The sequence below is a fragment of the Malaclemys terrapin genome, chromosome 2 (genome assembly GCF_027887155.1).
Source record: "Malaclemys terrapin pileata isolate rMalTer1 chromosome 2, rMalTer1.hap1, whole genome shotgun sequence".
In the NCBI taxonomy this organism is placed as follows: Eukaryota; Metazoa; Chordata; order Testudines; family Emydidae; genus Malaclemys; species Malaclemys terrapin.
The window spans coordinates 115,548,359-115,620,447 of NC_071506.1; the positions used below are offsets into that span (position 1 = coordinate 115,548,359).

General features: G+C 43.4%; 1 protein-coding gene across 3 annotated transcripts; it reads right to left on the reverse strand.

Moving 5' to 3' along the window:
• Positions 1-984: 984 nt before the first annotated feature.
• On the reverse strand, positions 985-50,517 carry DSP (desmoplakin). 3 transcript variants are annotated; one of them, XM_054017278.1, is made up of 24 exons: positions 49,868-50,517; positions 39,604-39,706; positions 36,150-36,298; positions 34,871-35,045; positions 30,868-30,996; positions 29,091-29,141; positions 28,065-28,226; positions 26,971-27,075; positions 26,029-26,124; positions 25,351-25,476; positions 24,270-24,422; positions 23,248-23,402; positions 22,336-22,462; positions 21,177-21,387; positions 20,331-20,548; positions 19,078-19,244; positions 18,436-18,574; positions 16,605-16,798; positions 15,224-15,386; positions 13,245-13,328; positions 11,890-11,997; positions 10,632-10,730; positions 8,565-9,062; positions 985-4,881 (listed from the first exon to the last, which is right to left on the reverse strand). In XM_054017278.1, the coding sequence occupies exons 1-24, from the start codon at positions 50,050-50,052 to the stop codon at positions 1,705-1,707; spliced, it is 6,774 nt and encodes a 2,257-aa protein (XP_053873253.1). In that variant the 5' UTR covers positions 50,053-50,517; the 3' UTR covers positions 985-1,704. The 3 variants fall into 3 exon arrangements, with proteins under 3 accessions (XP_053873253.1, XP_053873252.1, XP_053873251.1); XM_054017277.1 differs by having other exon boundaries at positions 8,097-9,062; XM_054017276.1 differs by having other exon boundaries at positions 6,768-9,062.
• Positions 50,518-72,089: the final 21,572 nt, after the last annotated feature.

Here is a 72,089-nt window from a genome sequence, read left to right on the forward strand (position 1 = left end):
CAGGGCAGCATTTTGAACTACCTGAAGGAACCATTTATTTTGGTGACTGGCAAGATTTTTGAACAGGGCTTCTGTTAACGTGCCACTGTGGGAGTTGTACTGTACTTGTTTGATTAGTGATCATACTGTTAAGAATGACATGTCTATCCAGGCAGATCTGGGTTAGACTGGGACTGGGAGGAGCAATAGAACATCCAATATGTACACAGACATTACATTTTTCTTGCTGCGCTCAAAAACATGAGCCTTTCGGACTGATCCTCTCTTCTGAGGAGCACTCAGGGCAGCTGAGGAGAGGGGGCTTTAAGCCATGTTTGCGCTCCTTGATCCTGGGCCCACTTTGCACTGGTCCAGTCCCCCCCACTGTAAGTCAGAGCGGCCTAAAGGAGACCATAACTTGTGTTGGCTGCCAACAGCCCCAGTGGAACTGTTACAGCAGCCAGGGAGCATCAGGGAACAAAAATGTCCTTGCCAAATGCTATTTCAAAGATTAGGCCCTCTGCACCAGCCACAGGTAAGTAGGCATTATAGGAGCTACTACAGTGGCTGTACATAATCAAAAGATCCCCTCGTGCAGCGTCATCATCCTGTGTTTGGCTAAATCAGTCTTTGTGCTGGCTGAAGGCTACCCTCCTGCAGGGGAGAATCTGATCCAGAGTGTTCTGCTTGTAGTTGCAAACGTGCTGGAGAAAAAATGTCCTTAACTGCAATTAGATGTGAAAAGTGGCCTTCTGCTTATGGGGCCATAGTTCACATTGTCTCTATTTTGTTTTGGAAAATGCAGGATTAGTTTTCTATGCTCATTAAGACAATGGGATGGACATTAGAAACAAGTTTCTGAGACTCAGAGTTAACGTCATGAGTTTGTACAGTAATTATGGCATTGCAAAGATTTGTTCACTTTTGGCAAAGAAAGGTTATTTCTATTTTCCTTCCTTCCAAGGATGTGTTCATGTCTAAATTTTAAAATAAAATCACAAATACTTTAAAAGTTGAAAAGTTTATTGCGAGAATGCAGCAGTCAGCCTTTTTTTGGTGTTACATGGAAAATGAACAAGCAAAATGAGTAGAAAATATAGAGCATGGTGAAAGAAAAGTACATGCTAATAATATCTCCCCATAATGAAGTTATAATTGAACAGTCAACCAAGTACATTATCTGTGGAAGAGGATACAGCTTCTCATGTTACAGTATCCAGATTGATAAGGAAATGCGTTTTCCATCCACAATATAACTACTTTTCTTTAAAAAAAAGTAAAATAAAATAAAATAAAATGGCTAGGCTGGGAAAAAAGTAAACTGTTCAAGATTTGAAAATATTGTGTTATCAGCTTACAATTGTGAGGGTATGGAAATGGGAGAAGCAAACAATAGCCCATGCAAAATATACAGGAAGAGATTAATCAAAAATCCAAACATTAAAAAATTATGAAACTCTCAACTGTTGCATTTTGCTGTCCTGCAATCTTCTCTTCAAAAGTCTACACCCAAAACATTTTACAGCTTTTTAAGAAGAGTAGAGAAGTTAATCACACCCAGAAAGGACTTTATGATTTATTTTGGGCATGAGTTTATTTTCCAGCAAGGTCACTGCACCCAAGCAAATAATAGTATGACCACAAACCAGTTTGTTTTGTTTAAGTGAAAGTAATACAGATTCATCTAAATGAAATTAAAATTCAGAAACACTTGTTAACTGACTACTAACGCCCGATAGAGCTGCTGCTGAAGGCTGAATAGGAATAAGAATATGAAGCATTTGCTGATGCATCTAAACTTCCTCTCCTGGATCCACTTCGGGAGCCTGAGCGGGAGCCTGAGCGGGAGCCAGGGGCAGAGGAGACATTATAGGGACTAGAGATGCCTTTGGACGAAACAGAAGCAGCTTCCAACAGTCTCAGCCCAGTGACGTCCTCCACCATCGATCGACTCATTGCATCTTTGTAGGATATTTTCAGCTTGGTCTTGGGGCAGGTCAGAATTTTGGTATAGCTGTTAGTGTCTTGCAATCTCTGAGCATTCCGCCCATCAATCAATCCTTTCCTAATGGCTTCCTCCATACTAATTCTTCCACGCACTTCTGGATCGACGAGGCCTCCAGTGAGGTACTGGAATTCAAGAAAGCGCTGACCAGCCTCATAAGGCAGCCACTTTTCCTTCACTGCCTCTGCTGCTGACATTCTAGTGCCACCCTTTAAGCCTTCAAACCCTAAGAAGGCCTTCTGAGCTGGCTTGAGCCGTGTGGCCATATCGTGATCAATGATGCCTTGAGCAACTGCATCCTGAAGTGAAAGCCTTTGGCCCGTGGTAGGACACATTATGCCTCCTGTGCAGGCCTGGGCTTCGAGCAACCGCTGTCCTGTAATGCTGTCGACAATGCCCCGTTGTATAGCTTCTGAAATGGAGATTCTCTCCAAGTTTTCAGTATCAAATATGGCTGCAATGGGGCTGCATTCCTCCAGAGGTGCTGAAAAAGAACCACTCTTTCTCACTGAAGAACTCCTGACACTCAGCACTGTGGGAGATTTAGTTACTGACTCATGCTTAAATACTTCATCACCGCCATTCTTGCAGGAAATCATGTCTGCAAATTGTGTAAGGCTCAAGCTTCCAGAACGGTACTGGTCAAAAAATTTCCTTTCAACAAGACCCTTATCAATAGCATTCTGAATGTCATACTGATTGCCTGTTTTCCTGTCCACAAGGACCACTCTTGTGCTTCCATCTGACCCTGTAATAGTTATTTCTTCCCACTCACACTCCTGTTCAGAAAGTTCCATGTAAGTGTCATAATCTATGAGGCCTTTATTGTACGCCTCCTGCACTGACATTTCCCGGTTTGTTTCTGGATCTACGATGACAACCCTGCGTTTCCTAAGGGTGTTCTTCTGTGAAGTTTGCACCACCTTTTTCTTGTCTCTCAGGGGGAGAAGACAGAGCCCTGTTGCTTCATCCTTTATGCACCTTTCTTTCAGCTGCAGGTAGGTCAGATTTTCTTCGGTGTTAGGATCAAAAAAACCCTTCGTATCATCACTTGGGTCTGAGAGAATTAAACTGAGCTCTTCATTGAAGTAACCACGTGTGTATGCCATGTGAACCGGCAAACGGTGGCTTTCTTTGGGGTCAATGATTCCCCCAGTGGCAATCTGAGCCTCTAGCAAACGAATGCCGTGGCCTTTCTCAATGAGCTCCTTATTCATTGCCTGGAACAAGGAGATGATATTTCCTGTTTCCGGGTCTTTGTACCCTGTGACTGCTCTTTCAGCAGAGAGAAGTTTGTCTTTAAATTCAATTCCAATAAGGCCTCTTTTGTAAGCTTCCTCAACTGGTAGCCTCACATTGCTGACAGGATCTACCATGAAACCAGTGGCTGCTTGGGCTTCTAGAAGTTCAAGGGCTGTACCCGGTCTAACCAGGCCTATTTTCATGGCCTGATAAATGCCAAGCTTCTCTTTAGTGGCCTCATTGTAGATCCCTGCTATGCAACTAGAGCCCTGGAGGAAATCCTTAATACTGTCACTGACTTCTTCCACACTAATTGTGCCTGCTTCGAGACCACATGCTGTTGATTCCTGAATAATTCCAGAGCTGACCAGTTCACTTATGGGGACAGGCTGTCTAATCCCTTGAAATGACATACTTCTCTTGTGCACGGGAAGGAGAAGTAGGCCAGTGTGAGGTTCAATCCTGCATTTTCCCCTCAGCTGGATGTAACTGACCGCCTTCTTGGTTGCAGGGTCAATAAAATTCTTTGAAGCACCTTGAGGGTTATTCAGGACTCTGTACAGGTCTTTGTCAATCAACCCACGAGACAAAGCAACATCTTTTGGCAAGAAAACACTGTTGACAGGGTCAACAATGCCTCCTGCAGCCATCTGGGCTTCAAGCAGGCGAATCCCAGTTTCCCTGTCAATCAGATTTTTCTTGATGGCATCAGACACTGGCACTGTTTTTCCTGAGAATGGATCTTTAAATCCCATAATAGCCTTCTCTGCTGTATAGATTTGTTCTCGGTCATCAAAGTCAATCAGGTCTCTGGCAATCGCACTGTCCACAGTCAACAACTCATTTCTGTGCGGGTCAATCACGCCTCCTGTAGCTGCCTGGGCTTCTAAAAGCAGGACTGTGTTTTCTGGGGTAAGAAGCTGCTTCCGTTTGGCCTCCAACAAAGTGTACTTCTCCTTCGGAGTAAGAGATGCTCCTGCAATAGCCCCTGCCCCTCTAAGATAAGGTTCGATGTCAGCAGCAACTTCTTCCACTGACCTTTGTCCCCTCAGGAGCTTATCCAGGGTGCTTTTGTCTATCAACTGACATTCATAGAGCTGAATTGCTGTAATTTTCTTACGCAGCCCATTAAACAGCAATTTGGAAGGATCAATGGCAAAGTCCTCTTCCGTCTGAGTACATCTGTGGGATCCACATGGGCGATACTTAAGTTTCTCAATCTCCCTTTGCATTCTGAGGCGCTCGGCATCCATCTCCGATTGGCTTTTGCAGCTGATCTCTTCCAATCTGCACTTGTATCGGTCTTCAATCCTCTTAATCTCCATTTGTAACCTTTCAATCTCCATCCTCAGGGCATTCTTCTCCCTCTCACTCTTTTCTCTCTCAGATTCAAACTTTCTAATGGTCTCTTCATTTCGGGAATACTGGCTCTTCCACTGATTTAAGTCATTCAGGATTTGTTGTTTCTCACTTTCCAGCCGTTGTTTCAAACGAGACTCTGATTCCAGTGTAATCTTTGCACGGTTCAGCTCTTCTTCTAATCTCTGCAGCCTTGCCCTGTCTTGTTCCAAGGTACTTATTTTTATCAGCAGGGTCTCTCTTTCTTGCATAATGTGAGTATACTGACTTTGGGATTCTTGAATCCTGTTGGATGCCTAAAATTTAAAAAGCGAAAAATTGAGAGAGAGAAATGTTAATTATAATTCCCACTTATGATGTTCTTTATCTTTTTCCCATAATTTAATGTATCACGTATTGGCACTGGAAAACCTTCTGAATATCCCTATGCTGTATCCAAGATTCTGATTATTTTAATATACACTGACACCTTCTCTGAAAACATTTCTGTTAGCACCTAGCGCATAGTGCCTCAGACCCACTTTTCGCTTATAGACTGTACGGCAGCCCATCCTAACTGTCTTGTTTTTAATTCTGTCTGTGGGTTAGGGAAGCCTTGGTTTTATGGTGATCAGTTACCTTCTGACTATATTTTTACTATTACTCATACTATATATGTACAGTGTACACAGACACATAAAGGGCCTGATCCTCAGCTGGTGAAAATGGACATAGCTCCATTCACTTAGGCCTCCTCTTCTTGTCAAGATTTCTTATTTTCAGTTCCAAATATTTTTACTTGAATTTCTTTAAATTTTAATGAATTTAATGTCACTTAACATATGCACAGAGATATATAGAATGCATACTCTATATGCATCAACTGTATTAACTTAAATAAACTATGTATGTAACATATATATATGTGTGTGTGTGTGTTTCTGAGTAGAGACATAGATAGACAGACTGACCGAAAAGAGAGAAACAATATTAGGAATTTAAAAAGAGAAAAACAAAGGGAAAGAACGATGCTGAGAACAGAATTGGAAGACAAGTACCGAGGATGAAATAATAAAAGATTACAGAGAGTAAGTATAGGGAAAATCATGGATGTAATAGAAAAATATTTTGAAATAAGCACAGAAGACGTGAAACTAAACTGCAAAGTGGCAGAGTTATGAATGATGTTTTTGACAGATAGTAGATCATAACTATGTATTTCATAGTTACATATACATGCATAAATATATCATGTAATACAGTGGTGTATACGTAATATATTTATTTACACATATATTTAACCATATATATAAAAACACACACACAGATTTTAAAGAAGAATTACTTTCTGGAAAACAAAGCAATACAGATGTGGATTTGTTCTATTACTGTATATATAATATATGTAGATTCAAACCTGCTCAGTAGATAGGGTTTCATAAATGCTCACTTGTACATGTAATAAATGGAAACTGCTCTTTGGCAAGTGACTAAGCGAAAGAATGAAGGATAAAATTCCATATTTTAAAATTGTCTCTGTAATCACATATCATGGATATTTGGGAATATGGGCTCGTAGTAAAAGTTTCAGAGGAGCCCAAGTGGCTTAGTACCAAGTCCCATTGAAAGGCAATGACACTTAAGCTTCTAAGTCACATAAGCACTTTTGAACATTTTACTCTCAATCCTTAGCTGCAGCCAAAGATATGCTCAACCCACTTGAGGAGAGGGGGCAAAGCCTCTTAAACCACTTTTGCGGCTCCTCAGTTCTGGGGCTAGCAGCTGGTTCAGCGCCTGGTGCAATTTACAATAGTCTCTGGACTGTTTTCCCTTGTGCTGGATGAAACAGTCCCCAAGTGTATACAGCCTACGGGCACAGCTGAATCAGTGGCAATCCAGATACTCCCTCTTCCCCTGTGGCTGTAAAGTGGGGATTAGCACAGAGCTAGGGTTTCCTTCACACTGGGGGAAGCCTCAGCTGGATGGCTGGCATAGCTTTATGGCCCATTGACACTGCTTCAGGGGTGCAGAGGAGCTAGAAAAGGGACCTGGATCTGACTATTTTAAAAATCAAATTTAAAAGGAAAATGAATCTCAATTATAATTAAACAGCAAAGAGTAAATTAAATGGATTCAAAAAGCCATTGGAGTCAATTATAACATCGGAGAAACAGTAAAGTCGTGATCAAATATTTGTGAATACCTCTAGCGCCTGCTTTTGGAATTTTTCAATTTCCTGTCTCAAATTTTCCCTTTCTCTGTGTAAATCATTAATCAGCCCCTGAAGTTCCAGGGTTTGCTTGCTGCTTGTTTTGAGTTGATTCTTTAGTTCAGCAATAGTAGCATTTTTTTCACCATCAGCTTCACTTTTGCCCCTTCTTAGATCATCATATTCCAATCTTAAATTGCGCAACTCTTCCTCTAACATCAAGTGTTCCTTGGTAAGGTTCTCAGTAAGGGACTGAAGTCTTTCGATTTCTATTTTGCACTCATTCAGGCTCCTGCTTTTGTCTTCAATAGCTTTCTGCAAGTGCTCATTTCGGAGGTGAGCCTGTTTTAAGTGTTCCTGCTCTTGAACCAACTGGTGGCTTAAAGTTTCAATCTCGGATGTGTATTTTCTTATCTCCTCCATGAATCTCTGCTTTTCTCTTACTTGACCATCTAGTAACTCTCTCTGGTGCTTAAGGTCATCTTCACTCCTTTTCTTTACAATGGACACTTCCTCTATCTGCTGAGTGAGATTGGTGATTTTAACTGACTGCTCTCTGAAAGATCTCCTCATACTTTCTAATTCCTCTTCTACTTTCTTCCTCTTGGAAGACTCCTCCATTGTGTTTTTATTCAACCTACAAAGTTCCTCTTCCAGTTTATGTTTCTGGAGCTGCAAGTCTTTTATAGTGCTTTGCAACTTTGCACTTTCTTGATCCTTCCCTTTCTTCTCTTGTGAAATTCTTTCATATTCAATTTTCAGTCGTGTCAGTTCCTGTTCCTGGATCCTCAGTTTGTTGATCGTCTCTGTCGCACTGACATTAGTTTTCTGCAGATCAAACTGAACTCTTTGTAATTGTTTATTTTCCTCCTCTAAGTCTTTCCTTTTACTTGTTTCCACTTCAAACGACTTTCTCAGTCTTTCAATCTCTTTGTTTCTCTCCTGAATTGTCTTTGCCGCATCATCAAGTGACTGCTTGTATCGCATGCTTTCTTCCGAGTGCATCTGAATGACCTGTTTTAGCTCAACCTCCAGTTGATGTTTCTTCTGGGAGATCTCTGAGCTAGTTGCTTTCTGCTGTTGAGCATTTTCCTCTATTTTTCTAAGGTTCTCTGTTGTCTGACTTATTGTGTTCTTCAGTCTCCTAATTTCCTCACACAAATTCCTATTTTCTCGCGAGGCATTGTCAAGCTGTGTTCGGTAACTACTCGTGTCCTCTTCTTTTTGCACAGTAATCTGGTGAATCGTAGTCTTGGTGATATTAATTTCGGTCTCGTACTTGTTCTTTAAACTAATAATTTCCTCATCAAAATTGTTCCTTACCTTAGCCAGTTCATTTTCAAGTTGCCAATGGCTTTTAGCCTCTTCCTGAAGCTGAATCTTTAATCTTTCTAGCTCCTTTGTCTTTTCCTGGATAGTTAATGCAGCCTCCTCAAGTGCCTGCTTATACCTTGAGTTGTCTTCATTACGCTGCTGAATTATCTGCTTCAACTCCAGCTCCAGCTGTTGCTTCTGCTGTGACACTTCAGAACCACAGGCCTTTTGCTGAAGAGCGTTTTCTTCTGCCCTCCTTCGTTGCTCTGTTGTTTGCAAAATGGCATCATTGAGTCTCACAATCTCATCTTTAAGGTCTCTGTTCTCCCTCGCCAGTCTATCCAACTGGTTTCTGAGACTTTTTGTATCATCTTCTTTTTGGGAAGCTATCTGATGGATTGTGGTCGTCTTAATATTAATTTCAGTCTCATACTTGTTCTTTAAATTACTCATCTCCTCGTTAAACTGATTCCTTACCTTAGCCAGCTCATTTTCATATTCCCTCTTCCGTACGCCCTCATCCTGGAGAAGAACCCTTAACTTTTCTATCTCGTACTCTTTCTCCTTGATAAACTTCTCAGACTCTAACTTTTGCCAGCTCAGGCTATCTTTCTCATTTTGTCTTGCTTTCTGCAGTTGGTCATAGTCATTTTTCTGCTGCTCGTATCTATCCTCCATCTGCTTCCTTTTCCTTTTCTCATCTTCAATCTCATAAGTCAGTCTTGTTATCCTGTCATTGAGATCCTTTATCTGACCATAGCATTTGTCCAGGTTTTGCTTAGCAGAACTGCCATCCATCTCAGCTTGTCTCTTCAACTCCTCCAGACTCATGAGCTTTGCTTTGAGCTGGGAACAGTCCACCTGGAACTTCTGCAGATTCTGTTCCAGAAATTTATACTTGTTGCTATTATCGGAATTTGCATCTCTGGCAAGCCTGAGCTCTTCTTCTAGCATTTCAATTTTAGTGCTTTTCATCTGTGGGATAAAAATTGAAAAAATGGGCTATGATAACTATTTTGAACCCATCCTATGAATTACATCTTAAAAACCAACAACTGCAAGGAACATGCCCAACAATGCACAAAACTTTTATTTAATCACATCAGGACAGACTCAGATACCCATATTCACACCGAGTAGTACCTAGTACCTTACTCTGCAAAATCAATAGGATGATTTCCAGAGTAAGATTCTACCTGATGAGAGTATAGGTGGCACAATTTGGCTTTTTGTTTTGGCAAGATCAAAGCTCCCAGTGCCACATGCTGTTGGGAATGAATGAAATATCTTAGTTTCAAAACACATTTAAATTCCCCTCTACCCAGAATTTACTAGCAATTGATATTGTTCATACCTAAGGCTACAATTCTTTCATGGAGGTCACAGAGGTCACAGAATCTGTCACTTCCAGCGACCTCCATGAATTCAGCCCAGGCAACCAGGAGCTGCAGGGTCCCCCTGCCACCTGGCATGGATACCCCAGAGCTGCCATGGGCGGCGGGGCTACCCCAGAGCTTCCTGCCGCCGGCATCAGTGGGGGGACCCTGGAGCTCCAAGCCCCCACAGGGGATGGGAGCACCCAGAGCTCCGAGAAGGCCCCTGCACCTGTTTAGCCAATGGAGGTGGTGTGGAGACCCCACAACTGATTTTGTCACTGATATTTTTAGTAAAAGAATCACTAACAGATCACAGGCTTCCATGAATTTTTCTTTATTGCCCATGACCCGTCCATGACTTTTACTAAAAATATCCATGACAAAATCTTTGCCAGATTCATACCGCCCCCTCTCCTGCAGGTGCACAGTGCCCCAAAAGAGGTAGGGTGGATGTAGGATCCCAGCTGTCTGCACTGGCCTGTAGAACAGGACTAGTATAGCAGAGTGAGTGGATTATATGCCGTTAAAGAAACATAGAAGTGGGCACATTCCCCCTGTGCTCCAGGGAGCTCCTTCAGAGATGGTGTTCACAAAAGGCACACATGTTCCCTTAAATAAGCTCACTTTAATGGGCTCACTATATTTGCAATCAATCACTTTCCTACATACACCTTACATTCCTCACACATGACCTCTGAATTGGGCCTGATTCTGGTCTCATCATGATGCATCACATCAACAGTAATGCCACTAAAAATCAGTGGAATCACAACACTGCAAAAGGACATAAGATCAGACTCAGGCCCACAGAATGGGTATGTGGTTTGCAGAAGTAGTCAGGGTTGACCTACTAGGTGAGTGCTGGGTACTTTTGCTATTCCCACCTCACGTGTAAGTCTAATAAACACCAGCTTCTACATCACCTCAAAATTGGCCCTGCAAGTCACTACCACCATCTTTAAAACGGGGAGAATGGAATTTATTTGCCTACTTCAGAAGTGTGCTGCGAGGATTCATTAGCTTGTTACTGATATAATTCAGGGTGTTTTTTCCTTTCCAATACTTTGTTTTGCATTTCACTAAGGGAAAAAGCTTTTGACCAGAGATACCTTGCTCTCAGATACTGTGGTGACAATGGAAAGTACCAGAAATAAAACAAGTAGGTTACCTTCAAATCCTCCATGCTCTTTAATATTTCACTTAAGAATTTGTAATAATCCCCTGATCTTGTAAGAAGCTCTATGTACCGAGACTGAATTTCTGCAGCCTGGAAAATAAAAACAGAACCATGGTCAGTCTATATTAGAAAGCTGTATGAGACCAGATAGGGGCTCAGGATTTTTTAAATGGTTTAAATATATTCCAAGAAACATTGATTTAGAGAGTGTGCAGCTAATTCTCTGCCTTCAAACAACTCCCGATAACCCTACGAGACTTTGGGAAGTGAAAATGCCCCTTTCTGAGAAGACTATGCCTCTTTTTTCCGATATCCATTTGCCCCACTGCAGATATGGTGTGAAATCCTGGGTTCAGTTCCCCGCATCACCATATATTTGGGGCAAGTTCAGGTAAAAGTGTCAAAAGCACCTAAGTGACTAATGAACCTACGTTCCATTTTCAAAAGTGACTTAGGCACTTTTGAAAATTTTACCCTTAACCAATCTGTGCCCCACCTGTAAAATGGAAATGATATCCCAGTCCTGCCCTAAGAGCTGATTAGGGAGATTTAATGAAACAACACTTCTATATTTTAGCCACTGATTTCTGCTCTGCTCCTAGGATAAGAGAGGAAGGTTTCACACTTCTAATTTTATTTTGAAATGCAACGGATTCAAAAATGCTTTGTGACCATGTTATCTATTCAGTGTGACATGCTGAAGTTAAACATTACAAATAGAAGCCGCCATGATATTCTAACTTTTGATGTACGATGGAATGTAACATTTCTTACAGTGAAGCAGTAATGATGGCACAGAACTTTTCTCTCATTTTCTGCATCCAAAGGGGGATTTGGACGCAGTGAAACCGGTGCGGTTCCACTGCACAGGGGGCTCGCTATACAAGGATGTGAAAGGAGATCTGGTGATTCCAGAAGGAAGAATTAGGATGTTGGATCCATGACAATGTAGATCCATCAACTATACACATGTGTGTGTGAGCAGCTCTATTGCTGCTCCGCAGAAGGATCCATCCACTCAGCCCCCTGGAACTCTCCTGCACAAAGTCTGGCAAGTCAGGCATGGCACAATGGAAAGGATTTGCCCTTAAGAGTCCAGATTGGCTTAACAGAAATGCTCATAGACCCTAAACAACAGTAGTGCTAGCGATTAGGATTCAGCAGCATATCTAGCAGGATAGCTTCAGCCGAAACATCTCATGTGAATAAATACAGTTTACAAGGAACTGGGGGGGGAAAGGCAATGTACCTCTTGAAGAATCAACCCCGCAGGTGACTGAACTATAGTCTTCTTGATAGGTATGTTGAGCAATGTTTCCAATCCTGAACTGTAGGAAGCAGCCAGTAATTCATAATCCTGTAAGGATGAGAACAGAACACAATGCATTTTTAATGAATGCAGAGAAACCTCTCCTGGTCCAGATTTTTAGAACTGTACCCAAGTATTTATTGCTGTCAAAGGCTATATGCGCTCCTCTGTTTACGTAGTATGGGGGAATCTGATCAGCCTGAATCCTGCAGAGGACACTCAGATGAGCGTGTGTGCGCGCTGCGCAGAGGGGAAAGGTGTTTGGCTCTGTGTGTGTGTGTGTTTGGCATGGTTAGTTAGGTGGAAGGACTCCTGGGTGCAATTGTTCTGTCACCTTTTCCCCTAGAACAGCAGTTCTTAACCAGGGGTCCGAAGCCCCCGGGGAGCCGTGAGCAGATTTCAGGGGGTCCTCCAAGCAGGCCCAGCATTAGACTCACGGGGGTCCAGGGCAGAAAGCTAAAGCCCTGCCGCTCCAAGCTCCACCACGCCTGGGGCTGAAGCTGAAGCCTGAGCAACTTAGCTTCACTGGGCCCTGTGTGGTGTGGGGCCCCAGGCATTGCCCTGCTTGCTACCCCCGAATGCCGACCCTGGCTTTTATATGCAGAAAAATAGTTGTTGTAGCACAGCTGGGCCGTGGAGTTTTTATAGCATGTTGGGGGGACTTCAGAAAGAAAAAGGTTGAGAACCCCTGCCCTAGAGCATTAACAGAATAACCTCCTCTGTGCCTTTTTTACATCACAGAAGGGGTGTGAACACGTGCCAGACACAACAGAGCACGAGATGGGGCTGGGAGAAACATGGAGACAAAAGCAAGCCATACAGAAGGATCACCAAAGATCACCATTATTGTCCCCGGTGGATCTTTCTTGACCTCTGTGGCTATTGTATACTCCTCCTCCCTGATCTGCACTGCCATTGGCCCTGCCTCCCAAAGCAACCCAGAAGCCCCAGATTTCTCATCCACTCCCACCCTTTTAATGTGTGACATGGAAAATTTGGTCTGGATATATAGTGCCTTTGATCCTCCTTCAGAAATCCAGCAGAGGTCAGTGGGAGCTCCATGCTGGGATGAAAGGAAGTGATGGCCTTAAATATGCAAGTAACTGAGGGTACAAATTGCTTTCAGTAAGTTCTGCTTTCCCCAAGTGCTTTACACTAGCAATTTCTTCACATACAGACCGGTCTGAAAGAGGTGAGTGTGGGAGTTTTGCCTGAGTAAGAGCTAAGTGAAAACTGCAGGAGGGGGTCCACATAGTGAAAAGCCATTCCTTGTTTAAGTGCTAGAGTAAATGTACCTTAATTGCAGCTGCACACAGATCTGCTTGCTTGAGAACCTCCTCCACTTTGTCTCGTTTTCCCGTTATTTCACTATGCAAGTTCTGTCCAAGAAACAATAAAATATATTTTAAAAATTAATGCACTTCCACTTGCCAAGATTCTCCCTGGTTGAGGAGAACAGCAGGTGCCTGTTGCTTTCTTGAAAAGGTGACTGCAATATAATACGATGGAATCATCAACGGCTTAAGCCTAAAATCCTTACTCTGTTACTCAGGCCTTCCACGGACTAACTCTCATTGGATCAATGGAAACTTGCCTAATGACTGAGTAACAACTGAGTAAGGACCTCAGGATTTGGGAAGTGCCTGACTTTAGCTAACACCCATTAAAAACCCTCTTTTTACTGGATTTTCCAGCTGTACTGATCACGTAACTTATATCAATTAGACTCCCTTGGACTAAATTCAAAGGTGATGTGTAAGGAAGTGTCAGTAGGTGGGCGTGAGTCTAAGAGGGTCTGTGCTCAATTCTTGGCTGTGCTGTTGCACATAGTAGGGATAGTAATACTGCCTTGCGCCCTCCGTTTATACAGAGCTGAGGGCAAGTCTACACTACAGCGCTACGTCGGCGCAGCTGCACTGCTGTAAAGCATCTGGTGAAGACTCACTATGCTGACAGGAAAGTCCTCTCCCATCAGCATAATTACTCCACTTCGGCGAGAAGCAGAAGCTATGTCAGCGGGAGAGCGTCTCCCGCCAACGTAGCACCAATGTGGACAGTGCGAAACTTGTGTCACTTGAGGGAGAGGGGCTTTTTCACACCCCTAAGCGATGTAAGTTAGATCAACATAGGCCGTAGTACAGACCTGTCCTGAGGCACAGATAGATTGGTGACCAAACTGTGAAACCCTACACACAATGGTGAGCAGCTACTCACGAGTAGCACTGTGGATTTCAATGGGACTACTTGTGATGGTAAGTGCTCACCAGTATGAGGAAGGGCTTCACAGTCTGGCTATAGGTGACTTGATCAAAGTCACATAAAAAAAATCAGTGGCAGAGACAGGAATTGAAAGTAGCCTTTCTGAGTCCTAGTTGAATGCTTTAAGGACAAAACCATTCCTGACCCTGAACATTATGGGGCACACTGGGCTCCAGGCTTCCCCCCTCTGAAAATAGGCTGAAAATTTTGTGAGAGCAAACTTAGACTCTACTTGAGCAGGGATGAGTTGGCACAGAAATGCCTGGTATTTCTAAACACTCAACTCACCAGCGAGGACCCGGGTTGTGGCAGTCACCGTTTTTTAAGAGCTGGAGAACAGTACTTCCAGAATGGTTTTCATGGCCAATCTATATGTTCTAATATCCTTTTTGACTGTCAGTTATCTACCTTATTTATAGGAGGACAGTTACCATAGAAGTAACAATCCTAACAATGTCATACTTATGAATAACGCCCAGAAAATACACAGGTCAGTCTGATTTCCATGTTAGGACCTAAGAGTTATAGTGGTAGGATGGCCCTTGCAATGATCGCAGATGGAAGACAACCAAGGGGGAGGCCAAAGACTCAGTACATAGACTGGATATCAGTAAACTGTAGAGAGACCAACTTGCATGACAGCCATGCGTACAATCATGAGTTCTGAAAGACAGCTATCGAAGTCACCGACCCAAAGAGGGAAATGGCAAAAAAGAAGAAGAGTCTGTTTTCCATGTTTAGGTATAACACCATTTCAGAATAGGAATAAGTCACTAATGGGGAGCATCTCAGGATGGTTGCTGCATTTCTTAAGTGGCTAAGTTTAATCAACTTTTCAACTGATGCCATACAAACCCTGAGGCAATCTTTTGCCTGTGGCTTGTTTTTGTTCTTTTGGTAGTGCAAATATTTTCTAACTCAAAACAGGCCATTACTATGAAGACAACACTGCTGCACAATTAATACATTTTAAAAATCTGGTTCACTGAACACACTGCAGTAAGGTGCCACGTACCTTCTGCTCATGTGAATATCTCATGATGGTGTTGCAATCTCCTAATTTCACAGCTTCAATTGCATCTTGCCTGCGCTTAGCATCACAGATCCATTTGTTCAGAGCCTGGTAAAAATCACGGTAAGTTTTCAGCTGTTTGACCTGTCTTTCTAGATCCCATGATCTAGAAAAAAACAAAGAAAAACCATCAGTGTGAAAAGTACAGTCTCATTTTTCACAAATTTTCAACTGTTTAAACAATCCCATCTCTTTGTGCTCATTATTACGAGAGGTAAAACAACAGCAGCTGCTGAAAGGTAAAAATTTTAAAATTTGTATGCTGAAATTTACATCTAAACCCATATTTAGGTACCTAAATAACTGCTCTTATTTTCAGATGTCACTGCAAATTGTGAGTTCTCAGCACCTCTAAAAATCAGACCACTTATTTAGTTGCCCCGTATGGATTTTGCTGCCTAACTTTTGTGTGAGGATACCATACAAGTGCCTGATCTAATTCCCACCAAAGTCACTGGAGAGACTCCTATTAATTTTTTTTGGGGGGGAGGGGGGGAGGAAGCAAGGGTTTGATCAGACCTTAAGTATGACCAGAATCAGGACTACTGATGCAGTTATCCGGATTTACATCAGCATAAGCTTGTTTACTGTAACTGAGAGCAGAATTTGGCCTGAAGTCATCAGTGCTGGAACTAGGAGTGCTTGAAGTGCTACCATACCCCCTGGCTTGAAGTAATGACAACCACCCAAATACGTGATTTCCGCTTTCAGCACCCCCACTATAAAAATTGTTCAAGCACCACTGCCTGAAGTAACAACTTCAGGATTTGGCTCTAATATATTAAAAGTGAAATATTATTTAAAAAATCTAATTTCCTTTTTACTCTTTATGCCGTTCTATTTTTTTTCCAATTTATTCAACCTAAACAATGAATACAGATTAATCAGTTTCATTTTTTCTAGTCAGTGTCATTTTTTGTCTCTCACACACTAGCACAGTGTTGCAGTGTTCAAGTAGCAAAACACTACACAGGAATGTTTTAAATCCAAACAATCAACTATTTTCAGTGACATTTAAAAAAAAAAAATCCTAAAAACATTTATTTCCATATTAGGTTATATAAATCTTTCCCTTCCCCCAACAAAACTCTACATTTTGGACCTGTCCTACCCAACAGTGTCCTTTAAAGTGTACTTAGCCCATTTTTTGACAATTCTCCCATTGCATAGGGCTTGGTTTTTGGCAGAGAAGACCAAAATTACCAGAATGCTGGTTATATCAGCTCATTGTTTTCCTTCTAGCTACAACATGCTGATTATCACAATATCAAGGACGACGGGGGGAGTGAGAGGGGAAGAGAACTATTAGGAAATATAGACAAACCTGTGGTCTATCTGTTTCTCTACCCTGTGCCAACGGTCTGTTAGCTGGTTGACTTTGTCAGTGTACTTCCCAAGGTCCAAATCATAGAGAACATAAGCCTGGCAAGACTGCGAGTGGATTTGCATTGCTTTCTGCAGCTCAGATTCCAGGGTGTTCAGCAATGACTTTTTCTGGTTTAGGTCTACTTTCATTTTCTGGATGTGAGAGAAAACAATGAAACATTTAGTTCCCCACCAGGTCTTGACCTTCTATAGTATGTATAGTGTGTTATTAGGGTTGGTTTAAGCATTTCGGCCCTGATTCAGCAAAGCACTGAACCATATGGATGTCAACAGGACTTCAGAATGTGCTTAAAATTAAGCAAGTACATACATGCTTTCTTGAATTGAGCTCTCATTGTCTGTGACTACCATCTTAGCTCTTTTAAAAGGTAAAGGGTGGATTTTAAACTGCTCTTCCAGTTGCTCTACACCTGAGTCTCATTTAATTTCAGAGGATTTATCTGTACATGGAACAGCTACAGGATCAGGCCACAATACTGTCAAATACTTTTTATCTAACTGTATTTTAAAAAAAAAAAAATCTTTGTGGATCTTTAAACAATGACAAGACCTTTTTCTTTAGATTAGTTTTATACTAAACTTTAAAAAAAAACCCACAGAAGTTCACACATTAAAAATAAATACATTTAATAATAATACATTTGGGGTCTCACCAAACTGCATATTGTGCAAGTAATGTCCACCTTTGCACTCCCCCAATCCTAGGGTTGCTCTATTCAATGGTGGTCTCTGGGTGAAAGTGCAAGTAGCCTTGGGGCTGCTACAATGGCTGCAAATGGCTATAAGGGGCTGAAACTATTGCTGTGGATTGGTGTGGTATAAGGGTACTCCAACTGCGTCCCCTTTGCTCTGACCACACCCTCTTTTTTTCCCCACTACAACAGCAGTAGAACAGAAGAGCAGTATACTCTACTAGAAGATGATCAGGAATGTATACTCTACTAGAAGATGATCATCCCAATGCCAGGTAAATTGGCTCTATAACCAGATTCTACCCACAGTGAAGCACAAAGCAGTTTTTCCACTTATGGACTTGGTCTACTGCGAGTAACTTAAACCAACAAAAGATATCAAATCCAAATAAATTCATAATAGAGGCTGCCGCTCCATCCCTAGCTTGCACAATCATGCCTCAGAAGCGTAGCTCATCCCCTATGGACGATCATGCACTCTTCAGACATCTCAGTTAGAAGACTGATTAAGAAGAGGTATTTAGGGAGTAAATCTAGGAGACACTAACCCTGTTACTCAGTGAACCATAGGAGTCCCCTCTCATCCCCCCACAGGGTTTATTCCTGAAAGTCACCAGGAATCTAAAATATAATTTCAGTGTGTGAAAAATGTCCCTAACAGTTACAACAGGATCCATAAATATTCATAACCTCTAGCTATAAAAGCATTTAATCAAACTCTGTTTTCTGTCAAAGCTGATGATACCTATTCACGTAGGGTCCAACCCTGCAGCTGAGGGGTTGCATGTGCCTAACTCTCATGGAAGATCTGAGGTAAGTTCTGTCGCAGGACCAGGTCACTGGCTAACACAACACTATGATTTAACTGGTCATACCTGAGATGTCAGGAAAGCTAAAATATCACCCTGTGAAGCTTTCTAAACACTAGAAGGCCAGATCCTCAGCTGGCATAAATCAGCATAGTTCCACTGAAAATCAACAGAGCTATGCCGATTTACACCAGCTGAAGATCTCCCCCCTCCCGCGTCTTTGGAATGTCAGGAAAGACAGCACTTCAGCAGGCATTTAACCTCTCACCTTCAGACAGGCTCGATAAGCCTCCACTTTATCAAGGTCCAAAGAAACTGTTTCCTCTTCGGTGAGTCTGACTTCAAAAACTTTGATCACATCTTCTGCTTGTAGAATAACCTGGAGCAGTGATCTCAGCGCATTCAAACTGCAATAAACAACGTGACCCAAAATAAATCCATAAATCTAGGAAAATGATGCTGTTTGGTTTTACAGGAACAGAGTTTAAGGCCAGAAGGGACCACCAGATCATCTAGTCTGACCTGCTGGATATCACAGGCCACCAGCATCACCCAACATCCACACACTAAACCCATTATAATTTCACTGAATCTTATTAGTCAAAAGGGGGAGCCTGTGACAAAGAAAACCCTGCTACACCAGACTCTTTCAGAAACTGAGATGGAAGTCCACATAGGTATATGGGCCAACCCACATGGGCCACTCTGCAGGATCAACGCCTAGAATATTAATTCTAGGAAGTGCTTTGTTACATAGTCATATGAAAGGCCCTACATAAAATAACGTTTTTTATTGATAAACAAAAGCAGATTTCTGGACTAAGGGAATCTATGGGATTCACGGGACTAGTTAAGAGAAAGGAAAATGTTTAAAGTTCATGATTTGTTGTTATAACTTTTATTTTCTTACCTGTCTAAGTAGCCAGCAGAGACACCATTAATATTTTCCAGTTTCTGAAACAAGTTAGTTATCTCCAACTGCAAATAGACATACTTTTCAGAGCCTCTGAAGTTAGGCAGCAGGTCCTTATGCTTGTTGAGTGTGTCGGACATTGTTTGTGAATCATTCTGTATACCCTGATGAAAGAGAGAGAGAGAAAGATGTCTGTTTTATGCAGATACATTTCTCATGGCTAGATGAATATTCTGCATTGTATATGCCACTAATCTTCCCTCCAAAATATTTCACTTGACCTAATGGATTTCAGCAAGGACTAAAGTAGGGTCCTCAACCTGCATTAATAATATTTACCTATTACCTCTAGGCATAGCTCTACTCACTTTTATGCACAAGCACAAAAAGTGTAGAAGCACTGGCCACTCCTCCCCCAAACCCCTCCTGCTTTACGCTGAGCTACATGGAATTCAGCTCTACAGGGACCAACAACAAACAGTGCCTGCTTCGGCACTGCCCAACCCCCTATAGCAGCACTGCCATGGTCCTGCTTTTCTGGAGGCCTTTGCAGCCTCCATGCCCCTGGGGGATTTCACCCTTGAAAAATAAGTCAGTTCAGAAAAAGAAAACCAGCTTCTTTTCTTATCACTTTCTGAGCCACTGCATTAAGGGGACACTGAAGTACAGTCTTATACAATTAACTGAAGCTGGTCATATTTTTAATCATTACACAATGGGCCCAATTCAGGCTATGAACAGGCACATGCCCAAAAAGTCATAGTCAGGAGGGGAACTGCCAGGTGTCACTTTTCTGATCCATTCCCCCGTTCAGAGTTCATAACCCACAGCCAAAGCAATGGAAGGAAAATTCAGGGACAGAGCATCCAGTCTGCATTTCACACAGATTACAGCTGCCTCCCGGGATTATCTGGGCAGGAAGATGTTAATATTGCTTTTGCGCATGTGCAAAACGTGAACCCATGTCCACGCTACAAGCCAGGGGGGCCTGCATCTATAGAGTTTGCTTCTAAAATCAGATTGTTGTCTCTTTCTGTTTAATCCCCCAAGGGAAGAATGAAAATCCAATCCATACAACTACAGTTAGTTCCCACTTGAAAAATGTCTTCTCTCAATTACACTCACAAACACCCAGAGAAAAAGAACAGGATTTAGCTATTTCCTAGCTGATCTGGAATGCAATACAGCAGAGTCTGCTGGAAATGTTCACACTGGGACTGAAAGGCTCCGGGAAAAACATCTACACTTACCTCTAACTCATTTATTTTGACTGAAAAATTGTGGGAAGCCCCCTGATCCACTCTGAGCGGGGTTCGTTGCACCATACGCATCTCACAGATTTCTATTTGCCGACGAAGTTTCTGGAGTTCTGTCAGCAGCCAGGCCTCCTGCTTCTCAAGTTCCCGGTTTCTTTCATTAATTAGAACTGGTTTTGATGCATCCAACTGAGTGATTTCAGTTGTTACCACTGTAGAACATATTAGGAGATAACCATTGGCATATGAAACCTGTCAAAGAGCTAACATGCAAAGTCACGGCAATAACAATTTGACCTAACAGTTCATTTGGCTTGTGGAATTAAGATCCCAAACCTTCATTTGTTCTTATGCAGCTGTAACAGAACAAACAAAAAATCAGGTGCCACAAAGAAAAGGCTATATTAAAAAAATGCAACAATGAGGTTTTACTTTCTGATCACTGTAAATAGACAATATGGGCTAACTTCTGCTCTCATTTGTGCTAGCATCTCCACTGACTTTGCTGGGATAAGTTCAGATTCACACCAGTGTAACTGAGAACACAATTTGTTCCTCTGGGCAAACTATTGCACATCCAGTTTTGTTTTCTTGGGAGAAGCAATAGAGGTTCTTAGGCACACATCTTAAGTGGATTTTCTTAATTACTTGTGTGCCCGTAGGGGCCTAATCCAGTGCCCAATGAAGTCAAAAGGAGTCTTTTTATTGATTTTAAAGGACACTGGATCAGGCCTAGCCAAAGAGAGAGCTCAAACATAAATATTTTTATGAAAAAAAAAAAATCATTCAATCACTAAAAAAACAAAACAAAACAAAAACAAAACAACAAAGACAACAAACCTTGCTGCTGTTGCTGCTGCCGTTGCTGATTTGGCAGTTGTATAACCAAGGTTTGATAGTGCTTCTGAGCATCAGTGAACTGAGTCTGGATTTTCCGTTTGTCATCATCACCAAACATCTCTGAGCCTTGACTGTTCCTAAGGAATTCTTGGTAATGGATCTCCAGATCAGTTATGATTCTCTGATAATCTTCTGTGCGCATTGTTTTCAGCTAAAACAAAGATGCAGAAATTGTTAAAAATGGAACAACTGGAGCAGGCTCGTGATAAGTTAATCACCAGGAAATATATTAGCCTAGCTGTGCTATAAAACAATAGAGGATGCACACTTCAGAACAAAGTTTCCCAGCCTATCTATAATTGAAAGTGAGTGCTCTGTAGAGCAGATACATTCACTCTCTGGCTGCCAAAGTTTGGTGGTAACTGAATGGGTCTGCTGTTCACACCTCAGCACCCATCAATACCAGCAGTACCTAATGAAACGGGGGCTATGAAAGGACCCAAAAGGCAAACTTTCCCACTTGCTAATCTTCCAGTACATCCCTGCCACAGTCAAACAGGAATGGGTTTTGCTTCTCCATTAATAGAATGAAAGGTTTTATAGATCTATAGTCCCTGCACAACAAAGTCATAAAGTCTAACACAGTGGTTCTAGACATGACTACATGTGACACCAGTGCCAGTACAGTATGTGTGGTCAGTGGCAATATTAGTACTTCAGGCTTTCGGTGACTGATTTTCTGAGCTTTGGCCCACTTTAATGATGAATTGCTGTTCCGGACCCCAGTTCATTCCCACTGTTCTCCTACCCTACAAATCCATGGCTATCTGCTTTATATCCAAGGATATCTGCATCCGTGCATGCAGCTGTATTGTGTACCATCTCTGCGGTTCATGAATCGGATGTGGATTCAAAGTTTTGTATTCATGCAAGGCTCTAACTAATCTGCATGCTGTAACCTGAGATAGAGTTTAGGCTGTTCTAAATCACAGTACTGGGAGTTTAGAGCACCCCACATTCTAGTGTATGTTAGAGGGACAACTGAATAGGACATAGTGAGCACTGCTTTGTATAGCAAGAAGTCTAGTCAACTGGCATAGCTGTATGAAAAGGCTGAGCTCCACTGGCCCATCATAGCAAAGGGCAATTAAATACCCACCTTAGCAATAGTCATAGCCCTGATTTTCTCAATGTCAATCATGCAATAGTGCCAGGACACCAGACTCTTCATGTTGATGTATAGCTGGTTCCACAGAGCCAGAATAGCTTCATAGTACTGCTCAATCCTGAGATGGGAAAAGAGATTTCACAGTCAGTGAGAACTTCTAAGCCTCCTGCCCATCGCAGAAACATTAGTCTGAGAAACTCCAGCCGGCCTGTCTAGCTGTGTGCTGAGACTGGCCTCTGAGAAATGATCTCTGTCAATTAGCTTTTGCTTATTTTTAAACCAGAAAATACATTACAAATTAATTTACAGGTAGTATTTCAAGTTCTACAATGTATTTTAATCATGAGGACATGTGAAGCTACTAGTGAAAAGGAAGAAGGCTTTTACACATGACGAAGAAGAAAAAAAAAGGGGCACAATCCATTTTTTCTCCCTCCCATGCAGGCCACATTAAAGTGATGTTAGAAGTGTGACACAAATCAGCAAAAGCTACAAAAAGTTTTGACTGAAGACGATTCAGACCAGATCCAGAACTGCAGTCCAGGAGTACTCAGTGTGGCTGTCAGAGGGGAAGTTCCCAGTCCTACAGCTGCTTCACACCAGGCCAATCCTTGGCACAAATTAGAGTAACCTGTGGTCCACTCTAATCTGTGTCAGTGGCCAATGGCTCCAAGGCAGCTGAGATGGTTAGGGAGCAGGGATGCAGACAGACATTTCTTTTTCAGTCTGATTTTTAAATGTTCTTAGTATGCACCAAGTTTCATCCATGGGGTGAATTTCTACAAATAAGGGGCCTGATCCTTTACTCCTGTGCCTGATCAGGCCCAAGTTATAAAGCAGGGCTTTTTAAACAGACTCTTCCCAAACCTAGGCAAAATATTCAGAACCTTGTCAGTAACTCACTTAGTAGCAAGATCCACAGCTAATGGATTAGGAGGAGGAATAATAAGACTGACAGATGGCACCAGCATATCCACTCCCCCTGGGCCAGTCACAAGCCATTTGCTGCGTTCAGTGTTGTCCTTCAGTATGCATTCATCTCCTTTACGCACAGTTTTCTGTAAGTAAAGCAGGAGAATTATTTTTTAAAATATTTTTCTTAAGCTTAAGCAAAATATGGTTTTCTAGGCAAGACGGACAGACCATTAACCGGGGGGGCGGGAGGGGGGTGTGGTCTGTGGCTTTAACCCACTTCCTATGGTGGCGTAAGGAGGCCCATTGCCTCACTGGCATTTCCCAAAGCACCATGCTCGTGGGTCATAATTACCTAGATCCACCATCCATGTCTGCCAGGAGCTCCTGCAGCCCTGAGGCTGCAGTCATGGCCACAATGCATCTCCACTGCCCTCCCACATCCAGGAAGGGAAGATTCCTTCCTCTGTTTGCCCTCAAAAAACTCCCCAGTGAACAGCCCATTTACTCAGGCACTGTGCAGTCATGAATACAGGTCTAGGGCCACTCCATCTTGTCCTTCCTCACCAGCCAATACAGGGCAGGTGTGGAGACCCTTTCCACAGCATGCAAGGCTGTTCAGGCACCCCTCAATGGCTGCTCCACCTGCAGTCCCCTCATCAGCTCCTATCCAGCATTTGAGTGGTGTGAAGAACCTTGCGCTGGCCCTCTGATCCACAGAGGAACTTTACATTTGCATGTGTAAATATCTGCTCCAGAACAAATTGTGAATTCATCCAATCGGGGACAGAAACAATAGCATGCAATTTATTGACCAATGACAACTAAGTGACGCAGTACAGTTACGAATATTTGAGCAAACTATTCAGAAAGATTCAAATCAATTCAAAACATTCGATCTTGACAAAGAGAGGATTAAAGGTTACATTTGTCAGATCAGTGATTCATTGGCAATTATTTGGTCAGCTCTACTTTTTATAGTGTTCATTCTCAATCTGTAATGAGTACTCTACCAGATCCTGTTTGTAGTCACACAGGGCCTTGAGGATAATGGGCTTGTTACTCCTGTAGTCTGGGTTACGAGGCTTCAACTGCACAATCTTCCTGGATTTATTCACCAAGTTCTGCACTTGCCTCTTGTATTCCAGAATTTTCTCTCGTTCATTCTGGAAAGGTAAATTGTATTTTAACACTTCATTTAAAAAAAAGAAACCATATTCACACTTCACACATCTGTATTAATGTCACAATGGCCCACATCTGGCTCTCCCCGAAGACAGTGGCAAAACTTCTATTGACCTCAATTTGATCTATGAAAAAATTGTAGGTTTTTTTGTTTTTTTTTAAAAAGGCTGTAAGTGAATTAAAGTATTTCTACAGCTCTGCCAGCTACTGAGGCATCCCATAGTGTTTTATCTGGATCTATGATTTGTTTAAAGTAAAGTTCAAAAGCTTGGGGCCAAATGGAAAGAGCCTAGCACACTATGCATTCTCTCAGAATCAAACACCCTCCTCCTGAATCTTCACTCAGTTCTTGTTCAGGCAAGTTCCTACTAAAATCATTGGCTGTTTTCACTGAATAAGGAGTAAGTCAGGACTGTATGACCAGCTCCTGATGAACAAACATTTAAGTCAAATATAGCTTCAAGTCTTAAGATTTGCCAGGGAGACTACTACAATATAAAATTGTGTGTTACATCCTTTATTAAGCATACTATACTTTTTTGGAGGGAAAGGAAGAGAATCTGTTTTGGTGCCTACAGATTCATCTGATGTCTGTTCTCTCTATTTTCTAGCATGCCTTACACCTGGGAATGAGCTGGGCCCACACTATATAACATAACACAATGTTCAGCAAAGTTGCCTATGAAGAGTTGAAATACAAACTCAAATGATGCTGACCCACGTGTGAGACATCACCAGAAAGATCCACCAATGTAGTGTCATTCTGTCTTATACTATAGAGTACTGCATGCACTAGTACACAAAATGGACCCAATCCTACTTCTGCTGAAATCGATGAGAGTTTTGCTATTGATTTCAATTGGAGCAGGCCCATAATTTGTTAGTGAAATCTGCAAGGGGTGACAGTACCTCAAGTTCTTTGATCTGTTCCAGCAGGCTTTGGAGTGACATGTTCTTATCACATATGTACTTCTTTCTGACAGAGTCCTGTAGGTTCTTCAGGTAGTTTTCAGTGGATTGAGCCTCTTCAAAAAACTACAAAGAAGGATTGTGATTTCAGTTACACAGAACTCTCAAAAACTACTCCTTTAAGAAGGGGTGGGTATCTTCACAAGTAAAAGGAATCAGAATCATTATCTAACATGAGAATCCCAATTTACATCATGGAGAACTGCAGTGTATAAAACAATAATATAATGTTATGGGGTACTTGATACATAACTATATGAATTTATGAAGATTTGGACATAGGAAAAATGTCTTTCAAGTACCTAGGGACAAAGTTCATGCTTTTAATCAACTACAGAAGTAAGGGAAATGCCAACTTCCTATGAATTGTTGGTCAAATCAACAGGCCAAATTCTGCAGTTCTTACTCGAGCAAAACTCACTGAAATCAATGGGAATTTTACTCCAGGAAGGGCCAGAGAACATGGTCTTCTGTTACTCAAAATTGATAGTAATTTAATTGAGTTTTTTGAAATGTGACATTTTCAAAAAAATGTTATACAAAGCTTGAAGTATAAATGAAGAGAAATAAAACTTCTGATACACAAAGAGCATTATTACTGCAAACACCAGAACTCACCTGAAAGTATGCTGCATTCTCCTTCAGATGAACATCAATGCATTTGGTGATCTGAAGAATCCAGCTCCACTGAGTTTGCAGTGTGTCCATGTATGCCTACAAAAATTAATTTAAAAAAAAGAACATGATTCGTTGCACCGATCTTCCACTCACCTCAAGTCTAGAACATGATTCTTTTTCTTTAAACTACCTACAAAGGTAGGGTCTGCTACTGCAAATACATGCAACTGTGAGTGACTTTCCGATTTTCAGCAAGGTAGCAACTGACTAGCTAACTGACTGTGTAGAGTCAATATTCACCATTTCCTCTCTATAAAGGACTGCTTACTTCGTGCATTTGACAATCTGAAAAATAAAGGAAAAATCTTTTTTTCCCCAGTAACTTTTCGGTTACAGTGTTCTTAGGTGTCACTTGTAACTATAGTAGTTCTAATATTTTCAGACAGAAATGTTATTTTCAAATTGATGGAGTCTCTTTAAATGTTAGATAAGACAAAACAATGTATTCCAAATTGTGAAAACAAAATTTCCTGGCCTACCTACTGATTTACATTCTAGATTTCAGTTGGAGAAAGTGCTTGCAGTCAGATTAAATGATCCCTCAATGAGAGGCGTGGCTACCTTCAAAACCTGGGCAGCTAAAAAGTCAGAGCAACAAGAATGAGATGCCTAGCTACAATTAACTAGGTCTCATATAAATCAATCCATGTGAGATGAAGGAATTTAGGATACACCTAAATATTGCCTTAAGACCAACCATGAATTTTCTAAACACCCCTCCCCCCCTTTCCTTTAGGAAAATGATCAGTTTTGCCAACAAACCTGTCTCCCTGGAGCTGCCACACAAATATGGAATTTAATTTACAGATCTTCCACTTCACTGGGAATTTCACTCACAGAAGAACTATGGGATCGGGTTTAATCCCAAGTAGCATAACCTACCTCAATTTTGTCAGAAGCAGGGTGCTGATTGAGCACTAGTTGGTCACTTTCTTGCTTAAGTTTGTTGAGGTCTTTTTCTTTAAGCTCCAACTGGCTCATGCGTTTCTGTGAATTCAAAGCACAGCATTAAACAACACTTCACAGGCAAATTAACAATCACATGTCATTATCTTGTTTAATAAGAGTTTCCAAAAAACATTAAAGGCTGAAAAAGTACTGCAAAAAACTACTAGCATATAAAAATTAAATAATTATATGTTATGTATTCAAAGTGATATATTAATATAGTCCATTAAAAAAAAAAAAAAACAACTGTTAGAAGAACCACCTCTCCAGTGCCACTCCTGCAGATGTACAGCTCTGCACTGCTCCCTTTGCAGGGCAACAAAGCCACCCTCTAGCTCTTACTGTCTATGTGCAGTGATCAAAGGAAAATTTGCAGCACCTTGCAAAATCTAATGTAATATGACTAAAAAAGTATCTGCTCAGGACTGTACATTTTGTTTTCTTCTTTAAATGAATGTGGTGCTTGGGAGAGAAAGCTTGCATTGTCACTGCCTGTGTCTTTCGCTGTCTAAATGCAGCATCTTTCCCAACACTCCCTGTGTGCCAAGAGACAGTCAATAGAGGTGAGACAGTAGTTTCTTCTCTATGTCCATGTGATCGTTGCTCTCTGCACAATTTGCCAACAGAAGTGCTAATTGAAATAGTGGGGCTTTTAGACGTGGCCATCAGTCCATAAGGAACTGGCCTGAGGTCACCAAGCCATATCACAAAGGGCACCAGAGAGTCACAGATTTTAAAGCCAGAAAAGACCATTATGGCTATCAAGTCTGACCTCCTGCTTAGCACAGGGTATAGAATATCTACCAGTGATTCCTCCAGCAAGCCCATGACTTCTAGTTTAGCTAGAGCCTATTTTTCAGAAAGACATCCAATCCTGATTCAAATACCCACCACACACAGCTACAAACTAGCAACCTGGAAAGTGAAGGAATTCAGACACAGTACCAGTCTCCTGAGCAGTGCAGTGCCCCATCATCAGGATTTATTATGAAAAGTCCACAGGGAGGTTGTTTTTGGCACTAACTTACAGAAAAGGCCTCCTGCTTCCTGGCAATATCTGTGTTCCGGTCACTCCAGTCATACAGAAGTTCCTCTTCCTCACAGTCATTGATCCACATGATCTCTCTGCTAGTGGCTTGGATGAGGTTCTGAAACTGACGCAGTTGATCCATTCTCTCAAAGGAGGATCTCTACAAGGAAAATCAACAATAAAATGAAAAGGTTAAAAAAAAATCAGAATCACAAAATGCACCTTCTTTTAAAATTAATACAAAAAATAGATTGCAAGGCAACTGCTGAAAATAGACAAAGTGTCTGGATTTATTAAGTAGTGGGATCTAGAAGTCATCAGCCTCTGAAAACATTTGGTTCAAGCATAAATAGAACAGCATGACTCAGTATTTGTATGTGTTTTGTTGAGTGAGTTTGGGTTGTTAAAGAGGTGCATCTATTTACTTCCAAAAGAGGGAAATAGTTCAAGAAAGCCCCACTGATCTAAAGAGGAACACAATGCGTGATTGTTATTGGTACAACTATTAGCAGAGCCCAGCAAGGGACAAATCTGCTGTAGATCAGAGAGTACTGAACTTCAGGTACCACTGCAGCAAATAGTAGGGAGTGAATCTCACAGGCAAGAAAGATACAAAAATAAATAAATAAATAAAAGCGAGAGACTAAAAATGAAGGGGTCAGTTTTCCTGCTGCCCCTGCTAAGTCCCATTACTGCTAGTGGGAGTTACGTTCATATGCCAACAGCAGAACAGATCCCTGGAAGTGGAACGCAGGTCAACAAGATGCATAAAAGAATACGGTACAAAAGTGCAAATTAGACACTCTCAGCATCTATGTTTTAAAATCCAACCTGCCTCTTAAACAGTGAGAATGAAATTCATCCCTCTGCAGATTGGGCTGAAGTGGGACTGGCAAGGTGCACAAGCTGTGTACTGGGCCTCTGCACAGGAGGCTATTTTACCCTTATTGTATCAACTGTAAGCAAGTTATCAAACAGAGCACGCGTTCCAAACCTGTCGGAGGTCAACAAATGTTGTGCTTACCAGCACGGTTTCATATTCTTCTTCTAGCTGATGAACTGCAGCCTTCTCACGCTGAAACAAAGACAATAATTATTTAGTGTGCTTTGCATACTGACAAACCTAGAGATGAGAGAACTGGGCATACTCTAGGTGCTTACATACTATAGCAATGGGTGCCACAGACAATCCTAAGACAGATGGATATTAGGGCTGAATGAAATCACACTCAGTCTCATGAACTGACATCAGGTAGACTCAGTTGTCTGCTCGGATTTCCGTTACAGGAACTAAAAAATCGTGCTGATATGACCCAATTAACTTAGGCCCAGACTGCACACTTTGGCAAAGCTTTCCGCAAGAGGTGGTGCAGAGCTCCAGCACCCCTTGGGCAGCACCAGGACAGTCTGACCATGCACTGGATGAGCAATCTCCCCACTGCTGCTCAGTACGCACATCGTCTCTGTAATTCATCGAACTGCTCCTGAAAGTGGGTGTCCTGTGCAATTACATGGAACCGACACATTTTTAGAACTAGTGGATAGCCTTACAATTTCCACAACGCTATGTCTACACAACACACCACTGGCAGCAGCGTGTAGGGTATGGCTAGCTACATGCTGCAATTAAAAGCAAGTTGCATCCACACTGCAGCGTGTAGCTACACACATCAGTGAAAGGCTCTGGCACTGGAGAGGTAGCCGGGAAAGGCTAGGCAGCATCCAGCGACAGGACAAGGCTCTAGTAGTAAGGAGGCAGTGGGGCACTACATTGCTAAAAATAGCAGTGTAGATGGGGGAGGCATTGCTTGGGGTATAGATAGCTGTGTAGGGTATATACCCAAGGGTGCAGGTGTGTCTTTCTTCGCCGAAGCAGTGCCTCGCCATCAACGCTTCTATTTATATCCATGCTAGGGAAGAGTGCAGTGTATGTACTCTACACCGCACTGTAAGGAGAGTGCACTGTAGACATATACCCAGAGACAGCATGGTCTAGTGGTCTGAGCATGGAGCTGCACGTTCTTGTTTTTAATCTCAGGTCTGCCACTGACTCCTTGCGTAATGTCAGGTAAAACACTTAGGGCTAGATTGTGCCCCTTCTTACTTGTCCAAGCAAGGGAGTAAAAATGAGATTGCTCCCCCACCCCCTTCTGCTTGGCCGAGAAAGATATACTTAGGTCTTGGCTCCAGGTCTGTAGCACACAGCCCTTGGGCTCCCATGTGACCAAGTGCATAGGAAAGGAATAAAGAAGGGTGGAGCTTTGACTCCCCCATTCCTCCCACTTGCTGGCCAAGTATCAGGGAGGTGCAAGCAGCACCTTTTAAAGGCCTGCCCCATTCCCCATCCTAGAACCAAAGGGGAACAGGGAAAGTGTTGTGCCTCAGAGAGGTCAGACAAAATACCTGCCTGGTCTGCTCCTGGGGTGGAACCGTCTTCACAGCACCCTTTGCTCAGGGCACAATCTAGCCCTTAATCTCTGTGTATCAAACTCCCCTAGCTATAAAATAGGAACAACAATTCTGACCTATGCCACTGAAGTGTTGTGAGGATTCATTTGTTAAAGTTTATACAAAATTATGAAATTCCACATCATTGCTCAATATCGTTATCTTCATGGAAATATTGGAAAAAGAAGGGAATAGCAAAAAAAGGCAGGACGGATTACAAGCATCCGGGCCTAAAGCTGCCGTAATCTTGACAGCCAGGCCTTTTGAACAGAAGACACCTGGCTATCCTCACTGCTGCAGTAATTTTAGCAACCTGTGGATATGAACTTAGAAGGATGGAGAAAGTCGATTACCAGATCTGTTTTCACTTTGTCCAGGTGCCAGCGATAGTCCCCGATGGCATTGTGAAATCTCCTGTGGTCATTAATTTGTTGCTCAATAGCTGCTGCGTCAAAACCCCATTTCACTAACTCCATTTCAGCCTAAAGAAAAAAGGGAAAGCATGTGTCTCTTCATTTGCAATAAGGCACATATTATCCAAAACAAAGCACCAGGGAAAAACACACACAGGGAAATCCGACTCTAGGAGGTAAGGTGTACAACTGAGCTAAGGGAAGCTCAGAATAGGAGTTAAAAAAAGTTTCCTAAAAGTGAGATCTTTATTAGATGGTGTAACAGGCTCCTAACATAGTGGCTGAGGAACCATCACTTGAGTCACTTAAAACTGGACTAGATAAGGTATATTTTCATCTTTAGTGGGTCTGAGCTAAACTGTTCCTTTATGTTCCCCAGAGTAACTTAATTGACATCACAGGAGCTTCTCTGATGTCTCTGGAAACAGAATCTGGCCCTATGACTCTGAGATTCATGTAGCTTGTGAAAATACACACAGCCAAATTCTACTCTCAGTTACACATTACATTTCCATCAAAATAAATTACAGTAACTTACAGACTTCAATAGGGGGCAGCACAGGTATATCTAAGAGCAGAATTTGGACTATATTATTTAGACCAGAATGACTCTGGAACACATTGTCTGTCTGGCCTATTGGTATATGCAGTTGTAGCTGTATTGGTCCCAAGATATTAGAAAGACAAGGTGAGTGAGGTATGTCTTTTATTGGACCAACTTCTGTTGGTGAAAGAGACAAGCTTTTCAGCCACACAGAGCTCTTCTTCGGGTCTGGGAAAGGTACTCCTAGCATCACAGCAAACGTGAAATGGAACCAATTGTTTAGCATAAGTAGTTAGCACATATGGTAAGGGACCATTCAAGACAGAGTGGCTTATTGGTAGAGCTCTACCAAATTCACAGTTCATTTTGGTCAATTTCACAGTCATAGGATTTTAAAAATCATAAATTTCATTATTTCAGCAATTTAAATCTGAAATTTCATGGTGTAATTGTAAGGGTCCCAAAAAGGAGTTGGGAGAGGGGTCACAAGATTATTGTAGGGGGGCGTTGTGGTACTGCTACCGTTACTTCTGCACTGCTGTTGGTGGCAGTGCTGCCTTCAGAGCTGGGTGGCTGGAGAGCAGTGGCTGCTGGCCAGGAGCCCAACTCTGAAGGCAGAGCCACTGCCAGAACCAGCACAGAAGTAAAGATGGCCTAGTATGGTATCGCCACCCTTACTTCTGCACAGCTGCCTGCAGAGTTGGGCCCTCAGTCAGCAGCCGCCACTCTGGCCGCCCAGCTCTGAAGGCAGCAGCACAGAAGTAAGGGTGGCATAATATATGGTATTGCCACCCTTACTTCTGTGCTGCTGCTGGTGGGGCACTGCCTTCAGAGCTGGGTGCCCGGTCAATAGTCGCCACTCTCCATTTGCCCACCTTTGAAGGCAGTGCAGAAGTAAGGGTGGCAATACTGTGATTCCCCCTAAAATAACCTTGCAACCCCCCCACACACAACTCCCTTTTGGGTCAGGATCCCCAATTTGAGAAATGCTGGTCTCCCCGTGAACTCTGTATAGTATAGGGTAAAAGCCACAAAAGACCAGATTTCATGGTCCGTGATGCATTTTTCATGGCCGTGAATTTGGTAGGGCCCTACCAATTGGTAACATTTCTATTTGGGATGCTTGCTATGTCAAGGGAAAAATCTCTAGAAACGTTCTTTGAAAAAGTGACAATGCACCCTGACAATAGCTAGCAAGGATTACAATTCCTTGTTTTGATATTTTTAAATACCAAAGTCCATTAAATCCATTATAAGGATGATCAAAATCATTATGCTTCCAACTGTAAACACACAGCCAAATCACTTTTTTGATATTTGGCTTCTTCTATATTATATATGAAGAATTGTTTCCATGCTGATAATTACCAGATATTATCTCAGTCTGAGAGAGATATTGATATGTATATATGTGGTGTCTGTGAATACACATACATACACATACATGCCCATATCACTCTTGGGCTGAGAGCATATCAGGTAATTATTAACCTGAAACCAAATCGCTATGACTCAGCATTGCAATACAACTACTACTACAATACCTGCTATCTTGAGCCACACCCATGGTTAGGCAGAGCTGGAAAGATTCCAACAAAGGAAGCCATTTTATACAGTCGGCCATCTATAAATTACATAGGACTTTGACCCTTTTTTCATTTCAGCTAAAGGCCAAAGTGTTTAAAGCAGCAGCAACTTAGATGATTGCCAGTGTGTAAATAAGGAGTGGCTGGATTCCAGCTCACTGCCTTTCTATACACCACGGAAATTCAGTTGGGATATTTAGCATCTGATTCTCCTATCAACAAACCACCATGAAAGAAAAATAAAGCAGAGGCAGAAAGCAACAGCTGCTGTGAATGGTTTCCCATGTATCGTATTACTAGGGAAAACACTACCTTGGTCCTGTAGCTGGGCTCTGCATAATAGATCCTAGACTCCAGGGGAGTGAAATACAGTATGTATTGTGGAGTACAGGAAGCAGGGAAGAGTTCAAAACTAATGTGAACTGTCAAACAAAAAAAGTGCTAAGGGGCCAAATGATAACTGACCCAGCCTGGGTGAGCTAAGGGAACTGGCATGGGGAGTGAACCCTCTTTTTCCTCTAGAGCTTCTATACAGGATGCAGCCAGAAAGCCTGTGCTCCCTGTGTACAGGTAGGCCTGTCTGAATGGGGTGTCCCATGTTAAGTACAATGGCTGGTGGGTGATCTCTGGTCTTCACACTGACTTGTAGCTGGAAGTCCCCCCGTACAAGTTACACCATTTCCTAAACTGTAACAAGCGCTAGCAGTGAGTGTGTTCCTCCCACAGCATGTTTGGAGGAATCATACCTACTCCTGGACTCTGCAGGCACAATGCTAGTGCATCTCCACTTCCCCACCCTCCCCTACAACATGCCTCTGTGGGAGTGATTATAGAACCCACAGCCCTGGAGAGTGACTGGTATTCACACAGGTGTGGAGGATTAAAGGGAGTGTGCAAGGAGCTTATCTTTCCTCATGTGGTTTGCAAAAAAGCCACCTGGTAAATACCGTAAACGGAAGCTAGGAAGATGGGGCCGTAGCCGTACGTATTATCATAAAAGCAGATTAAATAGTTCTTTGTTTTGGAAAAGTAATAGATAGAAATCCAAATTCAAGGCTGGATTGGTGCAAATTCCAATTGCAGCCATTTTCTCCCACACCTCCCACCAGCCAGATAATGGGTGCACTCCAAGGGATTTATCAAATCATAAAAATAGGGTAACCACCTCATCAGCACAGAACCAGACTACTGGGTTATAACAGGTGTCTTCAGCAACTTGTGTACACAGACAAATGTGAATTTTTCACATGCGGCCGGTGCACATGAACATTTGTCACATCTGAAATTTTGCTATTTAGGGAACCATTTTTAAAAGCTTAGTCCTCTAACTAGCAATGCTACTTTCCTACTCTAGCTGGGATGTAGGTACACTACTGGGGTACTAGCTACAGTGTACTGGCCAAAAGGATAAAACCATGGCAGATGGTCTTAACTGGGCAGTTGGTAAATATAAATCAAAGGCATAGAGGGTGTATGTGAAGGCAAAAAGGTAGGCATGCAGGAATAGTGCAAATGCTGAGCACGAATCTGAAATAAATGGCCCATTATTTCTTTGTGTCACAGTCTTCGTTATACCATCTGGGAGCCACCTTTTCTCCCTGTTACATAGGGTTCTGGATCCTGTTCTTTATTTCAATGAAAATACATATCTATAATGAACTGCAATTAAAAGAAAAAGGAAGAAGAGACAACACAACATTGTCTCACAAGCTTTTTTAAAAATGTTCTGATGGTTCCCACAACACCGAGTGTGAAGTGAGATTTAACGCTGCACCATTTTTGACTACCCTATTTGCGCTTCGGATAGGTTTACCTTCTGCTGCCTCATCCAGCCCAAACATTCACTGGTGATGCGTTTGGTGTACTCATCCCAGCCTGAGCCGCTCTGAGAGGAATAGCAGCCACCACCCTTAGAGCTGGCCCTCCGGACGCGAGGCCCAGTGATGGCTTTATAAAGGGCACGCATTTGCTCTTGAAGCTGAAGAAGCCTGAAAAGGGAAAGGAAATAGTTAGCACGAACCAGGAAAATACCCAAAAGAGATGTAAATAAAGCAATTCACATCTCCTGCTGAACCAGGAAGTGTGCAAGAACACCCCCCCCACACACACACCGCCCGTAGGATGACCAGACAGCAAATGTGAAAAATCGGGACGGGGGTGGGGGGTAATAGGAAAGAAATATAAGAAGACGACCCAAAAATCGGGACTGTACCTATAAAATTAGGACATCTGATCACCCTACCCCCACGTGATCTGATTGAGGAACAGAACCTTGACAAAAATCTCAGGAAAGCAACTGAGACAGGAGACTTCATGAGAAGTATAATGCTGCCAGGTCCACTGAGCGGTATTGCCCTGCACTAGCATGAAGGGAACTGGAGTTTAGTTCCATCTTCTGATCTCTTGGTTTTCTGGCAGCAGGAACTGTGAGCATTTCGGAGGCAGCAAATTTGTGTCTGGTGAGGAGGAGAGTCCCTGATATCACTCCTTACTCGTTCCTCTGATTGAATGGGGAGTGAGGATGACAGGTTCAGAAGGAAATCCTGCCAATCCTCAAATGAAAGATCATTACAGTAGGTCAAACAGACACAGCTACATCCTGTCTGCTAAAGCTCCACACTAAAAATCACATGCAGCAGTAAGTCTCATATACGTACACGGAAAGTAATTATTTCTGCTGGCCTCTGCTGCAGAAATGCCTATGTACACAGCACACAAATCTCATGAAAGCTATCTTTTCCGACAGCTTAGGTGGCTTGGTTTTCCCCCAGCTTTAGATGCACAAGGTGTGACACAATTCACATGCAGAGAGGAATAAAATGGTATGCACTTTCATATGTGCCAAAGATTCCGCACTACAAGGCCAGCATGCTGGAGCAGATTCTGATCTCAGTTACAGCATAAAAGCAGAGTCATGTCACTGACTTCAGTGGAGTTACTCCAGATTTACACTTGGGTAAACAAGATCACAATCATTTGTCCCATTGCTGGTTGGGGTTGTTTTTTTTTAAGCTCTGAAGGGATAATGAGAAGGCTGTTTGTTTACAATGTGACGGGAGCACATTCTTCTTGTCATTCACCAATGGCAGTACCTTTTCTGATACATATCACAAGGCTGGCCCATTTGCCTCATCTCTCTGATCAGTCCATCTAGGATATCCATATGTTCATTAGCCTGCGCAAAACATTCTTCCAGTTCTCTGTTCCTGCTTATTTGAATGCCATCCCCATATTTCAATTCCTAAATGAAACAGAAGAAAAATCATACATTGTACAAATCCCAGCTCAGTAATTTATTTAAAGAGAGACAATGCTTTGATCTGTTATCGGGAGCAATTAAATTTTAAAAAGGTATGACACACTGCACTTGGAGACAGCTGATAAACTCTTTTTGCTTTCAGTTCTGTCAACATGCAATAAATAAGAAATGAATATTAATAAATATAATGATTTGAAATGCGACTATTTCGAAATTCCTTACGAATCTCCTCTTCTGTGATTATACTTTTAAATAATAATTAATGTCTCTGCTTTTGTTTTATTTCCCACTATACCAAAATGTCAGCACTGTAGATACAAATCAAAGCCTTCCAAAAAAATAATGATAGTCTCCTTAGTACACATAGCTTGGTTTCCTTGAATCTGGCATTGGGACCATCATACTAACCCTCAAAATGAAAAATGTTTCCATACTTGTCCACAATGGTCACATTTCCCACGTTGTTGTGTTAAGAACTGCCCCTAAGTCCATTGACAATTTCAGACTTGAACGCTTATGGTCTTTATAAACACCAGAGATTAAATCCTAGCTCCATGGAAGTCAACAGCAAAACTCCCATTTACCTAAATGGAGCCAATATTTCACTCCAGGAATTAAGGGAGTAACAAGTAAGTGCTGTGCCCCAATGGGAATTTTTTTTTTCCTAATGTAAAAATAGGGACAGGAGTGTGGTCAAAGGGTCAAAAGAAGGGAACCTGACAGGGACACCGAGCAGAGAACCCCGGACAGTGCCCACTGCTCCGCAAAGGTGTCAAGGGAGCCAGTGGACGCCGCCCAGAGGAACTCTACCCAGATACGGGAACGGACAGAGGACCGGAAACAGGCCCCACAGTCATAGGAGCCTCCATCGGCCAACCTCCTCTCCCTGGTTTTGTAAATGGCCTGTTTAGCCAGGGCCAAGAGGAAGTTGACCAGGAGGTCCCATGACTTAGTGGGGTCACGGATAGGGAGTGCGTAAATGAGAAGATGAGGGGAAAAGTGCAACCAAAAACGCAACATAATATTGGTGAGGAGCCGGTGTAGAGGCTGCAACCTGGCGCACTCCAAGTAAACGTGAGCCAGGGTCTCCCTCACACCGCAGAAAGGACAGGTGTCTGGGACAGGGGTAAACCGCGCCATGTACATGCCCGTGCTCACGGCCCCATGAAGGAGCCGCCAGCTGATATCCCCGGCAGGCCTCGGGACCAGGGTGGAATATAGGCTGGCCCACCGGGACTTCTCACCCTCAACAGGTGGTAGGAGGTCCTGCCATTTTGTATCAGGGCGGGACACGAGGGTGAGGAAGTGAAGGGTGTGGAGCATGAGCGTGTATAGATGTTTCCTTGGCGCGGTCAGGAAACGAACCGGCTGCAAGTCGTGCAGCCGGCTCACAGAGACGGGGCGAGGGGGCCGATTGGGTCCACGGGGCAGGGGCCCAATAAAAAGGTCCGGAGGGCCAGGGGTGGAGGGTGGGTGGGGCGTGGCCTCGTGCAGGACCCGGTCGAGGTAGACCCGAGCAGCGGGCGGCAAAGCGGCCCTCACCTCCTGAAGTACGCGTCGGGGAGTACAAGGCCTGGAGAGCCCCATGCGCCGAACGAGCGTCAGGGGATTCAGCCAGTCTTCCCGGTCGTAGTCCAGGAGGTCTCCGACTCTGGTGACTTCTGCCAGGACCAACCTCTGGCGCACCGCGGGGGACTCCGCCACCTGCACACGGAGCTGGGGGTTGTGTAGCAGGGGCTCCACGAGGAGATCTGCCCCCCCCGGTGGCCGCCACGGACCTGGTCACTGAGAACAGTTTCCAGGTCCGGAGGAGGTCCTGGTAGAAGACCGGCAGCCCGGAGAGGTCTCGCAGAAGACCTCTCGGATCGAGATAAAAGGAGCTGCCAGTCATATCAGAGCCCTCAATGGGAATTGCTAGGCATTGTCCTGATTCAAGTGAAATACCTTCTGAGAATCACAGAATGCACTCACCCTGCATGGGGCCAGTGCTATTAACTTGGGATAGAGCAGGGACAGGCCATGGCCAGCCCCTCTCACATCCCTCCCTACCAACTTGTGGAGGCTGGCAATAATTGCTACCTCAGAGTCATGAACCAGAATGCGCACAGCTGCTGCACAAGGGGTAAAGGATCCCTGACCTGTCTCCCTACTTGTGCACCTACATGGGACCAGTCACAATCGAACATGCATTTTTCCCCCCCCCCCACCTTTAGGCAGGCAAAATTCTTATGGACTTGACACTCTTTGGCCCCAAAAGAATTAAAATTAAACAGTGCAACAAGTGGCCCAGAGCCAGAACGAAGCACTTCTTTGTTTGAACTCCACTGAAATAATATTAGGTGAAAGAGACAGTATTTGCTTTGGCACGGACATTTCCAAAAGCATGGATACACACATGCAAATAACTCAGAAAAGGAAACAAAACTCTGAACCAGAGAGTTCATTCCTGGAAGAGATTGGAGCCCACAGGGGGCCCTAAAATGTCATTTTAATTACATCCTCTGCAGAGATTGTGGGCTTAATTCAGATCTCAGTGACCTCAACCTCATCATGTGCTCAGCATCCTGAATTCCCTTTGATTTCAATCCGAGTTCAGGGTGCTCAACACCTGGCAGGATCGAACCCAGTTACTCCAGTGTAAATCCAGAATAACTCCACTGTACACCATTGACCAACTCTGCATTTACACTGGGGGAGCTGAGAGCAGAACTGGAATGGATACATTTAAGAAGAGACAGCTAAGGGGATCTCAGCCTAGTTTCATACCCTTCCTTACCAGCCAGGATACAGCAGTTTTGTGCAGGGCTGGTTCAATTTCAGGGCAACTGCAGCTCAGAACACTTTGCTGAACAAATACAGCCAAGTTTGGGGAAGCATATAAGTGGACACACCATTTACGGGGATGGTTTGCACTGACAGTGGTGTCAGTCTAACATTGAAAATTAGAGCTGGTGTGATTAATGTTCCATGACAATTTTCACAGAAAGCGTGTTCCTTTGTCTTAATCAGAAAATCTTGGAATTAATTTTTTTCCAGCCAGCTCTACTGAAAAGTCAATCGGAAGCGAAAGGCACATGTTTCAAGAGCGAGATCTGAAAAGGACACATAGTATTTCAGGCCAATAGAGGAAAGGCAAGCTTTCCTTTGCAGAACATCTGAAAGGATCAGTGAGAAGAGGAAAAGTGGAATTTCAACTTTGAACCAAAGTTAATTGTGTGAAAGTTCTGAAGTACCATTACCTACAGCGTTAATATTCATTTAGGATAAACAAAATAAAGGGGACTCACAGGCTGCACTATAAGTTCAGCACGCATCAGGCAATCCGCACAATTCTGCAAGAGATCCTGAATGGTGTTCTGACGTCTCGACATGGTACCGGTACCATTTTGACTGAGAGGGAAAAACAGGAATAGTAGAATGAAATTTGCAGCATGAATTAGGCTTTCATTTAAATACATTTTCAAAGGAAGTAAGAAATTCATATTCCCCATATTCCAATTAAGGAAAGTGATATGAAATAATAAATTTAGTCAGGCTTCTCAGAGATCAATATGCTGCATCTCCCCTCCTATTTTATCCTGTAGTGAAGTTAGAATGCTGACTCTGCATCATAACACTCTCTGTGGGAACAGGCTGTAATTCTAGAAGCATAGGCTTGATGATGACTTCACGGTAGGATCAAGCAGAAGGGAGAAGCTGGCACCTGGTAAAGGAGAAAGTTCTTATTCTAGCACAGATCTGTGACCATAGCAGGGGAACATATCCATCATACAAGAGTAACAAATTCCTTACATTCTTCAGTATATACCAAATAGTAGCACAATTCAGACCAGTGCTTAAGCTGCTTTAGGCTATTCCAAGGGACCAGAACTGGAGTACAAACAACCCAAGACTGAAGAAGCACAAAGGTGACATAAAGCTAACTTTCCAAGCTGCAGCATGCACTCCTCGGCAGCAGCACAGGATCTAGGCCATATGCACTCCTGGGTATTTGGAAACCAGACTGAAGAAAAGCCAAACCACATGGACTCGATTTTAACCCAAGCTCCTTTTCTACATCCATAATTCTTTGTGGGCTCAGCTGATGTCTTTGGATCTACAAGTATCCGTCTGCACCTAAAATCTACATTACAACAATTGCACCTGCAATTATTTGCACTCATAAAATTCAAAACATAAAAAGGGAGCATTCTTGTTAAGCGGCCTATATTTTTCAAATCATTTTTTTTACTAGCGTATGAGAACACTATTTTTGCCTATTAATCTTTTAGGTACCCTCTCTGAAAGTAAAATGCCTTATATTCACAGGAGTTTTATGTAAGGGGACAGATCTTCAGCTGGGTCAAATGAACATAGCTTCACTGACTTCAGTGGAGCTCTGCTGATTCATATCAACTGAGGTAAGGCACAAAGGGCTGGTCTACACTAACCCCCAGTTCAAACTAAGATACGCAACTTCAGCTACCTGAATAACGTAGCTGAAGTCGAAGTATCTTATTTCGAACTTAAAGGTACTTACCGCAGGTCCAGACGCGGCAGGCAGGCTCCCCCATCGACTCTGCGTACTCCTCTCACAGAGCAGGAGTACCGGCGTCGACAGCGAGCACTTCCAGGATCGATCCGGGATCGATTTATCGCATCTTGTCCCAGAAGATCAATTGCTTACCGCTGGACCAGCGGGTAAGTATAGACGTACCCAAAGAATGTATGAAAATTCCAAAAGGTCCATTATGTCAGTCTAAGAATCTCCATAGCTGACAAAGAAAATCCTTTCCAAATAAACTAACCTACTACAACAATTTAAAAGACTGAAGAACAAGTATAAATCCAGGAAGCCTACACGTATGTGTGCATTAACTGGCATGCACTGACTAGAGAAAAGATCCCTGTATCTGAAAGTAAAGGTGTAACCACAAGATTCTGTACTTCAGCATCAGTTTCACTTTAAAAATTTAAACAGGCTAATTCCAGAAAAAAAACTTTGCTTTGGTGAAGTGCAATAAATGGTTCTGCGTAGAACTGCCAGGCAGGTGTAGCTATTTGGTGCCAAAGCCCCAGCTGGTAAGACAGGGTAGCTCCAGGAAGTCAATGGAGCTATGCCGATTTACACTAGACAAGGAGCTGGCCTTTGAAAAGGATGTATCTGCACAAACATACATTCACATTCAAAAATGTCCCTCCTATTTTAAAACTAAAAGAATATGGAAGTGAACTTTCTAAAAAGTTCTTAAATGAAATATTAGCTAATATAATGCCTAAGCACACTTTGATTGACACAAACTCTACAACAGTGGCAGCAAACAAATCTAACCAGTTGTTGAAATATATACCACCTCTTATTATATCAAGGATTAAATATCACTATGATTTTTCATCAACATGTTGCAATCTCTTACATTAATACACTATAATATTTTTCACTCTCTCGAACTGTAGGGTACTTTATAAGCAATACAGGGTAGCATTTTCAAAAACCATGACCTAACTCTCTGTTCCTATTGAAGTCAAGAGGAGTTTATTCCTATTGAAGTCAATGGTAAAACTCCTCTTGACTGCAATAGGAACAGTTAGGACAAGTCTGCATTCTTCTAAAAATCCCATCCATGCTGCCTAGCAATCATACAGCCAATCTTGTGATGGAGGCAACAGCCAAGTGGATGAACAGCTGGGAAGAGAAGCTTGGGCCAGAGAAATCAGGGCAAAATCCTACTCTTCTAAAATGTGATATGGCATCTTTAATATGCATGCATGGAAGAAAGAACCTTGATTTTTAAAGTCTCATCCAAATGGCCAATACACCCTGCACACAACTCCATTTATGTTCTTCACAAGGCTGTAGGATCTAGTTAACCCTGATGTGATTCAAACCAAATGAGCTGTTACAGAAGCATCATGCTGATGCACACATCTTCTGAGATTGTTTGAGATGAAACAGACTTCCGGATATGAAACTGAAGGATTGTTATTATTATTTGTACTGAGATAGCACACAGCGTCCCCAGTTAGGGATCAAGGTCCCGTTGCGCAAGGCATTGTACACACATACAGTAAGAAGACGGTCCCTATCACATATGGAGTCATTCTTTCACTTAGTCGAGAAGAACCAGTGATTCACACTGTCAAAATCAGACAACCTGTCTATTTAGATAGAGGGGAAAATCAGAGATCAGGTCTTTTGTCTGGACTTCCAAAACAAGAGTGCACTGACTTTTACTAAATATGCATTTGGGACCTGATTCACCGTTACATTATTCTAGTTTTACATTGTTTAAGTGAATGGAAACCTATGGAATTACACTGGCATAAAAACAGAGTCCGTCAATGGTGAATCACGCCTTAGGTCTGGAATGATTTATAAATCCATATTTTTTATTACATCTCAAAGACTTACACAAGAATATTTATTCTGATGCTAATTCATGACTTTCAAAAGTATGATATTAAAATATCCTAAAGCAGCAAAGAAGCATTTTGTGGTTTTATATAAAAGTATGTGTATATATCAAAACAATTTGATTTTGGGGCAGGGATGCAGCTTTTAAAACGTAGGGTAGGGTTGTGTATTTTGCAAAAGCTCCAGCATGTACCACTCCAGGAGGAGCACCAGAAGAGAAATGAGGCAGAATCTCTCCAAGTTCTGCTCCTTGTGCACTGAAGGCATGCACTTTGCTCCATTCCTTAGGATGGAGGCTACTCCCCTGCTACATTAGTCTGTGGCTCTCCATGAGGGAGCAAGGATGTGGCTCCCCAGGGATTGCTGTTGTGATCAGTCTTTGTGCAGGAACAGATTTCATGAGCAGCTCCCAACCCTACAGAAGGGTGGGTCTCAATCTGGCCCTAACTAATTATTCTTAGATTTTAAACCATGTTTTCATGTGTGCACGTACAGGACGTCCCACACCTAAGCCTATATATGACTGTTAATTAGCAATAATCCTCAACTCCAAGAGGAGGAAAACAAGAAAACATTACTTTTAAAATGAGACAGAGACACTTTCCCAAGGCCACACAACGAGTCAGCAACAGAGCTGCGGTAAGCAAGAACTCACTTGCAGGTCTGCGCCTGTTCTCTATCACCCAGTGTTGCTCACTGCTAGTGTTATTAGAAACATTTGAATAGTCTAAAGATTTCTTACATTATATATTTTGAAAAGAAGTGATTTCTCTTTTGTTAACACTTAAGTCCTGATCCTCAAGTCCAGCTGAGCTGTTCTCAGTACAGAACCTAAGAGGTGAGCAGGGGGAGGGGGAGGGGGCAGGGGGCTACATAGCACTTTTGCAGTCCCAGAGGCCCAGGACTCCTGAAGACCAGTATGGTCCCAGTGTAAGCTGGCACAGCCTTAGGGCTGATCTAACTTCCGCCAACTGGACATTGACTGGAGAGTAGCAGCACTCCCGCTGCAGGCAGTGCAGAGAGGTGGGGTGGGGCTCATGAACAGCCAGGTGCCCTCTGCAGAACTAGTGGATACTTTCAAGAATCCTTAGGTCAGCTTTACAGCCCCTTTATGCCTGGAGAGCAACACAGAAGGGATGCAAAAAGGCCAAATCTCTGGCCTGTGTGTGTATAAGAGGATACACATCAAAGGGCCAACAACACCTAAAGGAGTTAAATGGTTGCCCCCCCCCGCCCCCCCCCCGCTCTAGAGAAACAATTTTTCCTGTTTTCACAATTAAAACAAGTTTTTAAAATTATCTTTATGCTCAGGTTCAAAGACCCAAGCAATTGCCATATGTAACAAGCCAACACTTGAGGGAAAAAATCATGGTTTTTTTCACTCCCTCAGACTTGTCTGAACAAGCAACAGATTCATCAAGGCATTACTTGATATGTTCACTCAGCAGTGGTTAATAAAAACCTGAACTGGATTCTAAATTCCAAGAGCAAGCGCTGTATGCATCATTGTTTAACCAACTGCTAAACAACTTTATATTTGCTGCCTACTAGTCACAGGTGTTCCTGAACTTGGACACAAAAGTACTCCAATCAAATACTAACAAAAGCTGTGACCTTCATGTTATAAATTTTATATGCTCACAGGAAAATACAAATGAGACATATTTTGAAGAGGAGTGTGTAAAAAAAGTAGGTACATATCTAGTCACAATATTTAAATAGATGTAACCAAAAATTAAAATACCATAAAACAAGGTTTCCCAAGGTGAATGCATGAAAAATCAGGAATGTTATAACTGAGTTTTCGATATATCACTTTTGTTACAAGTGCTAATTTTGCATATTGAAGCCTCACCAAACGGACTCATCTTGTGAGGTGCTGAACACCTTCTGAGAGATGGTAAGCATCCTCCACTCAACAGAAGTTGAGGGAGCACAGCTCAGGAGGCTCTGTACCTTGCTGGATCAAGCCTTTAATCCTGTAATAGAGAAAGACTTGGGTGAAATCCTGGTTCGAGTGAAGTCAGTGGAAAAATTCCCACTGACTTCAATGGAGCCAGGGAGTTTCTTCACCATTAAAACATACAGGATTAAGCCTTAGGAACAACATCATCTTTTTAAACACACTATCTATCTGCTGAGTATAATATGCTTCACTAACATTTACCCACATAACTTTGTCTTTCCCATTCTTAAATCTCAAGGAGTATGGAATTGGGCCCAAAGGCTCTAGCTTAGTGTGCAGATCCAGGAAATATACTTCTTCTAGCAGAAGCCTCATTTGAAAGAGACCGACAAGGCTACAACTACACTACATACATCAATTGAAAGAGACTTTTTTTCTAGGAAGACAGCTTGTAAGGAAGTGGTCTCACCCACTCTCCTGTAAAGAGCGAGTTATGAAAGTGACAACCTGTTTTTCTTCCTTATTTCCCAAACAACTCCCAAGGGTCCACCCCATTTCTTGCTGTGGATTTTCTTCTTTTGCTGACCTACAGACAGGAATAGCTTTGTTAGCTGATTGTATTCTTTGCTTTCTATCTTCTGATTGGTCACAGCAGGGGCCCTCCTCACTCACAACTTGAGACTGTGAAGGGGTAGCAATCTTATCAGTGAAGAGGATTTACATTGGCCAATACCCTGTAAACCACAGCAATGCTCCATAGGCAGGAAGAAAGGAAACTCCAGTCTTTTCTTCTGAATTTACTGTTTGTTATTCTGCCAGACCCTACAAGCTACTTCAGGGCTGGTATGTGGATTTCTCACTCCCTTGTAATTTGCTGGGTGTGTGAGCTACAGTACATTTCAAAATAGCGCATGTATTTAAGTGAATTTGGATTTGCAGCCAAGTATTATGTGCTTGATAATTAACTATACACTGAACTTTTTTCTGATCTTAGAAATGACATGTGAAATTGCAGAATTTGACACTTTTTTCCCCTTCATGGTATATTGGATTTTATCCCTAGATAGCAAAGGGTTAGATAGTCAATTGCCTGATGAACTGGCAAGATTCACTGTCAAACAGTATCTACTTTCAGGACTCAAGCTCATCCCAAGTTCCCAGGCCAGCAGAAGCTGGGAATATCGCAGAGACAGCATACTCAGCCCTAAGGGTAGGGAGCGCCTAGCACTGCTCTGTGAGTAAGATGTTACTCAATGCGAATAAGAGGGGGAGGTGTGTAGGCCTCAAAGCAGCAGGATCGGGCCCCAAATTTAACCCTATTGATTTTAAAATTAAGGTACAGTAGCTTTTGCATTTTAAAAATATTCCAGTTTTGGAGGTTTTAACATCTCCACTGAAATCTGGCATATGAATTGCCAGCCTGAATGCCATTTATAAGATTGATTAAATAGATTATGGCCCCGATTCTGCAGACCTGCTACAGGCAGAATTTTCGATGTCAATGGGAGCTCCGCAAACAGCACAGCTGCAGGATCAGGCGCTAATTATTTTCTAGTTATACAGTAATAAAAATGTCCTTATCTTTTGGACACATCCCAGCTAAACACCTAACTGATTTTAGAAACATCAGCCTTTGCAAAGAACTATTCCTCAGACTGGGGTAAAGATGTTCAATGTTTTGAAGAGAAACGTTTCAAACATTTTGGACAAATGCATTTCAGCTCTTTGTTTAGAATATTATTTTCCCATTCAGACATAGGCGCTGGAAGTAGGGATGCTACCACACCCCCTGGCTTGAAGTGGTTTCCATTACATACAGGGTTTACAGTTTGGTTCAATGGCTCTCAGCACCCCCACTATAAAAATTGTTCCAGCACCCCTGCATTTTCATGAAGTTTAAACACAAAATCTCATGAAAATGGGACCAAAACTATGGGACTAGGGTTCCATGGGGAGATCTCCCAATGGAGTCAAGAGGATTTTTAGTCTGAACTCCTGGCAAGATTGGGCCTTGTCAATAAAAAGATTAAAACAAAGGATATGCTGTCAAGAAGAAATGAAAGGATGTTGATGCTAGACCATTAACAATAGCACTCTCAATCAAGTCCAAATTGAAATAAATTATGCCTACGCTTTTTATACCACTATTAAAAAATAAAGAAAAGCTAAATTAAAGTAAGTGTTAAACAAAAATAAATTTAAGGGACCTCATATCTCCTCTCACTTATTCTGGTTCAAATCAGGAGAAATTTAGGAATAACTCCAATGAAGCCAATGTAGTTACACTGGGATAAAACCCATGAAGGATGGAATAGAATAAAGGAGGAGTGTATTCTTCCATTAATTTACATGTATAACTTATATTAAATGTTATTAATTGGATTTTTGGGTGAGCTCGTGATGGCAGAATAAAGCCTTAAGAATGCAACACAGCCTATGTATCTCAAAGTTAAAGGATAGGAGATCTCCATCAAAGGATTCCACAACGGAATGATGCTACATACCACTGGTAGAACATCGTATTATTCCAGCAATTTAGAGTTCAAACATGAAGAGGTATTACAATTTATATTATTACAATATGTGTAATAATAATATATTGGTTTGTAATAACAATTATCTTTAATTATGACGTAAGGGCACCTTATCAGACATAAACTATACTAAGAACCAGAAGATTGGGCACATAATTCACAATAACTAAACAACATGTAATGTTTACTGTTGTGTGGCCCACTAATAAAGGATCATATGTACCCAAGCAGAGTTGCAAGTGGTGGCTTGGGCAGCCTTACTTCCAAATGTCTTTTATGGAGGTATTTGATTCAGTACAGTTTGTTTATATGTGTCTAGTTCCTTTAGCATATTCCTCGGAAGAAATGAGACAATGTGCCATCAACAAAAATCACAGGGTCAAATTCTACTCTAAATCAGGGTAACACCATTGTATAGCCAAGGCAACCCAGCTGAAGTCAATAACATGATTAAATCAATGATAACTTTAATAGAGGTACTCCAGATTTACCAAAGTGTAATTGAGAGCAGGATTTGATTTATGTGGTTTATCTTTCAAGCAGGCAATATCAATGTATGATTGAAGTAAAATATATATGCTACTTTTCAGCCATGTGAATCACTGACCAAAATGATTAAAGTTCTTTTCTATATACACCTTGATCAGACTACTAGTATTTGGTAGGGCCAAGTTTTACCCCATAGTTACTCAAAGTCTTCAGTAAGACAACTAGGACCAAGTCTCACAATCTGAGCTATTTAAAGAAATCCTTCTTGAGTGTACAGGGGTCTAATCTGATGGAATTAATTACTGTGTCATGGCCTTAGATTGTAATGGCTGGCAGAGATTAGAAACAAATGCAAGAATAAAAAGCGGTTTCATAATTTATGGTCTGGTCTACATGTAAAAAGTTTTACTGACATGATGTCAGTAAGAGCTGGAATTTTTCACTTTCATAGTTATGACAGTAAAAGCCTTAACATGCATGCAGCTATATCAGTATAAGGTGCTTTGCATCAGCATAGTTTATTTCACTTCAACAAACCAGAACAGACTATACAGGTATATGCACTTTTATACTGGTATAATTGCATCTACACTAGGGGGATTTTCCTGCTTTAACTATGCCATATTGTAGTGGCTCTAACTAGTACCTAAGTCCTCCAGAGAGAGCCCCCATATGAAGTAGAAAAGTGATCCAAGTAATAATTAAAATTATTCTTTGCTTGCCCTCAAAGGACTCACAAAAAATTAGCTTACTTAGAAAGGTAGCAAGATCTGATAAAATAAACTGTAAATAGTACTAATCTCTGAGTTGACTTCAAACCTGGTTCACAGCAGTTACAATAAACCAGAAATGTTTATGAAAATATTCTGTTATTAGACTACCTCCACCAACCCTAGGGCCAACTAAGAGTGATCTATTTTTAAAGGATTTTCTTCAAAGAATTTGACAGGTGGGGGAAAGGAGATAAAATATTCTGAATTACACAACATGCAAACAGTTTTCGGAAGTGTACTGTATTACAAGCTGCAGACACACAAAAAGTGGACCTGGGTTTTGAAAAGTACAGGTGAACTCCAAACTAGTTCTCTTTTTGTCTACCTAGACAATCCACTTGTATTTGCTTTTCCTAACTCTTTAAAACACCTGACAGAATGCTAAGAGCAACAGTGACGGATGTCTCCCGTTAATAAGCAACAGCGACGCCATTACAAGAATCTTCACACTGTTGAAATTTAGAAACTTCTACACAAGCTGTCAACCCTGCCATGTCCCTGCTCTGGATACAAACTCAGAGTTAGAACCCCACAATTTCAAGCCGGGCTTTGTTGCAGAAACAGAATAAACAGCATTTGGTAAACTTAGATTTAAAAAACAACAACAATGCATCCAAACAGCAGCAAAGACAATAAGGCAACTTGATCTCTTCCCAGGGTACTGAACAGCAACCCCCAAGAAAATCACCCCCCTATTATCGGGTTTGCACAGTCTTTCAATGGTTCCTTTTATTTTTATTCCATTTTGAGATGACTAAAGGCTGCTGAACCTTCTTTGTGTTATGGTTAGCTTTGCTTCGCTCACAGACAGCAAAATCCCATGGGCGTGAATGAGTTGCAAAGAGCTTTATCTAACAGCTTCTGAAGAGGCCCAGATCTCCATTCCAGGGAAGAGTAAAAAGAAAGCCTACAGAGCCAGAGATGATGATAACTATAAATGTTCTTGTATTTCACAGGAAAAGAGATCAAAGAGCACTGGCAAGGTAAAGATTTCATATTTTAACAGGTAAACGTCCAGGATACAAATCTTGTTCGGCACATGGAATAAGTAATGTATAAATAACTCCCTCTTCCTGCAGGGAGTGTTTATTCTCCCTCCTCCCTGCCCAAATGTACCAAACAAATAAACAAACAAGGAACTACTGAGGCGAAATGAATCGCCTGCAGAAAACCAGCATGCAACAGTAGCAGTAAGTTACAAACTTCAAGGCTCACTTGCGTTAGAAAGGAGTTTGGGTGGAATAACTCGTCCCCTCCCCCTGTGTACATCAAGAGTACCTAAAGGGGAACAAGAGGAGATATTTTTGCAGCTTCTCCACTCTTGTGCAGAGCCTGATCTCTTCTCGGACTGAGCCGCAACCCCCCCCCCCCCCCCCCAGCTCAGCCGATCAATGTTTTCTTTTTTTGCCCGCGATCCTGTCGGGGGACCCACGCCCGCCGCTCGGCTGCACCTACCCGTATCCCTCCGAGCTGAGGTCCTGTACATAGTTTTTCTGGATGGTGTACATTTTGTGGGTAGCATGGCCGCTGCCGCCCACCATATGGGAGTTCATCTCGTAGCGCATATCCGGGCCGGATTCGGCTCTGACCATCCGGGCCAAGGTGTTGAGCCGCGGGTGGGACTCGCCGTTCATGCTCATCTCGGCGGCGGGCAGGGGCTCGGCGAAAGCACCGGGGAGGACAAAGCGATCAGGGCGGAGTCATTCACGGCCAGGCCGGCTCCCAGCGGTCGGGGCTGCAAGTACCAGGACGGAGAAAGGGGAGCGACAGGTGGGGAGGAGAAGGGGGGAAGTGCCAGCGTCCCTAGCGGGAGTGTCTGCCCAGGACGGTAGGCGGGGGACTGGTGGGAGTTCAGGGGAGGGGGACAGACGTGCAGAATGGAAGGGGGTGCAAAGGCACAGGTGTGTAAAGGGGGGAGCGGATCGGCTGTCCTCAGCGGGAGGGGAAGAAGACGGAGAGGTAGCGAGGGGAGCAGAAGAAATGGCACCAGGTACAAAACTAAGCGGAGCGGGAAAGAGCGTGGTAGGGGCGCAGGCGTCTGTCTCCGCGGGGCGCAGGTTGGGGCAGCAGTGGCAGGAAAGCCGGGCTGCTGCAGGTGGTGGTGGTGGTGGTGGTGGTGGAGAAGGAGGCGAAATCCAGTCCCTCCCCGCTGGCGGAGGACAGGCGCAGCCACACCTTTTGGGTGCTTTTTTAAACAATAACAAGCCTGGGCGTGGAGCCGCCACCGCTCCCTCCTCGCCTCCTGTGTCTGACTCCCGCCCCCCACCTGAGCCCAGCCCAGGCGCTTGCTCTCGGCGTGCGAAGCCCATGGCCAACATACACACACACAAGCTCTGCTGGGTTCTTCCTTTACGGCGGCCCCAGCTCCGCCCAACCACCGGGAGGCAGGGCGAGGAGCCGAGGCAGCGCCCGGGAGTGTCTCCACGCGGGGGAAGGCTCCCAGGGAAGCGAAGCGCCCAGTTCCCAGCAGCGCGTCCGAATGACCGGCTCTTTGCACACCCCGCCCCAGCGAGTTGCCTTCTTTTGCAAGTGTGTGGCTGTTTTTATTAACAGTTGGGGGCCCTGGCTGGTTCTTTGCATTTCTTTGGATGGTGTCTAGCTCTTGTCCGCTGCCAGGCCCCCGCGCTCCACATTGCTCGCCCCCACGGTTCTCGGGTGTGTATTACCTACGCGCTCACGCCCACCGTGTGTAAACACAGCGGAGACCTGCTCTCCCAGGGGCTTCAGCCTAAGGGACACTGAGCTAGCTGCACCACAGCGTGCAGGGCGTCTCTCCCCCCACCCTTGCACTCACAGGTTAGGCACGACTGTAGATAGTCGCTGCAAACTACCTGCTTGGAGCGACTGAGGCCTGGTAGCTTCCCCGGGGCAATCCGGGGAAGTAAGGCTGAGATATGATATGGTCACACCCCCTTCTAAGACAGCCGGGGCAGAAATAGGCAGCCATAGAGGGAAGGCCAAACTGCACAAGTATTGTTCCTACCTGAGGACAATTTTCCTGGATCTTCTACTAAGGTAGTAGAGCCAGTGCCAGTGGTACAGCCTGTTCTAAATGGCAGAACCAATGCAGACACAAAGAGACAAAATAATCCGCATTAATAGAGCCATAGCAGAGATCAATTTGGGCCACGATTCGTTAAACAGAATATTCTTCTGGGGCATCTAGGGTTTGCATTGTATATTAGTAAATAGAGGTAAATCACTATCTCTTCACCATTGTCAATCAATAAAGGCTTGATTCTGTGAACGTTTCTCAATGGGTAAAAGCTTCCCACCGTCCAAATCAAATACATTGCTGAAGTAGCACTGCATTTCCTGTGTCAGCAAAGGAAATGTCTGAGTTGAGTAATTTGCGGACTCTGTGTCTCTCTCTATGGGGAGCTGGAGCATGTGTGTATGAGAATCTCTTGTATGGGGAGCAGCAGGGAGAGGGGGTCTGTGACTTTCTTGTATGGGGGAGCAGGGGTATCTTTAACAGCAACCAGGGGTCTAAGTGGGATCGCTCACTCAATGCTAGTTTTTCTTGATGGCTGCCCTCTTGTGCTCCAGAATCTAAGCTTTATTTTTTGTTTTTTAATAACTGGATTCTAGGGCTGGGCTGGTCTGTTCTCAGTAAAATTTGGAGTCAGCAAAGGTATCTATAAGATGCATTATGGCTTCTTGATCCTCAGGCCCCAAGGCCAGTCTTGAGGATCCCTTTAGAACAACCTCAGAGTCATTAAAAGTTGCGCTGACTTCAGCTTGCAAGGAGCCATTCTAGCTCCTAGGAATAGCCTGCATGGGAAGGGCATGTTGGGGGTACTAGGGTGACCAGACAGCAAGTGTGAAAAATCGGGACAAGGGGTGAGGGGTAATAGGAGTCTATATAAGAAAAAGACCCCAAAATTGGGACTGTCCCTATAAAATCGGGACATCTGGTCACCCTAGCCTGCACAAAAGAGGAACGCACAGAGCGCCTACATTGCCTGGTTTTTAGAGGTGTTGAGTACCCATTGATCTCACTGAAGTTGAAGGAGTTACTCTGGGAATGCACCCATGTAAATTAGATCAGAATGTGGCCCTAAGTACACATGACATTGTAGAGGAGGGAGAGCTGTTCCAAATAAATAACGGGTTCGTTCTCTTGGTAGGCAGTCTAAACGCTATCTATAATGTAAACAATTTAAAATGCTAACCAACTGCAACTCTGTGTTTGTATGGTATCTACTGTGTCAGAGAACAGATGATTTTCAGTGTTAGGTTAGTTGAAGGAAGAGGGTGACTAAGTTTTATGTCCATGACTTGGGTGTTTTTTGCGAGCATAAGGGAGCAGTGCAGAAAAACACCAAGGATGAGCAAATAAGAACAAGTGAGCACTTAAGTTTGATGCTTCAGCAAAGTTAGGAAAGCAGGAAGGAATATGGAAGGAAATAAGGGCAGAGGCAGGAGCCAAGTAGACACCTATTAGAGGGATGAGGAGATGGTTGAGTTTCATGCCTCAGACCCTCCAGTTTGAAATCTGATAAAAGGGTTTATTTAAATGCAGATTACTGAATTATTGGCATAGTTCTGCCTAGGATCAAGATTTTCAAATATTAGGTTCATTAAGTTAGGCACCTACATCTATAGTTAGGCCTCTTGTTTGGATGCCTAACCCCACAGCTCCCATTGACTTCAGGGGGGTTTCTCGTGTATAAACATGAGCCGTTTAGCCTAATGTCATATCTAGTAAGCAGTGTCAACTGCTTTCTTAACACAGCATTAGGAACATGGGCTACCACCTTAACTGACATAAATCAGCATAATTCTATTGGCTTCTCTGGAGCATTGCCAGTTACACCTGCTGAGGATGTGCCCTATGCATTTTTATAAACATTTAAAATCTGCTAACTGGATTAACATATCTCAGAAAGTGTTTTTATGTTTAGTTTTAAAATAAGCCCTGTTCTGCCCCACCTTTCAGCTCACACTGGTTTATAGTTTAGTGAGACATTCCATTATTTTTAATGGACATGCAGCATGTTTGTGATACATCCCAAAGGCTGTATGAGTCATTTTTTCCTGGACATGAACAGCATGCTTTACAGCAAAAGGGCTAGATTTTACTTGTCCTACTCTGTGCAGATAGCCCCACTGAAATCAACAGTAATGAGTAAAGCGAGAGGGTTTGACCTGTAAAATGGTTAATTCTCCATATGATTATAAATTATAGAATATAAATATTTTTATCCTACAAAACCAAATTCTGTTTTGAATATTTCATTTGGTAGAACAGGGACAGTTAGACAGACTGAGACAATAACAAGTCATTGCAAGTTTATCTTAAAATTACATTTACCAATGGAAAATGTCAGTGTCCCAATTAGAAATAGGAAAACATTGCTTAGACCTCACTCTGTTGCTACTTTAAGTCCCAATCGTGTAGTCCTTAACACTCTTTGGCTTCAAAGAGTTTGCCAGAGTAAGGATTGAGTAATCCCCACTTGAAGTAAAATCTGAGGGTGTCATTCTCCCCTCCACATAGAAGAGAATAAAATCTATTAATTTCAACATCTGGAGTTTCTTACTCATTGTTCCACCAAGGGGGACATGTTTTGCCCCCCTGGGAATGAAGCCAGGGGTTCCATTCCTTTAACCTATGGAGCCCCAAGAATCACACAGATCTTTAGAGGATCCACATCAGGTGTGGGTAGGGTGACCAGACAGCAAATGTGAAAAATCGGGACGGGGGTGGGGGGTGATAGGAGCCTACATAAGAAAAAGACCCAAAAATCGGGACTGTCCCTATAAAATTGGGACATCTGGTCACCCTAGGTGTGGGTATAACATTTGTCTCCCCTACACATCAAATCAGCTCTGCTGGCCAATGTAGAGTGGGGCTGGGCCAGCCCCCCCCCTCCTCTCAAGAATGGCCGTACCGGGTCAGACCAAAGGTCCATCTAGCCCAGTATCCTGTCTACTGACAGTGGCCAATGCCAGGTGCCCCAGAGGGAGTGAACCTAACAGGCAATGATCAAGTGATCTCTCTCCTGCCATCCATCTCCATCCTCTGACAAACAGAGGCTAGGGACACCATTCCTTACCCATCCTGGCTAATAGCCATTTATGGACGTAACTACCATGAATTTATCCAGTTCTCTTTTAAACGCTGTTATAGTCCTAGCCTGCACAACCTCCTCAGGTAAGGAGTTCCACAAGTTGACTGTGCGCTGCATGAAGAACTTCCTTTTGTTTTAAACCTGCTGCCTGTTAATTTCATTTGGTGACCCCTAGTTCTTGTATTATGGGAATAAGTAAATAACTTTTCCTTATCCACTTTCTCCACACCACTCATGATTTTATATACCTCTATCATATCCCCCCCTTAGTCTCCTCTTTTCCAAGCTGAAGAGGCCTAGCCTCTTTAATCTCTCCTCGTATGGGACCCATTCCAAACCCCTAATCATTTATTTGTCCTTTTCTGAACCTTTTCTAGTGCCAGTATATCTTTTTTGAGATGAGGAGACCACATTTGTACGCAGTATTAGAGATGTGGGCGTACCATTGATTTATATAAGGGCAATAATATATTCTCAGTCTTATTCTCTATCCCCTTTTTAATGATTCCTCTCCACCCATCTCCATCCTTTTGGGGGTGGCTTGTACCAAGAGGACACTAGCAAGGAGAAATCTGTGAATTTGTGCCTGAACTCTTTGCAGAGAAGTGGGAGGCTCCTACAAGGGGTAGGCACAATCTATCCAATCAGCTTTTGTAAACCTGTTCCCTCCCATTCCCTCCAGAACCCCCCAAACAAGCAAAGTTTTGGGCCTGAACTATTGGTCAGTGTCCTTTTCATTATTAATTAATTATGTGAGTATGGCAAGCTGAATTTGTCTCTATCTCAGCTGGGTGCCTGTATTTTGTTATACAAAATAAAAGTGAATGCATGAAACAGAATCATAGAACCATAGCATTAGAAGGGACCGCAAGGGTCATCTAGTCTAACCCCCTGCCAAGATGCAGGATTTGTTGTGTCTAAACCATCTAAGACAGATGGCTATCCAGTCTCTTTTGAAAAACCTCCAGTGAAGGAGATTCCACGACTTCCCTAGGCCGTTTTTTCCATTGTCCTACTTTTCTCACAGGTAAGAAGTTTTTTCCGAGATTTAATATAAATCTGCTTTGCTGTAGTTTTCACCCACTGTCTCTTGTCCTACCCTCCGTGGCAAGAGAGAACATTTTTTTCTCCATCTTTCATATGGCAGCCTTTCAAGTACATGCTGAAATCCTTGTTAATTATCAGCTATCATCCCAACCTAGCAGGTTTTGTTCATGTACAATCACCTGAGTATATCTAAAGATACTCCCTCTTGACATCTCTGTGAACAAGAAACAACTAAATGAGCTGAAAAAACAAGTTGTTAACCCAACATGTCTGATAAGAGGCCTGATTATTGGCTTTCATTGTTGTTGGTTAGAAAAACTCAATGTTATGACTTCAAATATCAGTTGACTTGTAAGCAAAATTAGAATTTGACTTCTGTTTATCAAACTTCCCCCAGTTTTGGATATTGAGGCCAAGTCTACACAGGCAACCCATTAATCTAACTGTGTATCTTGCTAGTATATGACTACTCTGCATCAGCATTCCTATATATTGGTCTCCCTGTCTTTGGCTAAATGGTAGCAGCGAGAAATTCAGTGATTCTTAGGCAGTAAAGGTGAACCCAGGAATTTCTACTCCTTATTCAACTTATCGGGCTTCTCACACCTTCTCTGTGTTATCTCAAGAGATCTCACAACCTAAACAGGGTCACATTTGATCAGTTCATGACAGTCTCTGTTATGGAGTTTCTTTTCCATGGAGGGTCAGATCATCAGCAGGTGTAAATCAGTGTAACACCATTGATTTCAGTACAGCTACAGTTTTTTAAACTCAACAGCAGCTCAGAAAGTGACCTGGAATTTCATTAGTAACAGAACTGTGGGTCGCAATTCCTCTAAATGCATCGACAATGCCCTTTTACAGGAGACTGACCTATCCCAGACCAACTTATGTAGTTTCTAATTATTTTGGCCAGCTCTATAATCCCTTGTAGCCCAATCCACTTTAAAGTTTAGATGTGCTGCAGCCAGTGCTGTGATAAAAAGAAAGACAGCCTAACTCTTCTAGGGACTCAAGTTATGACTACAGAGCTGTCACTCTACAAAGCAGCTCCTACTCTGTACCAAAAAGCAGTGAGACTGAGGATGCAAAGCTCACGCTGGTGGGCTGCCATTCCCCTGAGCACTCGCTGCACTGTAATCTTTACATTATCAGTAAGTGGTATAACAAACAACCCTTTAAATTCAAAAAAAAAGTCATAGTGGGACTGTATGTTTGTTTCCATTAAATGCAGAAATTAAACTTCCAAAGAAGGGTGTGGTGAAAGATGTCAGTCACATCAAACCTGACCGACTGCTTAGATAAAAAGTTTCAGATGCCTAGCAGTTTTGTTTCAGGTGGCAAAAGCCATTGTAGCTAACATCCTTTGTCCCACTGTGGACAGCAGAGAGAGTGCACCGTACTTCTTCAGAGCTTTTTGTTTCATGTTATTTTGCACAGGGTAATTTCCCGGTGAAAGCAGGTCCAATTATTTACTGTTATATTATTACCTGTGCCCTTGAAATTAATTTAGCAATTCTATTTAATGAATGGCTGATGAAACATAACAGAGCTTAAAAAGATTGGATGATGTCGAGAGCAATAGAAGGGCTTAAACCTTTTATTGTTGTTTTTATTAATAGCGGGAAACCTTTTTGATCTCCATGGAAATTATACATGCTATATATACTAATTTATGTGGGCTAATGATTGAAGATAAATGTGAGCTGCTTGAAAGAGCAAATTCACCCTCATTATGTGGACAGTTACACGTGTTACACATGCAGGCTAAGATGCTGAAGGCCAGGTAAGCTACACTCAGCACAAAACAATGCTTACCTAAATTTCACCTGTAGTGAAAGTATAATTTTCTTCTTCATTCCCAATCCTAAATTATTGCATAATGTTGCTGTTCGTTGTTAGCTTGCTGCATTTCGGTTTCCTCCTCAGAGGCAGCTGCAGTTCAGTGGTAGGTGAAGGAGCAAAATCATTACCATTTCTCTTTTCTTTAACCTTTCCATCCTCCACTCCATCAATTTTTTCAAGTATAATAAAAGACAATAGGTTAGGATCAGAAATCATACTGCAAGGGACTTTATAGATCATCTAGTCCAGTCCTCTGCACAGAATTTACCCCTCTGTTATTTCTATCTTTGTGTTATTTTGTATACCATACTAGTATATATATAAAATGGACAAAAATCTGCTATCCGCAACAACAGTAATAGTACTAATAATCTACCTAGAGTGCTGTAGGTGCATATAGTGTTTTAAAGACGTATAAGAAGCCAAAGTCTCTGCCCCAAGGAGTTTACACTCTAAACACCTGAACAAGATTTGAAGCAGGACAAAATTAAGGCATAGGCGCTATGGGTGTGTATGTAGGGCCCTTACTTTTGGACCTACGTGACACCATCAGAATCTCAGCTTTTTTTTTTGTTTGTTTGTTTGTTTTTAGTTATGTTTCTTACTCTCATAGTTTTGAAGTACAGCTTGAAACTATGAACCAAGGGTAGCTGATGCAGCAATGTCTGCCTGAGTCCTAGGGCTCCAGTCTGCCTTACTCCAGCCCTGGATGACAGCTGCTGTTAAATAGCAGAAATTCAATCCACTTAAAACAGAATTAAACTGGTTGGCTGGGGAAAAAAGTGGATGAGATGTCCGAGATCATTTCTGTCATTATTTTGGGAGCATCCTTTTGTTTCTAAGATTCAGAGTTTAGAAGTACCACTGAATTCTCTCTCAGCGGAATGGGGCTACATGTCTGTTACTGCGGGCAGAAGTTAGCCTGCTATTGGATTCACAATCACAGTCCAGTTTGCTTTCAGGGTATTATACCAGCTAAATTAATTTTCTACTCTTGTTTGAAAAATAGCTATTGACCTGTCAACAATTGGATGAAGTAATCATATGACTTTGTCTCAATCTACTGCATTACGGTTAGCAATCCAAAATGTCAGGCCCATTGCATCTTCCTTCCTCCTCTCAATTCTTTCTCAGTTGCTGTCAGCTGGGCTATGTTCTATCTATCGGAATACTGGTTGCTCCTCAAACAACTGGGGTATTTTTCAGCTCAGCCACATGCAGTCTGTTCCTATGAGTGTTGGATGTGCCTCTTTGGTACTGGGAATTGTGTGCCTGTGGACTGAGGACAGTCTATGAAACGCACTGAAACTGCCCCCACTCAATGCTTTATGCCAGTGGTTCTCAAAGCTGGTCTGCCGCTTGTTCAGGGAAAGCCCCTGGTGGGCCGGACCGGTTTGTTTACCTGCTGCGTCCGCAGGTTCGGCCGATCGCGGCTCCCACTGGCTACGGTTCGGCTGCGGTTCGCCGCTCCAGGACAATGGGGGCTGCAGGAAGGGCAGCCAGCATGTCCCTCGGCCTGTGCCGCTTCCCGCAGCCCCCATTGGCCTGGAGCGGCGAACCACGGCCAGTGGGAGCTGCGATCGGCCGAACCTGCGGACGCGCGGCAGGTAAACAAACCGGCCCGGCCCGCCAGGGGCTTTCCCTGAACAAGCGGCGGGTTAGCTTTGAGAACCACTGCTTTATGCCATTTGTTCTGAGCAACCATTAGTGGACCAAATTACACACTGGCATAAGTGGGTGCAACTCCCCTTGACTTCAATGGAAATTTCACCTACACATGCCAGTGCTGAATTTGGTCTACTCAGCTGGATGTAGTAAGAGTTTAAGTTAAGACTAGGCTAAATCATGATACTACTGGTTGTATGGGAAATGGACCCTCTCTTAAAATTTCCAGTGATGTTTTCAATGAAACACGTATAACCCCTACAAAATCAAACTGAAGGGAAAATGGGGATGATTTCCTGATTCTAGTGGAATTTACCCCCTCTCTAGCCATTATAAATCATCCCTGGGGTGCATAAAAACACTTCCGAGAAGCAATATTTTTTCCTTTCAGCATAAACCAGATTGCATCGAATAGAAAGTATTTAAAAAACAAAAAATCCCCAGGGAAGAAGCTTCATGGCTCAAAGCATTTACAGTCTGACATAAAGAGCTTGGGCAAATTTTCAAACCTGGCTGTCTAACGTTAGCCTCATAAATCCATATTTAGGCCCCTAAATAAAAGTAAGTCCTCACTCCCCACAAATCCTACTGAAGTCAATGGGAGCTGCTGAGCACTTTGAAAATCAGGCCATTTTGTGTAGGTGTGGAAATACGGATTTAGTAGCCTAATGTTAGGAACCCAAGTGTGAAAATTTGGCCTTTATGTTTAAATAGGACAATGAACAAGTTTTTCTTTCCTTCATCCCTTCTCTGATGATCAGTTGGCAAGAGCAAACAGGACAAATACCCAGTTTTGCCAAAAAAAAAAAAAAATTGGAATGCTCGGGATAGGGCTTAAAAAGGTGACTGTCTGGGCCAAAACGGGACGTATGGTCATCCTACTAACAAGTGCCCACTATGGTGGTTGATATTTTGATGTGGAATTCTGTCCAATAGCTACTCAACCAAGATGCCCGATTCATTTCACATCAACACCCATTAAATGGTAGCAACATTGGGACATGTCACAGTGGGCCAGATTCAAACCACCATCTAGAAAACTTCATAGCTTGTTAGTTACCAGTCCCCTACCTCATTCTTTCTCCATGTGGTTATCCAGGGATTCTGTTGCATAAAATGAGCCATATTCTATCCTCAGTTACATTGGTGAAATTAATGAGGTTGCAGTAGCGTAAGTGAGGCCAGATTTTGGCCCCTAGCAGTGAGCTGGAATTGTAATCATGATCTATATTCATATTACTTCATATTTAGCAAGCTCTTGCTTCATCGTGTATTGCAGAGAGGAATGGAGATGCTCTAATGTGACTTATTCTTATCTCTTGGGAAGAACCCAGAAGATAGTGTTGGGCAATTGCTCCGCCAATCCAAGAGTATATTCCTGTGGAGTTCTGCGGAGCTCCATTTTGTCCTCTCTCTTGTTCAGTCTGTATATGTAGCTGTTAAGAAGGTTGGTGAGGAAGCAAGGGCTGCAATATCTTCACTAAGCTGATGACACTCAGCTATGTGTTTCTTTCTTTTCCTACTCAGATAGTGTTCCTTCCCCAGTCTCTGGGTGAGCTTGCGACATGGATGAGGCCAAGATGGCTGAGGCTCAATCCAGATAAAAGGGAGATGATGTTGGTAGGCTGCAGAAAGCAGTCAAAAGATGTAGTAAAAATTAGATCTGTCCCTCTGCCAATGGGAGTTTCTCTGCCATGTGTCACTTAACCTAGGAGTCTGGTTAGATTCCCAATCATTGCTAAATGGTGGCCAAAACTGTTGTTTTTTTCATGTGTGTCATTCTAGTAGGTTGTGACAATTTCTTTCCAGCCTGGACCTCACCACTATGATGCATGCCTTTGTCACCTCCAGACTGAACTATTGTAATGTGCTCTGAGATTGCACCTTACATCCATTCACAAACTAAATTAGTGCAGAATCTCTTTCTCTAAGTTCTTCTATGGCCCTTGTCACCATAGTATTTTAGCACCAGCACTTTGTTCAGTGGAGCATTTCACTGCAAACAAATTAAATCAGTGCTTTGTGAAATGATTGGCTGCCTGTGGGTTGCTGCAGTGATCTATAAATCATGGCATGATGGCCTAGAACCTGCCTACATAAGAGAATGCCTCTTTACCCATGTCATACTGCTGCAGCCGAGATCCACAGAACTGGACCCTCCAACCCTGCAAATAAGAGGGGTCTATTGGCAGATCTTTTCCAGCCATGGTGGTCCCTTTCCCCTGGTGCACTCCCCTCCGTTAATCTGAAATAGTACAGAGCTGATCTTCACGGCATGCTGCAAATTTCATTTTTAAGAGAGGTGTTGAGATGGAAAATGCTGGTTAAGGGATGGCAGCAGGGTATTACTTTTATCCGCACTATATACTTTGTTAGTTTATTTATCGTTGTTGTTTTTATATTTTGTAGGGTTGCTGCTGCTTTTTTGTTTGTTTATGGTGACTGTGGCTGAGGATTTTCCAAGCAGTTGAGGAGATTGAGACACATCTGCTATGAAAATCACTAGAGAGACAAGAGAATATCTTTTAGAGACAAGCTTTCTCACCAAGAGAAGTTGGTCCAGGAAAAGCTATTACCTCACCCACCTTCTCTCTATAATATCCTGGGACTCACACAGCTAGAACTACACTGCATATTACAGTCACTAGCAGATACGTGTCTCAGTGCCCTTGACTACTTTGAAAATCGCCACTTGTACTTTTAACAAATCATCATGGGGCTGGCCTGTGGCGTCACATAGAGGCCCTTTGTGGTTTCATAGATCTAAACGCACACCTTGAATGAAATTCTCCCTTCACTTGTACCCTATTGACTTCAATGGGAATGCAAGAGTCTGACTGAGGCTGCCTGAGTAGAGTGTCCACCCCACACCAGTAACCGTTGCACATAAGAGGTCAGAGTAAATGCACCATTCCTCACACAGGCAAACCCTGGCAGGAGAATGCTGGAGGAAGCAGCAGCATGTACACATCATTGAAAGGGAAGCAAGGCCCACTGCTGATTATTTTCATTATGCTCCTCATAGCACCATTGTGCCTCACAAAAGCATAGGGTTTCCTGGCATGGCTGCTTATGTGCTGCACCATTCCCACCATTCCCAAAGTGACTCTGTGACATAAGATTTCATCTGCTGTTATTCTCATGGCAAGGAGTGCTCTCTCTAGGCCTTGCCCATCACCACAGTATCTATGTGCCTGTTCCCAGCCCCGCCGCTAGTCTACTATGTCTCTGTGGGCGAGTCAGTCAGCCATGTTGTACCTTAGCTGCCTCATCTTCCTGTTTTAAAGAACAAAACTCACCTCCCGGGGGTGTTGTGCAATTGAGTGTTTGTAAATTCATTAAGGTTGGTAACACACTCGAAGATCCTCAGATGAAAGGTGCACTAGAAATGTAAATTATCAGTACTATTATTATTAGCCTGGGAGTGGGCAGATTCAACTTGCCTCAACAGGCTCTTCAGCCTCATTCACACAGAAGAGCATCCCAACTTGTGTTTAAGCAGCACTGCCAACACAAGCTGCTCTGAAGGAAGGAAATCACATCTCCTCACTCCGTGTCACGTGCGCTGACCAAATGCGGTCTGACAAAACATGAGAAAGGGCTCAGTTGGCCTGCCGAGTAGAATTTTTTTTTAAGGCTTCATCTACACATAACAGTGCAACACCCCTAGTGTGGACACAGTTGTACATGGTACAGCTTATTCTCATAAGGGAAGGAGAATAAGTAATCCCAATATAAAGTACCCTTCTCTGAGATAACTGTGTCAAACCCCTCAATGAAATAGTCAAATCAGTACAAAAATTTGTCACCAATCAGGCCTGATAGTCATTACTCCGCTTCCTTATATCTGTCTCAGATGGGATACTTTTGTTCCCCATGAATAGTATGTTATTGGTCCCATTGATTTCAGTTAGGTCATTTGATGAGTAAAGTACCACTAAAAGGGATCAAGGTTATCGCAACCATGATCTTTGAAAACAGCCTGAATCAGCATTTCTCACAATATCTTGGTTGTTCAGTTCTCCGCGTGGGTAGGCAAGGCTCACCACACAGGGCCTGATCCCATACTCTTTATTGACACAAAACTCCCACTGACTTCAGCCAGGAGCTTTGCCTGAGCAAAGGAGAGAAGAATCAGGTACATAGCTTGAAAAAAATCTGTTACTGCACAGGGTAGCAGCAGATTTTCCAGATCTGTGGTGGTGCACAGATATTTAGCCCACTGATATATTTCTTACAGGCAAGCTCAGTGACAGTGCTGCAGGTTTCTGTTTGTAGTATAAAATATTATTACACTAGAGATCATTGTATCCTAATGGATTTAACTCAGAAGGTCAAGTTTTCTGCTGGTAAAAATGGGCACAACTATCCTGACTTCAACAGAGGTTTTTCTTTGTATGCCAGTGAATAATATGGCTGCCAACTTCTCATTTATACATGTATTGCAAGGACACAAGGTGAAAACTAGTGGTGACAAATCTCAGTAAGCCTCAAGGGTCAGCTCTGAACTCATTCATCAATATGGACTTGGTGCTCTGGTATCTACTATTCTTATAGACCAGGGATCGGCAACCTTTGGCACGCAGCCCATCAGGAAAATCCGCTGGTGGGCTGGGACGGTTTGTTTACCTGCAGCATCCGCAGGTTTGGCTGATCGCTGCTCCCACGGGCCATGGTTCACTGTTCCAGATCAATGGGGGTTGCAGGAAGTGGTGGCCAGTACATCCCTGAGCTCACGCCGCTTCCCGCAGCCCTCATTGGCCTGGAACAGCAAACCGCAGCCAGTGGGAGCTGCGATCGGCCAAACCTGCGGACACTGCAGGTAAACAAACAATCCTGGCCCGCCAGTGGATTTCCCTGACAGGCCGTGTGCCAAAGGTTGCCGATCCCTGTTATAGACAATAATGGTTTTGCCATTTCCCCTCACCTCTTAAGTATTAAGATAACTTGGTTGAAATCTTTATTCTTTCCGTAGGTAAAGCTCCCAGTGAGGAGGCACTGTGGGTTTTGCCTGGGTCAGAGCTTGGGTCCTTAATTTTTGCCACTTTCTCCAAACACAGTTGAATTAGGGAAATGTCGAGCCTTGCTATGTTATCTCAATTGTTGCTCTAGATAACAATTCTGTTCCTTGTCAGATACTTGAGATGAGAGGATTCTGTTTGTTCCTTTGCTTATTAGGACACTTAGGACTGCAAAAAGAAGTGTAGTAATAAAATCTACTTGTTTGAGATGCGAGCACCCTGCCCTCCCCAGTAAGGCATTGGCTTTCTCCATCTTTAGGGACCCCACATCTCCCTACAGGATTTAACCAGTGATGAGGGACATGGACATGAAGTTCCCTAAGCATTTCCAGAACTTCGGAGAGTGGAACCTGCTGAAACTTGAGGAAGGAGATGTGCCTCCCTCTGCTAGGAGTGGTGTTTTTTCTGTGTGTGTGTGGGAGGGGGGTGGGGAAGAGGGTCCCCTATTTCATGAAAGATTATGTGGGAAAACTAAGAACCACCAGGCATTAGTCTCTTGTCATATTCAGTTCTTTTGGTAAACATTCACGTTTATCAAGGGATTCTAGTACACAGATGGCAGTCACCAAGAGCTTTGGAGACACAATAAGATCATCACTGAAGGACATAAAGGGAACATCCAGCCAGACTACTTTAAAGACCTAGCTAGAGATCGATCCCTGTGGCACTCAATCTGCAAGGAGGCTACATCCCTGTTCGTATATTTGGCTTATCTTTATTTATTTTTTAAAGGAAAAGTAGGCACACAAGCCTTGTCTAAACTCATGGCTAGATTTGTCACTTTACAATCTGCCCTGAGTAAGAGATAATATAAACTTGCAGTGTGCTAGGAGCAGCCTAGGGTGCAGATTGTGAGTCACACATGGGTAAGTCTGTGTTCATCAGCTGGTGTGCTAACTCAGAGGCAAGGGGACAAGGCTCTGCCCAGCTGTCTATAAAGGCTCTGTGGAATCAGTGTCCCTTCTTGCATTGCAACCTGTGGTATGGGTATTCAGTGCAAGAGAGGATGGAGAGCACCTTACAGCTCAGTAAGGGTGATGATCTAGCCCTGTAGGTTTTAGTGAAATGTCGTTCCCCTGCATTGTTCTAGCATCAGCACATCTCAACAGATGCTAGCAATGATGTGAGCACTAGCGTATCAGTTTTTAACCACTGTGTCAGCTAACTGTACTCTGAACAGTTCTGTGGTAAAAGCATTGCCTCTACTAGAGCAATCACCATCTAATATTGCTGGGACTGTACTGGTGCTTAAGCAATGATGGGAAATTTCCCTGAAATCCAGAGTGTAGACTCGGATGTACAATCTAATTTTCATTGAATTTGTGGGCTTGTTCTTGCATGTATGCAGGTGCCTTCCTGCCTGACACCTCTTCTGTCAGAGATTCATGCAATGCAGATGACTAGATAAGAGTCTGTCTAGCTAAGTTTGTATACAAATCAAGGATTTGTCTGAGGAGATTCAGTAGTGCGTGCACAAATGATCACCTACAGCCAGGGTGGGCAAACTTTTTGGCCTGAGGGCCACATCGGGTTTCATAAATTGTATGGAGGTCCGGTTAGGGAGGGAGTTGTGGCCTGCCCGCCCCCCGGCCTCCTGCCCCATCCAACCCCGTGTTCCTTGATGGCCCCTCTGGGACCTCTGCCCCATCCACTCACACACACACACTCCCTCCCTGTCCCCTGACTACCCCCTGCCACCCCATCCAACCTCTCCTCTCGTTCCTGACTGCCCCCCCCCCAGGACCCTGCCCCCATTCAACCCCCTGTTCTTCTCCCACCCCCTATCCTCACCCCCACCCCCTGACCTCCCCCTCTCCCCCCCGCTCCGTGCCCCCTTACTGCACTGCATCTGCCACCACACTGCTACCACCACGCAGCACAGAGCACCAGGTCAGGCTGGGCTGGGCAGCTGCGCTGCCCCAGGAGCTCACAGCCCTGCCATCCAGAGCATTGCGCCAGTGGCAAAGCGAGCAATCTGAGGCTGCGGGGGAGGAGGAACAGTAGGGGAGGGACTAGGGGCTAGTCTCCGGGGCCAGGAGCTGGGCAGGACGGTTCCCATGGGCTGCAGTTTGCACCCCTCTAACCTACAGAAAAATCAGACTGACAGTGTCACTGTCATGTCTATATTCTTCACTATTGTTAGTCACATCCTGTTAAGTGTCTTGGAGGAGACAACCAGATTTTTTGCCTGATAGGCTGATGGGTTTCTTTCATGCCTGTTACCAACAGAAAGGCAATCTTCTGCTTCACTGAGGGCTTTTTTGCTTGCATCCTCTTAAAGGCTAGCCCCAAGCACATCCACCTGTAAAAGCCAGTGTTCATGTTGCACTAAGAAGGAGATTAACACCAAAAATGGATCTTGGTCTTTCTGTTGAGAATAGCCCTTTGAGAAGCTTGTTCCAACATGAACTATAGGATTTTTGCACAGGCAAACAGTTTTCCATCTGGCACGCAAAACTTATTTGAGGGGTGTGGCTTCTGCTGGGACTATAGGCATCAATGAGTCACACTTATTTGGTACTGATGCAGTGCCCTACCCCAACGAGTGTCTGTTTTTCTCTCCTCCCTGTCAGCCATTAATTGTCTTTAATTAAGGTGCTTTGAGAAATCACTCACACTCACTCATCAATACTGTTACTGTTAGCTATTCATGCTGGCCAGTGGAGTGGCAAGGACTTCAGAGTTGTTCTAAAGTACTAAGATTCCCCAAACACAAGCCCTCGCTACATTTCAAAGCTGTTTGTTTCAAGTTCAAAGGACATGCTGCACAAGAGGGAGTGATAATTCATTCTCAAGAGGTGCCAGCTTCAGACAGCATGCCAATAGGTTTATGGCATTAGCTCTGCTTTAATTAGGGTTGGGGTGTGTCTCTTCACATTGATAAGCATCACAAGGCGTAGGAAGCAAAGTCTGAAGCAGTCATCCTGCCACACCTCACATGCAGGGTCTTCTCTGTATGGCATTCAGCACATTTCAGAGCCCGAGTTTCCTAAAGCACCAAGAAAAATTAGATGCTGCCCCTCCCTCCCCCACCAGCATAACCTATTCAAAGAAATTCCAAAAAGGTAAATGGATTCTGAAGAGTTGTTACCATGCCAGTTTGGAAGGCAAGAAGGAGAAGTGGATGTGATAACACTTTATTTGTGCTAACTATAACAGGATGGAATGCCTTTAAGAAACCATTTGTAGATTACTTGGTAAGTAGAATAAGAGGGGCACTGAGAATACTAGAGGCATGATTCTGCAGGGAGATGACTGTACCTTGTAAGGCCTTGTCAACACGGGGGGGGGGGGGGGGGGTATATTTCACACTAACTTTAGTTTGATTGCATTAAAATGACCTGCATCCACACAATGCAATTCTTATGCTTTAACTGGCAAGTGAATACAAATTTTATAGTCCACTTTTAAAAATTACTAAATTAATTACAGATTGAGTTAGTGCAAAGTAATGTGCTTGTAGACACATCTCTACTTCACACTAGCTTGGCAGTCCTCCAACTGCTATCCCACACTGCTTTGCGTGACACTGGGACTGGTGTGTCTGTTTACCTGTGTGCTCTCTGCTGCTCTGGGGTCCACTTGACCAAACGTCACTTCCCCATTCAAATGCTAACATAATACCAGCATTGGTCTATTTGCTGCTGCACGCTCCTGGAGCTGCATACCTCAGCATTCTTCCACTGTTATTATAGCAGTGTTACACAATGTCTTGTGTAGATGCCTGGAGCCTTGCAGAGGTCCTGGATCTCCATGCCTTCTGGGGAGAGGCAAAAGTGCAGGCAACCCTTACCAAAACAAAAAGAACACAACCCCATTCCAATAAAGACACGCATGAAGCTTCATTAAGGAATGGCCAAGAAGAGTCACTGCTGGGACGCTATTCAATGCTTCACCAAAAGAAAAGGGCCCAAGAGAGCTTGTAAGAAAGCCAAGGACAAAGACCAGTTCTTCAGCAGTGCTCTTGCTACTAGCCCCTACTTTGAGAAGCTGAACTGGCTCTTAAAATACCCTGAGAGAAATCCTGGCCCAACTGAAGTCCATGGCAAAACTCCCATGGGGACCAAAATTTGATCCCATATATTTGTTTATGAGACAGATTTTCTATTACATTTCATTACTTTCCTCTGTAGCGTGGCCTGGATGCAGCTTTCAAAAAGAGTGTCCATCAATTTATAGAATTATTGAGTGCCAACAGTGTGTTCAACACGCCACTAACATTTAAGAAGACCAGTTCTTGTCCCAAAGGGTGTCTACAGCCTAGGGCAAATAGAGAGAGAACAGTTCATTGAGGGAACATAAAAACTCCAGATGATTGTGATATTTTGGGGATCATCCAGATCAGTAAGGGTTCACCACCCGCCTTGTAACTATGCTATGCTGCTATGGCTCAGAGCTTTGATCCCAGTAGCCAGCCTTCAAGCATAAAGGTCTCACCCTGGCTTCCACTTGCCTAGTTACTCTTTGTAGGGAGACCGCCAATAGTCCTTCTGGTCCCAAGTCTCCCCAAATTCATCCTCAATTTCTCAACTACCAGACAGACGCTTGGTTTTTCCCCCCCTCTGGTTTATCACCTCCCAAAGGAATTAAATCAGCTCACTCTTGCACACAGACGCCACCATTTGCACAACAGAGACCTGTTGGGGTAAAAACAAACAAAAGGTGTGATAGGAGGAAAAAAAAAAGTCTCAAAGATAAAATATTAAGAAAAAGCAAACAGATACACGTTACACAGAAAATAACCATAAAGACAGAATCTCAGGCTTTACACTTGTACATTAGCAAAAACTCCCTTCTGTACTACAAGTTACCTACTGCCTCTGAACAGTTCCCTAGCATGGCCTCTGTCCTAGAGAGTATGCATGTTTCACAGACAGCACGCCGTTTAGATGCTGGCCCTCACTCAGTTTCTGGATAGCCTTCACTTTAAGCCCTCTTTCCTTTTAAGAAGGTTTGCAGCTTTGTCTCCTTTCTCTCAGACTAGGGTAATCCATGGTTACAATGAACAGGATCAGAGCAGCAGGAAAAGAAGATGATTTGAGCAGAAGCTATTTGGATAAACTGGAGCAGGGTTGAGAGGAGATAGGAGGAGGTGGTTTCCATTTATTATCAGTACTAGTATTTCAGTAGTGACTAGGTACCCCAGTTTGGACCAGGACTTCATTGTGCTAGGCACTGTCCACACACACAGGTTAAAATGGGTTTCTGTTTTATAAAGGATTAGATGAGAAAGTTATACAAACTAACCCAGGCACTTACACTTTTATTTCTTAACACAAAGGACCAGACACTGCCCTCTGAGAGGTCAATGCAACACCATCACTTTCAATGCAAGTGACACTCACTCAGAGGGCAGCTTAACCCTCATTAATTATTAGGTTTAGGATTTTAACTCAAGTGTAGGTAGGATGCAGTGTGAGGCTGGGCCATGAGTTATCGCCCTGAGAAGGCAACCTGCAATTGAATTCATATTTCAGTAGCCGAGTAATTTAAATTTCTACATTTCAAACATGAGTGTTTCTTTGGTCAAGTTATTCCATCAGTCCCATTATTGTTTGCATTACTGTAGCAGTAAACAGGTCACCTACCTCCTGGGCAGGCATGGCTATACAACACCCACCTCTAGTCCCCTTTCTCCAGGGCTACTCAAACTCCACCTACTCCATATTTTAATAACATTCCCCTTTTGAAACAAGATCCAATTATTTAGTCTCTACAAATATTACTGCTTCACACCAGCTGACTAATGGTTCTGCAATTCACACCATTCTCTCCTTGAGTCAGGAGTCACCGCCTTCACACTGGTCTCATTTTCTAAGAACCAGGAGGTAGACCACAGTTCAATCTCTCTCACTCCCTATGTTAGGAGTCCCCAGCTCTTCTTCACAGAGTTGGGTTATAATTGAAACAGACCTTTAACTCCCTATTTTAACCACTTTTGACCCCTACAATACTCACCTTCCTCCTCAAGCCAGATCCGGCTTCTGCCCTGCCTAGCACTCCAGCTGCACCTAACAGGTGTGTCCTAACATCTCACTCAAGCTCCTATCCCACTTTCCTGCAGGCCTCTCCTTTAGAGCCTGAGTTAGTCACATGACCTTCCTGTCACATGACCAAAATCATTTTCCCACCTGGGAAAGTGAGTTGATCTTGTTAAAGGCAGAGCTGAGGCATATCTCCCCTAAGGAGCTAACCACCCTATGATAAGCACCTAGAGCTTCCCCACTGAGATCAGGGGCCAATTGCACAAACTGTAAAAACACAGTAAAAGATAGACCCTAACTCAAAAAGCTTCCATTCCTCATAGACAGTCAAAGGGTAGGAAGTATCATTACCCTCATTTTGGAGACAGGGAGTTGAGGTGAAAAGAGATTAAGTGACTTGCCCAAGATCACACAGGAAATCTACAGCAGGCTCTCTGTGTCATTATTGATCATCCTTATTCTAACTTGCTCACTGCAGAAAAATAGATACAATCCTCTTTCCTCCCAAAGAAGAGGTGCAACTGAAAATGTAAAAAAGCAATGGCTTCCCCTGCCCCAGACTTTTCAAGACCCTGTTAGGCAGAGATGCTCCCCATCCAGCCTGCAGCTCCAAATGTGCTGGTAGAAACCACTTTAGAGATCAGTTGTTGAAAAGATTTCCCATGGGGATGGAGGGGCCAGAAGTGCAAAGAATTATTTATTCCCCATCAAAATGCCATTCCCTGCCCTAATCCCATTCCTGACTCCATCACACTCCATGATAGACCGCTGGCTGATGGCCACACCGCCTTCCGCTAACAGGCAGCGTTAATGCTGGGTGAACCCTGTCCCCACTGCACACACCCTCCTAACCCCTACTCCCCTGAGTGTGGAGAGTTTCCCAGTATAGCTGGGCCCTGAATCCTCCCTTGCCAAAGGATTTCAACCCCCAACCCTAGGGTTGCCAACTTGGTAATATTTAAAAACCAGACACTCCAGCGGGAATGCCGGAACCTCCCCTGCCCCACCTCTTCCCCCAAGGCCCCACCCCTGCCCCACCTATTCTCCCCCAAACCCCACCCCACCCCTTTCCCCAAGGCCCCCTCCCCCTACCACTTGTTGCTTTTCCCCTCCCACCCCCTTGCCGCTACCCCCTCCCGGGTCCGGAGGGACTCTCCTGTGGAGCCAGAGCTGGGAGCTGCAGCTGCCTGACACAGATAGGAGGCGGCCCCAGCTGAGTAGGGGCCGGCGCGGGTGATGACCCAGCAGTTCTCCGCCTCCCCCACCCACAGTAACTGGACATTGGTGTCCGATCAGTAGATCTGACTGGCCACTGTTGGGGGTTCCCTTTTTGACTTGACTTTCTGGTCATAAACTGGGCACCTGGCCACCTCACCCCCATCATTGTTCATTAACTAGCCTTTAAACCCTGAGTTTGGGTGTTGGATATAAGGGGATTTCTTTCCCCACCCCTGACCTGGGACACAGCAGCTGTTTGAGAGGGCAAGGAATGAGGAGGACTGTATCCAGCTGAGAACACAGAGGGCATGGCATGGAATCCCAGAGCTAAAAACAGGGTGACTGGAGCTATGTTAACCACAAGGTGCTGGGCATTTCCATCCATCTGTTCCCAGACTTGTGCAAATGCATCAACGTTGAGATTCAGAATGGGGGTGATGCTCCTGGGAGACTCTGATATCTCAGATGGGCACAGGGGGCTTCCACTTGCATGCACCTGCAGGGAGCAGGGACATCAGCACATGGAGCCAAGAGAGCTGGGCCAGTTACTAACACTGACATTTTCCAGCATGGTGCCCCCTCACGAGAGCTCAGAGCAATTTGCTTCATGGGGAAGGGGGGGGGGGCAAAGGGTCAGCATTACCAGCTCCCTTTTACAGTTGGAAGCATTGGGACACAAGGAAGCGATTCCCCTAAAGCGACACAGAAAGTTAGCAGCAGGGCTAGGAATGGAACCTGAAGCGCAGGCCCTTGTTCTAACCAATGGAGAACCTGGCTTCTCTAGACGCTTGCATTTTTTATTCTGAAACCGGTAATCTTT

Coding starts and splice junctions, on each gene's coding strand:
- DSP (XM_054017276.1), bottom strand. CDS start 50,052: ATGAGCATGAACGGCGAGTCCCACCCGCGGCTCAACACCTTGGCCCGG. Junction 30,997..34,870: donor GCTGGATGAGGCAGCAGAAG/GTAAACCTATCC, acceptor TTTTTTCTTTAG/GCTGAAATGGAGTTAGTGAA. Junction 27,076..28,064: donor GGAAGCAGGAGGCCTTTTCT/GTAAGTTAGTGC, acceptor TTGAATTCACAG/AAACGCATGAGCCAGTTGGA.